Below are 72,089 nucleotides of genomic sequence, written 5' to 3'. Positions count from 1 at the left end.
TTCTATTTCTCTAAAATTGGTCTTTGTTGCCTTATTTAGTTTATTTGGTGAGGTCATGTTTTCCTGGATGGCATTGATGCTAGCAGATGTTCTTCTGTGTCTGGGCATTGAAGAGTTAAGTATTTATTGTAGCGTTCACTGTCTGGGCTTGTTTGCAACCATCCTTCTTGGGAAGGCTTTCCAGATATTCAAAAGGACTTGGGTGTTGTGATCAGCTAGCACCCTTTGAGGATGCCCTGCAGATCTGGCTAGCACTTCCCAAAAGTGTTCCCTAGGATCTTCAGGCTTTTTATTCTTCCAGAATGTCATTGAGCTTTTAAAAAGAACTTCCTTCTAAAAATGTATTTACTTACTTTTAATTAACACATAATAATTGCACATATTATGGGGTACATAGTGATGTTTTGATACATACAATGTATAATAATCAGATGAACATCGTATATTCATCATAAATATTTATCATTTGTGCTCAGAACATTCAATATCCTCTATCTGAAAATATATAATATACCATTGTTAACTATAGTCATCTTACAGTGCCATAAAACACTAGAACTAACTGAAATGTTATGTTCTTTAACAAATCTCTCTCTATCCCCACCTTTTTCCTACTCTTTCCAGCCTCTAATAACTTCTGTTCTGCTTTTTACTTCTATGAGAGGAACTTATTTTAGCCTCCACATGTGAGTGAGATCATGTGATCTCTGTACTCTGTGCCAGGCTCTTTGAATCAGACACATTTCTGGCCCTTAAGGAAAAATCAACAGAGTGAAAAGGCAACTTATGGATTGGGAAAAATATTTGCAAATCATTTATCTGATAAAAGGTTAATATCCAAAGTGTATGAAGACTTCATACAACTCAATAGCAGAAAAACAATTTAGAAAAGGGCAAAGGACCTGAAAAGACATTTCTCAAAAGAAGACATACAAATGACAAATAGATGTATGAGAAAATGCTCAACATCAGAAAAAATCTTCTAGACATTGGCTTAGGTAAAGAGTTCATGGCTAAGAACTGAAAAGCAAATGCAACAAAAACAAAAATAAATAGATAGGACCTAATTAAACTAAAATGCTTCTGCACAGCAAAAGAAATAATCAGCAGAGTAAACAGACAACCCACAGAATGGAAGAAAATGGTCACAAACTAAACATCTGACAAAGGACTAATATCTAGAATCCACAAGGAACTCAAATCAGCAAATAACAAACACTTGCATCAAAAGTGGGCAAAGGACATGAATAGACAATTCTCAAAAGAAGATATACAAATAGTTAAAAAAACACATAGAAATGCTCAACATCACTAATTATCAGGGAAATACAAATTAAAACCACGAGATACCATCTTACTCCTGCAAGAATGGCCAAAATTAAAAAACAAAAACATAATAGATTTTGGCATGGATGTGGTGAAAAGGGAACAATTTTACACTGCAGGTGGGAATGTAAACTAGTACAACCACTAGGGAAAACACTATGGAGAATCCTTAAGAACTAAAAATAGAACTACCATTTGGTACAGTAATCCCACTACTCAATATTTACCCAAAGGAAAATAAGTCTTTATGAAAAAGAGAGTTGCACATGCATGTTTATAGTAGTACAATTCACAATTGCAAAAGTATGGAACCAGCCTAAATGCCCATCAACCAATGTGTAAAGAAAAATGTGGTATATCTATACCATGGAATACTACTCAGCTATAAAATTGAATGAAATAATGACATTCACAGCAACTTGGATGGAGTTAGAGACCATTATTCTAAGTGAAGTAACTCAGTATAGGAAAACCAAATATCTTATGTTCTCACTTATAAGTGGGAGCTACACTATGAAGACACAAAGGCATAAGAATGATATAATGGACTCTGGGGGCTCGGAGGGTGAAAGGTGGGAGGGGGTAAGGGATAAAAGACTACACATTGGGCACAGTGTACACTGCCCAGGCGATGGGTGCACCAACATCTCAGAAATCACCACTAAGGGGAAACCCCTGTAACCAAAAACCCCCTTTTCCTGAAAAACTATTGACCTATATTTAAAAAAAAACATATACAGCAGACCAACAGCTAGTATCATACTGAATGGGGAAAAACTGAAATCTGAAGTCCTTTCCTCTAATATCTAGAACATGATGAGAATGCCCACTGTAACCACTGTTATGCAACATAGTACTGGAAGTACTAGCTAGAGCAATCTGACAGAAGAAGCATATAAAGTATATGCAAATTGAAAAGGAAGAAGTCAAATTATCCTTGTTTGCTGATAATATGAACTTATATTTGGAAAAACCTAAAGACTCCACAAGGAAACTATTAGAACTGATAAACAAATTCAGTAAAGTTGCATGATACAAAATAAACATAGAAAAATCAGTAGCATTACTATATGCCAACAATGAACAATGTGAAAAAGAAATTTAAAAAAGTATTTCCATTTACAGTAGCCACACATAAAATTAAATATCTAAGAATTAACCAAAGAAGTGAAAGATCTCTATAATGAAAATTATAAAACACGGTTGAAGGAAATTGAAGAGGATATCAAAAAATGAAAAAAATATATTTTATGTACATGTATCAGGAGAATTAATATTGTTAAAAATGTCCAGACTAACCAAAGCAATCTACAGATTCAATGCAATCCCTATCAAAATACCAATGGCATTCTTCAAAGAAATAGAAAAAACAATTCTAAAATTTATATACAACTACAAAAGACCCAGAATAGCCAAAGCTATCCTAAGAAAAAGAACAAAACTGGAGGAACCACATTACCTGACTTCAAATTATACAACAGAGCTATAGTAACCAAAACAGCATGGTACTGGCATAAAAACACACACATAGACCAATGGAACAGAATAGAAAATCCAGAAGCAAATCCACACATCTACAGTGGAGTCACTTTCAACAAAGGTCCCAAGAACATGCACTGGGGAAAAGATAGTCTCTTCAATAAGTTGTGCTGGGAAAACTGGATATCCATATGCAGAAAAAAATATGAAACTTATACCCCTATCTTTTGCCATATATAAAAATCGAATCAAAACGGATTAAAGACTTACAACTAAGACCTTAAAGTGTGAAACTATTACAAGAAAACATAAGGAAATATCTCTAGGATATTGGTCTGGACAAAGATTTATTGAACAATACCCCACAAGCACAGTAACCAAAGCAAACATGGGCAAATGGGATCCCATCAAGTTAAAACAATTTCTGCATAGTAAAGGATACAATCAATAAAGTGAGAAGACAACCCACAGAATGGGAGAAAACTAAATATTAGCAAACAGCCCATCTGACAAGGGATTAATAACCATAATATAGAAGGAGCTCAAATAACTTTATGGGAAAATATCTAATAATCCAACCAAAAATGATTTGAATAGATATTTTTTAAAAGAAGACATACAAATGGCAAATAGGCACATGAAAAGGTGCTCAACATCATTGGTCATCAGAGAAATGCAAATAAAAAGTACAATGAGTTATCATCTCACCCCACTTAAAATGGCTAATATCCAAAAGACAGGCAATAACAAATACTGGCGAGAATGTGAAGAAAAGGGAACCCTTATACACTGTTAGTGGGAATATACACTGGTACAAGTACTATGGAAAAGAGTTTGGAGGTTCCTTAAAAAAGTAAAAATGGGCCAGGCATGGTGGCTCACACCTGTAATCCCAGCACTTCAGGATGCTGAGGCAGGTGGATCACAAGGTCAGGAGTTCAAGATCAGACTGGCCAAGATGGTGAAACCCTGTCTCTACTAAAAATACAAAAAAATTAGCTGAGCATGGTGGTGGGCACCTGAAATCCCAGCTACTCAGGAGGCTGAGGCAGAGAATTGCTTAAACCCAGAAGGCAGAGGATGCAGTGAGCCAAGATCATGCCACTGCACTCCAGCCTAGGAGACAGAGTGAAACTCCGTCAAAAAACAAACAAACAACAACAACAACAACAACAACAAACACTACAAATAGAGCTACCATATGATCTAGCAATCCCACTGCTGGAAATATACCCAAAAGAAAGGAAATCAGTACATGGAAGGGATAGCTACACTTCCATGTTTGTTGCAGTATTGTTCACAATAGCTAAGATTTGGAAGTAATCTGTGTCCATCAACAGATAAATGGATTAAAAAATGTGGCCATCCAGGCAAGATGACTAAATAAGAATAGCTCTGGTCTGCAGCTCTCAGCAAGACCAACGAACCAACGCACAAGGCGAGTGATTTCTGCATTTCCTACTGAGATACCCAGCTCATCTCATTGGGACTGGTTAGACAATGGGTGCAGCCCATGGAGGGCAAGCAGAAGCAGGGTGGGGCATTGCCTCACCAGGGAAGCACAAGGGGTCAGGGAACTCCCTCCCCGAGCCAAGGGAAGCCATGAGGGACTGTGCTGTGAGGGACAGAGCTATCCGGCCCAGATACTATGCTTTTCCCACTGTCTTCACAACCCACAGACCAGGAGATTACCTCAGGTGCCTACACCACCAGGGCCCTAGGTTTCAAGCACAAAGCTGGGCAGCCATTTGGGCAGACACTGAGCTAGCTGCAGGAGGTTTTTTTTGTACCCCAGTGGTGCCTGGAACACCAGCAAGACAGAACCGTTCACTCGCCTAGAAAGGGGGCTGAAGCCAGGGAGCTGAGTGGTCTTGCACAGTGGATCCCACCCCCTACAAAGACCAACAAGCTAAGATCCACTGGCTTGAAATTCTTGCTGCCAGCACAGTAGTCTGAAGTCGACCTGGGACACTCGAGCTTGGTTGGGAGAGAGGCGTTCATCATTACTGAGGCTTCAGTAGGCGGTTTTCCCCTCACAGTGTAAACAAAGCCACCAGGAAGTTCAATGCCCACACAGTGGGGCACAAAGCCCCTGTAGCCAGGCTGCCTCTCTAGATTCCTCCTGTCTGGGCAGGGCATCTCTGAAAGAAAGGCAGCAGCCCCAGTCAGGAGTTTATAGATAAAACTCCTATCTCCCTGAGACAGAGCACCTGAGGGAAGGGGTGGCTGTGGGCGCAGCTTCAGCAGACTTAAACGTTCCTGCCTGCCAGCTCTGAAGAGAGCAGCAGATCTCCCAGCACAGCGCTGGAGCTCTGCTGAGGGACAGATGGCCTCCTCAAGTGGGTCCCTGACTCCCGTGCCTCCTGACTGGGAGAGACCTCCCAGCAGGGGTCAAGAGACACCTCAAACAGGAGAACAAACTAACACAGGAACAGAAAACCAAACACCACGTGTTCTCACTCATAAGTGGGAGTTGAACAATGAGAACACATGGACACAGGGAGGGAAACACACAATGGGGCCTGTCGTGGGGTGGGGGACAGGAGAGGGAGAGCATTAGGACAAATACCTAACGCATGTGGGGCTTAAAACCTAGATGACGGGTTAATGGGTGCAGCAAACCACCATGGCACATGTATACCCATGTAACAAACCTGCACATTCTGCACATGTATCCCGGAACGTAAAGTATAAAAAAAAAAAAAGAAAAACAATAAAGAAAATCAATTAAGCTAAAAGCTATTCCTTGGAAAGATTAATAAAATTAATAAAACTCCAGCTAGAGTAATTTCCTCAAAGAAACAAAAAACCTAGAGGTAATAAATTATCAATATCATAAATGTAATAGGGAAAGCATCTCAATAGACTTGACAGACATTAAACTATAATAAAGGGGTAACACAAACACCTTTATGCCTATAAATTCAACAACTTCAATAAAATTTAAAAATTCCTTAAAAGACACAGTATTATCAAGGCTCACAAGAAAAAATAACCTCAGAATACCCAGATCTGTTAAATTATTTGAATCCATTTTTTTAAATTTCAAGTTTTATTTTAGATGCAACAGGTACATGTGCAGATTTGTTACATGGGAATATTGCATGATGCTCAGATTTGGAGTATGGATTCTGTCACCTGGTAGTGAGCATAGTACCCAATACATACTTTTTTACATCCCACCCCACCCTTTTGTAGTCCACAGTGTCTATTGTTCCCTTATTTATGACCATGTGAGCTCAATGCTTAGCTACCACTTATAAATAAGAACATGCAGTATTTGGTTTTCTGTTCTTGTGCTAATTTGCTTAGGATTATGGCTTCCACATGCATCCATGTTGCTGTAAAGGTGATATTTCATTCTTTTTATAGCTGCATAGTATTCCATGGTGTATATGTACCACATTTTCTTTATCCAATCTACCATTGAGGAGAACCTGGGTTGATTTCATGTCTTTGCTATTGTAAATAGTGCAGTGATGAATATATGAGTGCATGTGTTTTTTCGATATGATGATTTATTTTCTATAGGGTATATATCAAGTAAGGGAATTCCTGGGTCAAATGGTAGTTCTGCTTTAAGTACTTTGAGAAATCTTCAGACTGCTTTCCACGATGGATGGTCTAATTTACAGTCTTACCAACATTGTATAAGCATTCTTTTTATTTCAAAGCCTCACCAGCATCTGTTTGTTTTCAATTTTTTAAAAATAGCCATTCCAACTGGTGGAGATGGTATATCATTGTGGTTTTGATTTGCATTTCTTTGATGATTAGTAATGCTGAGCATTTTTTCATGTTTGTTGGCCACTTGTGTGTCTTCTTTTGATAAGTATCTGTTCGTGTTCTTTGCCCATTTTTAATGGGATTGTTTGTTTTTTGTTTGTTGATTTCTTTAAGTTCCCTATAGATTCTGGATATTAGGCCCTTGTCAGATGCATAGTTTATAAATATCTTCTCTCATTCTGTAAGTTGTCTATTTGCTCTGTTGATAGTTTATTTTACCGTGCAAAAGATATTTAATTAGGTCCCACTCATCTATTTTTGTTTTTGTTGCAATTGTTTTTGGAGGCTCAGCCAAAGATTCTTTGCAAAAACCAGTGTTGAGTATTTCCTAAGTTGTCTTCCAGGATTTTTATAGTTTGAGGCCTTACATTTAAAACTTTAGTCCATTTTGAGTTAATTTTTGCATATGGTGAAAGATAGAAGTACAGCTTCAATATTCTGCATATGCCTAGTTAGTTATCCCAGCACCATTTATCAAGTAAGGAGTCTTTTCCCCATTGCTTGTTTTTGTCGACTTTGCCAAAGATCAAATGGTTGTAGGTGTGAGGCTATTTTACTGAGTTTTCTATTGTGTTCCATTAATCTATGTGTCTGTTTTTGTACAAGTACTATGCTGTTTTGGTTACTGTCACTTTATAGTATAGTTTGAAGTCAGTATAGTGTGATGTCTCTGGCTCTGTTCTTTTTGCTTAGAATTGTTTTGACTATTCAGGCTCTTTCTTGGTTCCATATGAGTTTTAGAATGGTTTTTTAAAATTCTGTGAAGAATATCACTGATAGTTTGATACCAGTAGCATTGAACCTGCAAATTGCTTCGGGAATTATGGCCATTTTTACAATACTGATTCTTCCAATCCATGAGCATGGAATGTTTTTCCGTTTATTTGTGTCATCTCTGATTTCTTTCAGCAGTGTTTTATAGTTTTCCTTGTTTAGTTGTATTCCTTGTATTAACTAACCTCCTTGGTTAGCTGTATTCCCAGGTATTTCATTTTCTTTGTGGCTATTGTTAGTGGGATTGTGTTCTTGATTTCACTCTCAGCCTAGATGCTGGTGTATAGAAATGCTACTGATATTTTGTATATTGGATTTGTATCCTGAAACTTTATGAAAGTCATTTATGGATTCTAGGAGTGTTTTGGCAGAGTCTTTGGGATTTTCTTGGTATAGAATTATATTGCCACTGAAAATAAATAGTCTGATTTCTTTTTCTATTCAGATGCCTTTTCTTTCTCCTTCCTGATTGCTCTGGCTGGGACTTCCAGTATTTATGTTGAATAGGAGTAGAGAGAGTAGGCATCCTTGTCTTGTTCCAGTTCTCAAGGGGAACGTTTGAGCTTCTGCTCATTCAATATTATATTGGCGGTAGGGTTGTCATAGGTTGCTGTTATTATTTTGAGATATGTTCCTTTGATGCCTAGTCTATTGATAGAATTTTTATCATGAAGTGATGTTGGATTTTATCAAACCTTTTTCTGCATCTATTGAGATTATCATATGGTTTTTGTTTTTAGTTCTGTTTGTGTAGTGAATCATATTTATTAATTTGCATATGTTGAACCAGCCTTGCGTTCCAGGAGTAAAGCCTACTTGATCATGGTATATTAACATTTTGATGTGCTGCTGCATTTGATTTCCTAGTATTTTGTTGAGGATTTTTGCATCTATGCTCATGAGGGATAATGGTCTGAATTTCTCTTTTTTCATTGTGTCTCTGCAAAATTTTGGTATCAGGCTGATGCTGGCTTCATAGAATGAGTTAGGCAGGAAACCCTCCTCCTCCTCCTCGATTTTTTTGCAATAGTTTCAGTAGGATTGGTATCAGTTCTTCTTTGTACATCTGGTAGAATGTAACTGTCCATGTGATCCAGAGCATTTTTTGGTTGGTAGGTTCTTTATTGCTGATTTCATTTCAGAAGTTGATATTTGTCTATTTAGGGTTTCAACCTCTTTCTGTGAATCCACATTTTTTGAAGTCCCAGCAAAATAATGCCAGGCATAAATGGCTTCTGCTAAACCCCTAAAGAAGCAATATTGACAATTCATCCAAACTCTTCAAGAAAGTGGAACAGACAAAAATATTTCCTGTGATGATTAATATAGAGTGTCAAATTTATTAGATTGAAGGATGTAAATTATTGTTCTTGGGTGTGTCTGTGAGGGTGTTGCCAAAGGAGGTTAACATTTGAATCAGTGGACTGAGAGAGGCAGACACACCCTCAATCTGGGTGGGCACCATCTAATCAGCTGCCAGTGAAGCTAGAAAAAAAAAAGCAGGCAGAAGAAGGTGGAAGGAGTGGACTTGCTGAGTCTTCCAGCCTTCATCTTTCTCCCGTGCTGAATGTTTCCTGCCCTTAAACATCAGACTTCAAGTTCTTCAGCTTCTATACTCAGATTTATACCAGTGGTTTGCCAGGGGCTCTTGGGCCTTCAGCCACAGACTGAAGGCTGCACTGTTGGCTTTCCTACTTTTGAGGTTTTTGGACTCAGACTGGCTTCCTTGCTCCTCAGCTTGCAAATAGATGGCCTATTTTGGGGTTTTACCTTGTGACTGTGTGAGTCAATACTCTTTAATAAGCTTTCCTTCACATATACATCTATCCTATCAGTTCTGTCCCTCTAGAAAACCCTAATATACTTCCCAACTAATTTTATGAATTCATCATTACTATGATACAAAACAATATAAAGACATTACAAATAAATGAAACTACACACCAATATTTCTTATGAATACTCACACAAAAATTCTCGAAAATATTGGCTAATTGAATTCAGTAATATATTAAAAATACAAAAGTACAATGAGGAAATGAGGCTTATATTGAAAATTCAGGGTTCCTTCACATTTGCATGCTATATGATAATCTCAGTAAATGAGAAAAAAAGCATTTAATAAGATTCAACGTCCATTGATATTAAAATCTCTCAACACCTAAAATGTGAAGAAAAATATATATTTTTAAAACTGACAATACCAAGTACTACCTAGGATACAGTGCAACTAACACTCTTACACATTGCTGGTGGGAATGTAAAATGACAGAGACACTTTGGAAAACAGTTTGGCAATTTCTAATAAACTGTCTTAGTCCATTCAGGTTGCTATAACAAAATAGCATAGAGTAGATGGCTTATAAACAACAGAAACTTACTTCTCACAGTTCTAGGGACTAGAAGTCTGAGATCAGGGTGCCAGGATATTAGAGTTTTGGTCAGAGCTTTCTTCTGGGTTTCAGACAGTTGACTTTTGACGATAAACTCAGATGGTGGAAAGAGGGTAACAGAGCTCTCTAGGGTCCCTTTTATATGGGCACTAATCCCGTTCATGAGGGTCCCACCCTCAATACCTAATTACCTCCCAAATATCCCATCTTTTAATACCATCCCATTGAGATTTCAACATATGAATTTGGTGGGGACACATTCAATTCATTGCATAGAATTAAATATACATCGGTTATATGATCTAGCAATCCCTCTCCTAGATATTTATTCAAAAATGAGAAAAGTTATGTCTCCAAAAATCCCATAGATAGATTGTGTTAGACCATTTTTGTTTTTGCCATAAATACTTGAGGCTGAGTTATTTATAATGAAAAGAGGTTTAATTAGCCCATAGTTCTGCAGGCTGCACAGGAAGCATGGTGCTCACATCTGCTTCTGGGGAGGCCTTGGGAAACTTATAATCATGTTGGAAGACAAAGAAGGAACAGGCATATCACATGGCAAGAGGGAGCAAGAGAACAAAGTGGGGAGATCCTGGACTGTTAAATAACCAGATCTTGTGTGAACTAAATGAGTGAGAACTTGCTTATCAACAAGGGGATGGTGTTAAACAATTCATGAGGCATCTGCCCCAATGATCTAATCACCTCCCACCAGGGCCCACCTCCAACACTGGGAATCACATTTCAACATGAGATTTACAGGGGATAAGCATCAAAACCATATCATTCCCCCTCTAGCCCCCCAAATTTCGTGTCCTTCTCACATTTCAAAATATAATCATGCCTTCACAATAGTCTCCCAAAGTCTTCACTCATTCCAGCATTAACTCAAAAGTCCCAAGTACCAAGTTTCATCTGGAGATGAGTTCCTTCCACCTATGAGCCTGTGAGATAAAAAACAATTTATTTACTCCCAAGATACAATGGTGGTACCAGGCATTGGGTATACATTCCCATACCAAAATGGGGAAATGGGACAAAAAAGGGGGCTACAGGCCCCAAGTCTGAAACCCAGCAGGGCAGTCATTAAGTCTCAAAGCTCCAAAATAACCTCCTTCGACTCCATGTCCAGCATCCAGGACACACTGGTGCAAGTGGTGGGCTCCCAAGGCCTAAGATAGCTCCACCCCTGTGGCTTGCAGGTTGCAGCCCCTGTGGCTATGTTAATGGGTTGGAGTTGAGTGCCTGCAGCTTTTCCAGGCTCAGCGTGCAAACTGCTGGTGGCTCTACCATTCCGGGGTCTGGAGGGTGGCAGTCTCCTTTACAGAACTCCACTAGGCAGTGACCTGGTGGGGACTCTGTGAGGGGAGGACTCTAACCCCATATTTCTCCTCTGCACTACCCTAGTAGATTTCTGTGAGGGCTCTGTTTCTGTGGCAGGTTTCTGTCCAGGCAGCCAGACTTTCTTGTACATCCTCTGAAATTGAGAGGGAAGCTGCCAAGCTTCCTTCACTCTTGCATCCTGTGTACCCACAGACTTAACACCACATAGAAACTGCCAAGGCTTATGGCACTTTGTGCTCTCCAAAACAGTGGCCTGAGCAGTATCTGAGGCCTTTTTCACTGAGGCTGGAGCTGGAGCAGCCAGGATGTGGGAAGCAGTGTCCCAAAGCTGCACAGGGCAGCAGGACCCTGGGCCTGGCTGACAAATCATTCTTTCCTTCTAGGTCTTTGGGTCTGTGATGGCAGGCGCTGTCTCCAAGGTCTCTGAAATGCCTTCAAGGCCTTTTACTATTGTCTTGGATATTAGCACTTGGCTCCCTTTTAGCTATGCTAACCTCTCTAGCAAGTGGCTGCTCCACAGCCTGCTTGTGTTCTCTCCTGAAAAATGCTCTTTCCTCTTCTACTACATGGCCAGGCTGTAAATTTTCCAAATTTTTATGCTGTATTTCCCTTTTAAATATAAGTTCCAACTTTAAGTCATTTATTTGCTTTTGTATCTGATCATATGTTGTTAGAAGCAGCCAGGACACATATTGAACACTTGGCTGCTTAGAAATTTCTTCCACCAGATACCCTAAGTCATCACTTTTAAGTTCAAACTTCCACAAATCCCTATAGCATAGACACAATGCAGCCAAGTTTTTTGCTAGGGTGTAACAAGGGTGGCCTTTGATCCACTTCCCAATAGCGTCCTCATTTTCATCTGAGACGTTATCAGCCTGGCCTTCACTGTCCATATTTCTATCAGCATTTTGGTCACAACCACTTAACAAATCTCTAAGAAGTTCTGAATGTTCCCTTGTCTTCCTGTCTTCTTCTGAGACCTACAAACACTTCCAACCTCTGCCCATTACCCAGTTCCAAAGCCACTTCTACATTTGCAGTTATCTTTATAGCAATGCCCCACTCCTCCCCAGTTTTCTGTGTTAGGCCATTTTTACATTGCTATAAAGAAATGCCTGAGGCTGGGTAATTTATAAAGGAAGGAGGTTTAATTGGCCCATGGTTCTGCAGGCTATACAGAAAGCCTGGCACCCACATCTGCTTCTGGGGAGGTCTCAGGAAGCTTACAATCATGGCAGAAGGCAAAGAGGGAGCAGGCATAACACATGGTAAGAGGCATCAATAGAGTAAGAGGGAAGTCCCAGACTTTTAAACAATCATATCTCATGTGAACTGAACAAGAACTCACTTATCACCAAGGGGATGGTGCTAAACAATTCAGGACGGATCTGCCTCCATGATCCAATCACTTCCCATCATAGCCCATCTCCAACACTGGGAATCACATTTCAACATGAGATTTGGAGGAGACAAATATTCAAACCACATTATAGATCTTTACAGCGGTTTTATCTGCAAGAAAGGAAAATAAATAAAATGTCCTTCAATTTGTCCTTTAATCAAATAGTGTTAAATCCATACAGAGAAATACTATTCATCAATAAAGGGGAACAAAGTACTGATAGACAGCATGAATGAATCTCATGCTGGATAGTGAAAAGTAAAAGAAAGAAAAGTAAAGGAAGCCAGATGTGAAAAATTAAATACTCTATGATTTTATTTCTACGAAATTCTACAAAAGGCCAAACTACAGTGTTGGAGAACAGATCAGTGGTTGCCAGTGGATAGAGACAGAGGAAGATGTTGACTAAAAAATGGCAGAAGACAACATTTTGGAATGATAGAACTATCCTATACCTTGATCGTGGTGGTACTTATATACTGCATGCATTTGTCAAAACTCAAACTGTAGAACTAAAGAGTGAATTTTTCTGTAATTGAATTATGCCTCAATACTAAAAATAATGTCATATAGTAAACTGAGGCACTACAAAGTAATTCAGATGTGACCCAGCTGATTGAACTATTGCACATCAAAGCATCTCATGCCAGCAAATCCAAGGTATGCTTGGAGCCACATAATCTTTATTCCGGAACAGCTAAGAGTGTTGGACGATATGTTCAGGAAGACAGCATACCTCAGTTGGGTTACCTTAGAGGAACAGGCTTCAGTCTTCAAAGCTGAGGAGTCATTGGTAAAGGTTGGGCTTAAGAACTATTGAATTAAGTGAAAAAAGCAGCGGTGGAAAATTAAGCAATGGCTGTTACCAGTACCACCAAAGCAGACTTTTTGTGAAGGAGGAGTCCCCCTTACACACAACTGCAGTAAACTCTCATCCTGTGAATCTTGGAATTTTAGGTGCCTATGACTCTGATCGACCTGAGCTGTCTGGTACCAAGCAACATGGAGGGGCTGCTGCCTCATCATTGGATTCTTAGCCTCTTGTTGCCCAACAGACACATATGGTAATCTCTGGTCCTCCTGAGGTTTTGTTTCCCTGTGTCATAGACTAATTTGTATAATTACATTCCTCACCCAGAGAAGATGATCCTAGCAGCTGAAATAAATATCTCTTAGACCTCAAGGATCCCTGGCTGATGGAGGTGGGGGGCTGGCATCCATCTTCAGTATGGCTTCTGACCCAGCCACACAGTTCCTCACAGAAAGGAACTATGATCCAAAGCTTGAGCAACAGAAAAACATTTGCAGTCACCTTTAATGTGTAGACCTGAGAATAAATAGACCAGATTTTATGGGTTTATCTTTCTCTGTGGAGAAAACAATAATCTCTCCATCTTTACTCATTGCCCAAGTTTTCTGTCTTCGAGTGCCTCAGCACCCAAATTTCTGAATCAAAGACAGTCATCAGATGACTTGGAGAGAATAGCAGAAATCAGTTTTCCCTGAGTTTCAGCGTGCCCCAAATTGAACTTAGTTAGTTAGTTCATTCAAAGCACTCCAACCAAAGTCAGTACAACTTAAGAATCCCTGCTTCCCATGGGCTATCTTTTATCCTTTTCAAAAAAAATTTAGGTTGTTGTCAAAGTTGGTGGTGGGGGATGGCAGTGCTTGCAAGTCTATGGGCAACATACAACTCCAGTGCTGTGTACATCCTTCCATAGAAGAGGGAAAAAATGAGTATCCAATACGTTTTAGGACGTTGCCTTCACTTTGGTATCAACAGGAGAGCTCAACTGGTTAAACTGTATACTTTTATTTCAGCTATCAATTAAGAAAAAGTAGTTTTAACAGTCTCTTAGAAATTAGGTAGCAAATAAAAAAGCATTCAATGAAAGACAAAAGTGAAACAACTTTAAAAGTTTTAATAAAGGTGATATAGATGTAGATTCAGAAAATCTCTGGATATTGAGAACAGAGAAAGAGGCAAAAGAAATTATCATAGAAATAATGCAAAGAAGGCCGGGTGCGGTGGCTCACGCCTGTAATCCCAGCACTTTGGGAGGCCAAGGCAAGTGGATCACGAGGTCAAGAGTTCAAGACCAGCCTGGCCAAGATGGTGAAACCCTGTCTCTACTAAAAATACAAAAATTAGCCGGGCATGGTGGTGGGCGCCTATAATCCCAGCTACTCGGGAGAGTGAGGCAGAGAATTGCTTGAACCCAGGAGGCAGAGGTTGCAGTGAGTCGAGATCACGCCACTGCACTCCAGCCTGGGCCACAGAGCGAGACTCCGTCTCAAAAAAAAAAATGCAAAGAAATGCCCCTAAACAAAGAAAGGCATGATTATCCAGCACAAGTGAAGAGTCTCAGACAAAGGTGTTTTACTGTGCACGTTCATAATACCAAAAATAAATATAAATAGTAAATCCTTAAAACTCTCTCTCTCTCTCTCTCACACACACACACACACACACACACACACGACAACCAACCCAATAAAATATGTCCAACACATTTGAGCAGAGAATACATATGGATGACAAATGAACACCTAAAAATGTGTTCAACATAGTACAATGCAAATTAAAAGCAGGAGTATATACCACTACACAACTATTAGAATGATCAGAATTGAAACAATTGACTATACCAAGTGTTTATGATGATATGGAACAACTATAGCCCTCATTTACTGCTAGTAGGAATGCAAAGTGGCACAGTCCACTTTGAAAAATATTTTGCCTGCTTGGCAATAAAGTTCTACAACTGCAAATGAATTCAAGAAAAATAATTTATGGGACAAGCAAAACAAACTATACATAGCATGTGAATGTTAATTAAAACATAAAACAGTATTAAGAACAAAAAGACTATTTAGATTGGTTCAAAAGTAACTGCAGTTTTTGCCATTATTTTTCATTACTTTTAATAGCAAAAACTGCAATTACTTTTGCAAGAACCTAATATAATAAAAGGCGCACATGAACTGAAAGGGCTGAAAATTGGCTGTTCCACTGGCTAAAGATTTGAATTTGAATAAGATATTTACCTTCTCTGATCCTCAGTTACCTCGTCTATAAAATAGAGATGATTGAGTGGAGAGATTTATATTTTTTATGAAAAGGGGAATAATGAACAGAGAGATTAAAAGTTATTTACAGTGAAACTACCTAGAGCACATACATCATCCCCTGGGAGAAGCTCCTCCCAACCACTTGAGTTTACAGGGCCTGCTTCTGTGTTCTGAGCATCGCCTGGCTCATCCTTGTCATTGGTTATTTTACATTTGTATTGTCATAATCTTCTGGATGATTCTTTACTCATTAGACTCTGAGCTCTAAGAACTCTTATCCTGCATGAAACATTCCTATGTCCTTAGCGTCTTTCTAGACCAATGCCCAGAGCCTGATTCCCAGGTTATCAGACAAGTTTGGGTTTTTTGTCTGCATGTTTGTGATATATGCTACTCACTTAACCAAATATGCCATTATTAAACCAGCAATTTGCTTACTGTGAATAATACATTGCAAATGACAAATCACAGGAACTATCTTTTCAAACTTCTGTTCTCTTAGACAGGGCTTTGTGGCCTTCATCCCACACTTTGTCTGGAAGTGGCTAGTACTATTGCATTTCCTACCTTTTTTTTTTTTTTTTTTTTTTGAGACGGAGTCTCGCTCTGTTGCCCAGGCTGGAGTGCAGTGGCGCAATCTCGGCTCACTGCAAGCTCCGCCTCCCGGGTTCACGCCATTCTCCCGTCTCAGCCTCTCCGAGTAGCTGGGACTACAGGCGCCCGCCACCACGCCCGGCTAATTTTTTGTAGTTTTAGTAGAGACGGGGTTTCACCGTGGTCTCGATCTCCTGACCTCGTGATCTGCCCGCCTCGGCCTCCCAAAGTGCTGGGATTACAAGCGTGAGCCACCGCGCCCGGCCTCCTACCTTTATATTCATAACAAATCTTGGACATCCTGGTCAGATTGGCCCTCAGTTAAGGGCTGTATTGGCCAATTCACTGATCTTCCCATATACAAAGGGGCTGAAAAACAGACCAGTCCATCAGTAAATATTTTTTGAGTCAAGACTGCCTATCTGGTTATTTTAGTATTTATAAGTGTAAGGCATAAATGTCACTCAACCTTATGGCAAAAATAATCAAGAATATAAACCCAGTAATCAATGGATGTGGGAAGTCCAATCTAGTTATTTTACTCTCACAATCATTCTTTTCCCTTTGGCTCTTGATTCTAGGCTATGGTATTCATTGTTTTGTTGTTGTTTTATGGTCCCCTTGCGTGTGTTCCTCTTACTCTTCAACTGCTTTTCTATTTATGTGACTTTCTCCAACTAGAGTATGGTATCCCTCATGGCAAGTACTTTTCAATTCCAGCATCCCAAATACTTCCTTAATATGGCAGGCATTAGTGCATGTCTGTCATAATGACCCTGGCAATGGAAAGCATCTCCCTCACTTTGGAGTCATTATTGTAGATGTTATGTTTGAAGGTCCCATACATACAGCCTTTTGTTTTGTGCCAAACCCTGCAGGGGAATGACTCTGCTATGGTGCCCTGGAAACTGCATCTCGCCACATAGACCCTGGTATACAAGCTTAACTGCAGTCTGAGCTGAGTCTTGGCAGAACACCCAGTGGTTCCTCTTGGCACAAGGAAAGTGAAGCAGCATGGTAAGTGGCTGCCATTAGGCAGTTTCTCACCTACCTCCCTATATTGCGGGAGCATGACACAAGGCCATTACTCATCCGTCTCCCTAGTTTCAGTTGGGCACAGGACGTTCCTTCTTGCCCCAACTTAGGGTACAGCTGTGGGCTATAAAACTGCCTACTATTGTAGGGTATGGCTATGGGCTCATCACTGGCAGAGAGACCTACCACCTAGGCTCTCTGTCACTGAGCACGTCTGATTCAGTGTCATGCTGTAGCACTAGGGACACAGGGAGCTAACACAATTTGATCTTGCTTTTTCTTTCTCTGTAAGTTAATAAAATGTTTGGATCCATCAAGCTCATTGTCACCTTACAAGTTAAATCTATGTAAGTGTGACAAGCCAACCTAATAATACCAGTAGTGATACTTGGGTCTGTTTGACACTGCAGTGCTGCTTAAGAACATCTTGACCACTTAACAGACTCTGGTATTGAATTGTATTGTGTTGCATAATCATAATATTGACTTACTTTACTTGGCATCACACACCTCAAGGGACAGAGTTTTCAGCACACAGCAATATTTATGGTAGATTTTGTCAGGTATGGGTAACTTGCAAACCAACTTTAGAATTGATGCCACGTCTGATGCCAACTACATCATTCAATGAATATATTCAACTTAAAAAAGAAAAAGTCAATAAGGAAAAAAAGAAAATGAAAATTCAAATCAGTTTAACTCAAATTCATCAAAAAAGTTAACTTGATATCCCCTACTTGAAATTCAAAAGTTGTATTCCTTGCTAGAAGTATAATTGTAAAGGTTGAAAAAATGTATAAAAGAAAATTTTAATGAAAAAATGTAATCTAATGAACCAAATCTATTTATACTGTAATATCTACTCCATATGTTTGCTCACTTATTCATAATAGCAGTAATTTAGTATATACATTACAATTTCTATTTTAGAAATATGGAAGCAGATCCAAATAATTTAAGTATGTTTTCCAGCCAGTATGTTTCAGAACCAGGACAGAAACCCACAGCTGTTTCATGCCTTGGCCAAAAAGAGACAGTATAGATATGACTCAAGAATCTTTGCCTCAGCCTATGGACCTCTCACATATTTTGTGGCAAATCGGGATACCTTTAAATTTAGGCTCATTTTTTATTTGGACCATAGATTTTAAATCTTTTTGGATCAAAGAAATATACTTAAACCTCTGTAGAGGTAAAAATAATTGACTTATATAATCCCCTGCCATTCCCTAAGCACTGTGGACTCTGAATGAAGTCCTTTGTTGAAGAACTGTTTTATTGGGATGTTAAGATGAAAATGGGGGCTCAGCGATGTAATGTAGAAACTTATCAATGTAATTCACCACATAAACCAATTAATAAAGAAAAAATCCAGCCGGGCATGGTGGCTCACGCCTGTAATCCCAGCACTTTGGGAGGCCGAGGCGGGTGGATCATGAGGTCAGGAGTTCGAGACCAGCCTGGCCAAGATGGTGAAACCCCGTCTCTACTAAAAATACAAAAATCAGCTGGGCACAGTGGCGGGTGCCTATAATCCCAGTTACTTGGGAGGCTGAGGCAGGAGAATTGCTTGAACCTGGGAGGTGGAGGTTGCAGTGAGCTGAGATCGTGCCACTGCACTCCAGCCTGGGCAACAGAGACTCTGTCTCAAAAAAAAAAATTCCTATGATCATCTGAATAGATGCACTACAAGTGTTTGATAAAATTCAACATATACTGAAGATAACTACTCTTAGAAAACCAGGAACAGAACTTCCTTACTCTGATAAACTGCACCTACAAGAAGAGTACAGTAAACATTATGCTGAAATGTGGAAAATGATGTTTCTGATCAGAAACAAGAGAAGAATGTCTACAACCACCAACTGTATTCAAATTATACTGGGAAATTCTGTCCACTACCATGAATGAGAAAAGTAAATAAAAGGAATAATGTTAAAAATGGCAAAGAAACCTGTTATTATTAAAAGATCATATAATTGTGTATGTTAAAAATCCAAAAGGATATAGAGGTAAACTTTTGGAATTAATAAGCATAGTTAGAAAGGTTGCAGGATAGAAAATCAATGTACCAACATGTTCTCTCTACATACCATCTCAAACACAGGATTTAAATTTTCATAAAAGACACAATTCTCAAGAGTATTAAAACTCTAGAAATAAATTTAACAAAAAAGTGCAGAAGTCTTTGCAGAAAACTGTAAAACTTTATTAAGAGAATGTTAGCAGTCAAATTTCCAGCATAAGAACAATATTCTTGGTTTCAGTCTTCATTTGTCTTGGTTTAAACCTATAGTTGCCCTTCACCTATAACATAAATATAAAATTAGGGCATGTTACTCAGCAGATTTTTATTTAGATGACACTAGAAGTATACAGCTACAGTGCTGATTAACTAAAATCAGAACCCTGAGGGTATCCCTTTAGCTTACATCCAGTTAGCCTCTGAATAAACTCAGAAGGTAGACTTCCAGGCATATTAACAATATTTTTAATTCAAGCCACTTTTTCTAGTAGAATAAGGAAACAAAGAGACTGTTCGAATACAGAATGAATTAAATCAAGTGAATCTATTTTATATGTGTTAAGTGGAAAGTAAAAATATGTCTATACTTTTAGTAAAAATTCAACCAAACAAAAACCTAAGGAAAAAAATATATTTTTAAAGTATCATTTAAATTTTTTGATATGAAATAACACTCTGAATATAGAATATGCTTAGAACTGCCTAAGTGCAGGAAATAGAAAAGTCAGTATTACTTTTGTGTATCTTGTGAAAAAGTGTAAAAATGTTACTTTGGACTAGTTTAGACATTATGTAGTTGCTTTAAGTAGTGAACATTTACCACTGTTTTCATTGGTACTCCTGCCTCTCAACATGCTTAAAATCATTTCAGTTTATACAGTAAACTGAAAACCCCCACGCTAGCTTTAAGCCATTACCAGCACAATTAACATTACAATATAAACTGATGCTTATCATAAACATGTTATGTATTTGTTAAAAACAGTCCTCTGTAAAAATACCTGAAAATTATTGGCTGTTGGTTAAATGACTTACATTCAAAAGTTAGAAAACCTTTTCTTATCTTTCTTTTAAAAATGACACATGAAATCGTATATATTTATCACGTAAAACATGATGTTCTAAAATATACATACATTGTAAAATGGCTCAATCTAATTAATATATGCATTATTTCATATAGCTGTGAAGACACTCAAAATCTACTCTCTTAGCATGTTTCATACCTTTAATATCGTAATTCAATTAGCTTTGACCCAATTTACTCTATCTCTTGAAGTCCTGGCCTCAAGTGATCTTTCTGACTCGGCCTCCCAAAGTGCTGGGATTAAAAACATTAGCCACCAAACCTGGCCCTCTATCTCTGATAGTGTGTAAGGCAGCCATTTGGGGTCTGAACTACCTTCAAAGAATCTTTAGATGTGAAGTATGATATTAAAGTAGCAGTAATTTTACCTCTGCATCACACAAAATATAATATTGTGAAAACAGAAACCCTATAATTTGCATCTTATTGAATAACATACCTGCTTCCAGCAATTTAGAGGGATCAAAAGTGGGCAGAGTCCCCTCCCTGCCATCAGGACCATCTCCAGGTGCATCCTCTATCTTGACCAGAGCCAATTCCTGTTGAAAAGCTTCCAAATCACGCCCTTAAAGATAAAAAGTCGTCAATTTACGAATTAAAATATGAACTATGAACGAGGAAATAATATTTATTCCCTCATCATTGTGAAATAAAAACCTGTAGGCTAATTATTTCAGGAGTCTGTTGCCAGAAAAGCAGGAAAGCAGAGATGTTCAAACATTGCCCTTTCCTTTCCCAAGGCTGGCCCTAGACAACTTAGTTGTAGCTTTTGTACTAATTTGTTCTTATTCTTATCACATTCAGTAGGTGACTTGTTTGAGTCAGTCTAACTAGACTATGAGCTTTAGGCAAAAATTTGGCACTGACACCTCCACCACTATCTATGACAAACCCAGAGCCAATATCATACTGAATGGGCAAAAACTGGAAGCATTCCCTTTGAAAACTGGCACAAGACAGGGATGCCCTCTCTCACCACTCCTATTCAATATAGTGCTGGAAGTTCTGGCCAGGGCAATCAGGCAGGAGAAGGAAATAAAGGGTATTCAATTAGAAAAAGAGGAAGTCAAATTGTCCCTGTTTTCAGATGACATGATTGTATATCTAGAAAACTCCACTGTCTCAGCCCAAAATCTCCTTAAGCTGATTAGCAACTTCAGCAAAGTCTCAGGATACAAAATCAATGTACAAAAATCACAAGCATTCTTGTACACCAAACACAGACAAACAGAGAGCCAAATCATGAGTGAACTCCCATTCACAATTGCTTCAAAGAGAACAAAATACCTAGGAATCCAACTTACAAGGGATGTGAAGGACCTCTTCAAGGAGAACTACAAACCACTGCTCAATGAAATAAAAGAGGATACAAACAAATGGAAGAACATTCCATGCTCATGGATTGGAAGAATCAATATCGTAAAAATGGCCATACTGCCCAAGGTAATTTATAGATTCAATACCATCCCCATCAAGCTACCAATGACTTTCTTCACAGAATTGGAAAAAACTACTTTAAAGTTCATATGGAACCAAAAAAGAGCCTGCATCACCAAGTCAATCCTAAGCCAAAAGAACAAAGCTGGAGGCATCACGCTACCTGACTTCAAACTATACTACAAGGCTACAGTAACCAAAACAGCATGGTACTGGTACCACAACAGAGACATAGATCAATGGAACAGAACAGAGCCCTCAGAAATAATGCCGCATATCTACAACTATCTGATCTTTGACAAACCTGACAAAAACAAGAAATGGGGAAAGGATTCCCTATTTAATAAATGGTGCTGGGAAAACTGGCTAGCCATATGTAGAAAGCTGAAACTGGATCCCTTCCTTACACCTTATACAAAAATTAATTCAAGATGGATTGAAGACTTACATGTTAGACCTAAAACCATAAAAACCCTAGAAGAAAGCCTAGGCAATACCATTCAGGACATAGGCGTGGGCAAGGACTTCATGTCTAAAACACCAAAAGCAATGGCAACAGAAGCTAAAATTAACAAATGGGATCTAATTAAACTCAAGAGCTTCTGCACAGCAAAAGAAACTACCATCAGAGTGAACAGGCAACCTACAGAATGGGAGAAAATTTTTGCAACCTACTCATCTGACAAAGGGCTAATATCCAGAATCCACAATGAACTCAAACAAATTTACAAGAAAAAAACAAACAACCCCATCAAAAAGTGGGCAAAAGACATGAACAGACACTTCTCAAAAGAAGACATTTATGCAGCCAAAAAACACATGAGAAAATGCTCATCACCACTGGCCATCAGAGAAATGCAAATCTAAACCACAATGAGATACCATCTCACACCAGTTAGAATGGCCATCATTAAAAAGTCAGGAAACAACAGGTGCTGGAGAGGATGTGGAGAAATAGGAACACTTTTACACTGTTGGTGGGACTGGAAACTAGTTCAACCATTGTGGAAGTCAGTGTGGTGATTCCTCAGGGATCTAGAACTAGAAATACCATTTGACCCAGCCATCCCATTACTGGGTATATACCCAAAGGACTATAAATCATGCTGCTATAAAGACACATGCACACGTATGTTTATTGTGGCACTATTCACAATAGCAAAGACTTGGAACCAACCCAAATGTCCAACAACGATAGACTGGATTAAGGAAATGTGGCACATATACACCATGGAATACTATGCAGCCATAAAAAATGATGAGTTCATGTCCTTTGTAGGGACATGGATGAAACTGGAAAACATCATTCTCAGTAAACTATCACAAGGACAAAAAACCAAACACTGCATATTCTCACTCATAGGTGGGAATTGAACAATGAGAACTCATGGACACAGGAAGGGGAACATCACACTCCGGGGACTGTTGTGGGTTGGGGGGCGGGGGGAAGGACAGCATTAGGAGATATACCTAATGCTAAATGACGAGTTAATGGGTGCAGCAAACCAACATGGCACATGGATACACATGTAACAAACCTGCACATTGTGCACATGCACCCTAAAACCTAAAGTAGAATAATAAAAAAAAAGAAACAAAGCTAAAGTATCTAAAAAAAAAAAAAGCAAAAACAAACCCTTATATCTTCTGCATAATGTATTAACTAGAAATAACTTTACACAGAGAATTACAGCCAAGTTCCCCAAAACCAGACAAGCTACCCAAGAACAGCTGAAAGAGCACACTTACCTATGTGGCAAAATAGTGAGAAGATTCATGAGTAGCGGTGACAAGCCTACCAAGCCTGGTGATAGCTGGTTGTCCAAGATGGGATCTTAATTCAACTTTAAAGTTACCCACAGAGTTACTTAATCTCCCTGTAGGTTTAGACAGCTCTTTAGACTCTAGGAAACAACCTTCCTACAGAGAGTAAAAAATATTTCCACCATAGTTGGCCCAAAAGCAACCACCAATTAAGAAAGCGTTTAAGCTCAACATCTATCTTAAATTCTAGTCTCTCTACTGAACTCCTAACATCACATTGGACTAATCTATTACTTAATAGAAGCAATAATGTTAATATAAGTAATATGAAAACATTCTCCATTGCATAAGCTTACATCAGACTGGAATAACCCACTGACAGTTAGCCTAATATTAATAAACGATATAATAAGCTCTTCATTATTTACACTGTTAACCCAACACAGGTATGCTCTAAGGAAAGAATACAAAAAGTAAAAGGAACTCCGCAAATTTTACCCAGCCTGTTTACCAAAAACATCACCTCTAGCATTACCAGTATCAGAGGCACTGCCTGCCCAGTGACACATGTTCAACGGCCACAGTATCCTGACTGTGCAAAGGTAGCATAATCACTTGTTCCTTAAATAGGAACTTGTATGAATGACCACACGAAGGTTCATGTCTCCTACTTTTAATCAGGGAAATTGACCTATCCGCGAAGAGGCGGATATAAACAAATAAGACGAGAAGACCCTATGTATGGAGCTTTAATTTATTAATGCAAATAAAAACTTAAGCCTACAGGCCCTAGCCTACTATCCCTGCATTAAAAATTTTGGTTGGGGTGACCTCAGAGCATAATTCAACCTCCAAGCAACCTAAACTAAGAGTGCACTAGTCTAAGCAAATTAATATATATTGACCCAATACTTTGATCAACGGAGTAAGTTACCCCAGGGATAACAGCACAATCCTATTCTAGAGTCCATATTGACAATGAGGTTTACAATCTCGATGTTGGATCAGAACATCCTAATGGTGTCGCTGCTATTAGGGGTTCATTTGTTCAATGATTAAAGTCCTACATGATCTGAGTTCAGACCGGAGTAATCCAGGTCGGTTTCTATCTATTTAACATTTCCCCTAGTATGAAAGGACAAGGGAAATAGGGCCCACTTCATAAAGTGCCCTTGCTCCACAGGTGATGCTATCTCAATCTAACAAATCATCACACACCCCACCCAAGAACAGGGTTTGTTAAGAGGCAGAGCCCGGCAATTGCATAAGACTTAAAACTTTATAATCAGAGGTTCAACTCCTCTCATTAACAATATGCCTATAATTAACCTTCTCCTACTTATTATCCCTACTTTCATCGCTATAGCATTCCTTACACTCATCGAATGAAAAATCTTAGGCTACATACAACTATGCAAAGGACCTAACATTGTAGGTCCCTATGGGCTGCTTCAACAGCTGACGCAATAAAACTTTTCACCGAAGAACCCTTACAGCCCTCAACATCTACTATTACCCTTTATATTATTGCTCCAATCCTAGCCCTTTCTATCGATCTCCTCTTATGAACTCCCCTCCCTATACCAGATCCTCTAATTAATTTTAATATAGGCCTCCTATTTATACTAGCCATATCAAGCCTAGCCATTTATTCTATGATCAGGATGAGCATCTAATTCAAAATATGCACTAATCAGCACATCACGAGCTGTGGCCCAGACAATTTCAAATGAGGTCACCCTAGCCATTATCCTGTTATCAGTTTTACTGATAAGTGGTTCATTTAACTTATGTGCACTCATCACAATGCAAGAACTCCTCTGACTGCTCCTACCATCATTACCCCTAGCCATAATATGATTATCTCCACACCAGCAGAAACTAACCGAGCCCATTTTGATCTAACAGAAGGAGAGTCAGAATTAGTCTCAGGCTTCAAACATCAAATATGCCGCAAGCTCATTTGTCCTCTTCTTTATAGCAGAGTACATGAATATTATCGTAATAAATGCCCTAACTGCCACTATCTTCCTAGGAGCACTACACGCCATATATTCACCAGAACTCTATACCATAAATTTAATTACCAAGACCCTTCTTTTAACCACCCTATTCTTATGAATTCTAAGAGCATACCCTTGATTCTGCTACAACCGGCTCATATATCTTCTATGAAAAAATTTCCTACGACTTACACTAGCATTCTGTATATGACATATCTCAATGCCTGTCCTAATTTCTAGCATCCCACCCCAAACATAGGAAATACGTCTGACAAAAGAATTACTTTGATAGAGTAAACAACAGAGGTTAAAATCCTCTTATTTCTAGAACTATAGGAATTGAACTTACCCCTGAGAATCCAAAATTATCCATGCTACCTATCACACCATGTCCTAGAGTAAGGTCAGCTAAATAAGCTATCGGGCCCATACTCCGAAAATGTTGGTTACACCCTTCCCATACTAATTAATCCCTTAGCTCAACTTGTTATTTCCCTTATTATGTTTACAGGAACTCTTATCACAATGCTAGGATCACACTGATTTCTTATCTCAACAGGCCTAGAAATAAACATACTAGCCCTTATCCCAATCCTAATTAAAAAAATAAGTCCCCACTCTACAGCTCTACAAAAGCAGCAACCAAATACTTCCTTATGCAAGCAACCACCTCTGTAATTCTCATAATAGGTATCCTTTTCAACAACCTGTCCTCTGGACAATTAACAATAATAAACACTATTAATCAATTTTCATCATTAATAATAGTGACCCTAGTAATAAAACTAGGAATAGCCCCCTTTCACTTCTGAGTCCCACAGGTAACCAAGGAACCTCTCTAATACCTGGTATACTTCTCCTCACATGACGTTATGAAGAAACATCGATTATGTTTTAAATTTTCCCATCAACAAACACGAACATCCTCCTATCACAATTCTATCCATTATAGTAGGCAGCTGAAGAGGGCTTAACCAAGCACAATTGTGTAAAATCTTAGCCTACTCCTCAATCACTCACATAGGCTGAATAATAGCAGCACTACTCTATAACCCAAACATTACCATTCCAAACCTAGTTATTTATTTTATCTTAACAATAACCATATTTTTAACACTCAACCTGAGTATAAGCACCACAACGCTGTCACTATTACACACCTGAAACAAATTAACATGGTTGACACCTATAATTACACTAATTCTACTATCTCTAGGAGGTTTACCTCCATTAACAGGGTTCCTGCTTAAATGAATCATCATCCAAGAATTTACAAAAAACAAGAGCCTTATTGCTGAACCATTATAGCCATCAATAACACTACTCAACCTGTACATTTACATACGCCTAATTTATTCCATCTCAGTGACATTATTCCCCACATCTAATAATAGGAAAACAAAATGACAATTCGAAAACACAAAACCCATACTATTCTTTCCCCCACTTATCTCTTCTACCCTCCTCTTACCTATCTCTCCATTAATACTAACTATAACTTAAAAATTTAGGTTAAATAAGACCAAGAGCCTTCAAAGCGTGAAGATTACACTTAATTTCTGTAACAGACCTGAGGACTGCAAGACTCTATTCTGCATCAATTGAATGCAAATCAACCACTTTAATTAAGCTAAGCCCTTGCTAGATTGGTGGAATTCAAACCCATGAAAATTTCGTTAACAGCTAAACACCCTAATCAACTGGCTTCAATCTGCTTCTCTGCCATTGGGGGAAAAGGCGGGAGAAGCCCTGGCAGGACTGAAGCTTCTCCTTTGAATTTGCAATTCAACATGAGAAATCCCCTCAGGGCTGCTAAAAAGCGGCCTTGGCCTCTGTCTTTAGATTTACAGTCTAATGCTTACCCAGCCATTTTACCTTTTTTTCCCCACTTATGTTCATCAATTGTTGATTGTTTTCAACTAACCACAAAGATGTAGGAACTCTATACCTGCTATTCAGCACATGGGCAGGGATACTAGACACCGCCTTAAGCCTTCTAATTCAAGCAGAATTAGGCCAACCAGGAACTCTGCTAGGGGATGATCAGATCTACAATGTTACTGTTAGCGCCCACACATTCATTATGATCTTCTTTCTGGTAATACCAGTCATAATTGGGGGATTCAGCAACTAATTAGCCCCTCTGATAATTGGTGCACCCAACATGGCATTCCCCCGAATAAATAATATGAGTTTCTGACTTCTTCCCCCATCTTTTCTGCTTCCACTTGCATCCTCAATAGTAGAAGCTGGCGCTGGAACCAGCTGAACAGTTTATCCCCCTTTAGCAGGAAATCTAGCACATGCAGGAGTCTCTGGATCTGACCATCTTCTCGCTCCATTTGGCAGGTGTTTCTTCCATCTTAGGGGCCATTAACTTTATTAGCACAATGACTCTTTTTTCACTAGGAAAGTATTTCTGATTACATACTTAATTATATAGCCACATTAGTGTTAAGCTATCACTATCATTTTTGACATCAAAACATCAAATAAGTATACATCATGAACAGTGTGGCAAAAAAGGAAACAGATAGAGGGAAATGGAAAAGAAGAGTAAGACACGTGAAGAAGACAAATATTTGTTTGTAAAAGCAAGTGTTTTTGATGGACAACTGGCAAATGTCACAAGTTCTACAGTCTTTGTGATGTTTAGATATTCAGGTATTACAGGAATATATTAAATAAATCATATCAATAATTTCATCCATACTTTGAAATTATTAGAGTTCAAGAATGTATTCATTTTCTATTATGCCCTATATTCAAAACCTGTGTCTTGTACATATTCTGTGTTCATCTTTTTCCATTTTCTTCTAGATAGTATAAACTACTATATACTACTGGATACTTTATTCATAGCTATTTTTCAAAAGAACAAGCTTTTAAATTTATTACTTTTGGATTAGTTTGCCTTTTACTAATGATTTGTACCTGTCTTTTATTCACGACCTCTTTCCTCTACTGTTAGGTTTATTCTGTTGCTCTTTTATTATTATTTTTGTTTTTATTATGATTTTCTTGTATCATGTAATTTGCTATCCGCTTTAATAAGATGTGCCTTTAAGGCTATGATCTTCCTAAGAATGCAATTGAGTCTTGTTCAATAGGCTCCTGGAAATAGTCTGAAAACTATCTTTTAATGCAAATAGTCTAATGAAATGGTTTAGCAGTGTAGAGTAAAAACATCTAGGTAATTTCTTCCCTAAACATGGAGTGTTTCCTTTAAATTCAGAAGCTCTTCTAATTAACAGTCGGCAATTTGGAAAATATGTGTAAACTATGCTGAACACTCAGGAATTAGTGAGTTACGGACTTTAAACTTTAGATCCTATTAACTGACGTCTCAAGACAGAAATTTTTAATATGTAATCTATGATATAGTTAGAAGTGATTCTATCATATGTGTCTTCAATCTAATTACACACAGTAGCTCATGAAGACTAACAGTAGGGCAAGGAGCGTGCTCACTGACCTACATGCATTCTCCCTACTTCATGGGCCACAGAAACCTGTCTCCTGCCATTTTATTATTTAGATATTCAAGTCTTCACTGCTGAAAGGATTTAAACTGCAATTATTCATTAAGAGCCACAGAATTGGTCAGGCGCTGTGGCTCACGCCTGTAATCCCAGCATGTTGGCAGGCCCAGGCGGGCGGATCACGAGGTCAGGAGATCGAGATCGTCCTGGCTAACACGGTGAAACCCCGTCTGTACTAAAAATACAAAAAATTAGCTGGATGTGGTTGCAGGCACCTGTAGTCCCAGCTACTCAGGAGGCTGAGGCAGGAGAATGGCCTGAACCCGGGAGGCGGAGCTTGCAGTGAGCGGAGATCGTGCCACTGCACTCTAGCCTGGGCGACAGAACAAGCCTCCATCTCAAAAAAAAAAAAAAATAGCCGCAGAATTCAGAATTTGACAAAATCCAAGAACAGTCATTCAGGTCTCCATATAGAGAAACAAATATCAAGCAGAGTGGTTGTTTATTTTCTTAGGAGCAATGAAGTCTCAACTCAGATATTATAATTGGACTGAAGCTGATTGTTATGATAAACAAATCATGAAAGTCGAGTATCTTTGTATTCTATCCAACAAAACCACAGCATGTAGAAATCAGCACTGAAATGGAATTTAATCTGATGTGCATTCACTATTTTCAGTAAGAGCAAACATGGGTGTAGAATTTATGGGATTCATTCAGAATCTCACAAATTATGGTAGAGCTGGTACTAGAATCCTCTTCAGTTCTCAGCACATTTCACACAAACTGGTATTACAAGTGCACAATGTATTTGTTAAAAGCAGAAATTAAAAACTAATTGGAAAATTGTTAGCTGTTGGTTATACTCAGAAGAAAATGCTTTCATATTTGATGATTCAATATGGCTTTGACCCAGTTTGTTGCTGTATCTGATAGTGTTTAAGTCTTGCAGTCAGGCATTCGGGGTCTGAACTACCTTTCAAAGAAAGTCTGTATGTGAGCTCTGTTTTTAAAGGGGCACTAATGTTCTCTGCTTTTATTATCAAAAGTATAATATTGTGGAAAACAGAAAGCATCTAATTTTGCATCTTAATGGATAACATACCTGCTTCTGGCATTTTAAAATGCTCTAGTTTTGGCAGAATCTTCCCCTCGACATCAGGATTATCTCTGCATTCATTCCCAGTCTTTGACTGAGACAGCTTCTGGAGATCAGCTACCAGGTCAGACACTTAAAAATGCAAAAATTATCGACTGAAGCAGACAAACATAAAATATAAATAAGGAAATTATAATATTCTTTTCCTCAGCATTATGAAATAAAAGTCTGTAGGCTAGTGTCATAACAAATGTGATGCAAAAATGTTACAATTTCGTTTTCTCGTATTATGAAGTCTTATTTTATTTTACGTATTTAATTGTTTTTTTTTTTTTTTTTTTTTTTTTTTTTTTTTTTTTTTTGAGACAGAGTCTCGCTCTGTCGCCCGGGCTGGAGTGCAGTGGCGCAATCTCGGCTCACTGCAAGCTCCGCCTCCCGGGTTCACGCCATTCTCCTGCCTCAGCCTCCGAGTAGCTGGGACTACAGGCGCCCGCCACCGCGCCCGGCTAATTTTTTGTATTTTTTAGTAGAGACGGGGTTTCACCGTGGTCTCGATCTCCTGACCTCGTGATCCGCCCGCCTCGGCCTCCCAAAGTGCTGGGATTACAAGCGTGAGCCACCGCGCCCGGCCATTTAATTGTTTTTTGAGACAGGGTCTCACTCTGTCCAGGCTGCAATGCAGTGGTACCACCTCGGCCCACTGCAGGCCCAACCTTCTGGGCTCAACGGATCCTCCCGTCTCAGCCTCACAAGTAGCTGAGCCTACAGGTGAATGCCACCACCAAGGATAATTTTTGTATTTTTTGGTAGAGATGGAGTTTCCCCAGGTTGCCCAGGCTGGCCTCAAACTCCCAGGCTCAAGGGATCTGCTGGCCTTGGCCTCCCAGTGTTTTGGGATTATATACATGAGGCACTGGTCCTGGCCTGAAATCTTATTTTAAATGACAATCTAAGGATAAATCACACTACACCTACTTTTTCCATATGTTAGTTACCATTGTGTATTATGAACAGCGAGTATCAACTATCTAAGAAATCTGAAGTCTGCCACATAAATAGCATTTTAAGCATAAATGTAATTTTCTGAACGTTTACATCAATGTATTGGCTGGCCTATGACAAGTCATACAGTCATGACACTCATCCCTTGTTGAAGTAACTTGAAAATTTTCTGGTAAAATTAATTAAAGTTATGCTTAGGTCCAAAGGCCCTATATGTAACTTTCCATAGATGAATCTCATTGAGAATTAAGTACCAACAACAACAGCAAAATTACTGTCCTGCAGTGAGAGTACAGGAAGTTGAGTGCAAATAAATAACTGGGTATATACCCAAAGGATTATAAATCATTCTACTATAAAGACACATGCACGCATATGTTTATTGCAGCACTATTCACAATAGCAAAGACTCAGAACCAACCCAAATGCCCATTAATGATAGACTGGATAAAGAAAATGTGGCACATATACACCACGGAATACTACGCAGCCATAAAAAGGGATGAGTTCATGTCTTTTGCAGGAACATGGATGAAGCTGGAAACCATCATTCTCAGCAAACTAACACAGGAAAAGAAAACCAAACACTGCATGTTCTCACTCATAAGTAGGAGTTGAACAATGAGAACACATGGACACAGGGAGGGGAATATCACACACCAGGGCCTGTCCAGGGCTGGCGGGGCTAGGGGAGGGAGAACATTAGGAGAAATACCCAACGTAGATTACGGGTTGATGGGTGCAGCAAACCACCATGGCATGTGTATACCTCTGTAACCAACCTGCACATTCTGCATGTACATCCTAGAACTTAAAGTATAATTTAAAATAAATAAATAAACAAACCAGCATTGTGGACAGTCATATTCTGGAAACCCATTAACAATGAATTGCTAAATAATCCATGGCCCAAATTCTGTCAGTGTTTACCTTGAAAATGCTACCCGTTGAGAGAACAATTTCTGTTTCATGATAATCTTATGGCACTTTAAGTTTTCTAATTATAAAAGTGTTTAAACAACTTTTAAAAGTGTCTCAAAATCATACTAATATAGCTATCCGTATGCCAGTGTCCTGAATTATCCAACTTTTACCAAACACACTGTCAAAAACACCAATGAAAGGAAACAGTGGCTGTCATTCATTGAGCTCTTTTCTGGAGTTGCTATCCTGCTTCACTGAACTATGTTTTGTCCTGAGCCAATACTGAAGTACCTTATAGTATAGCCATATTTGAGTATTACACATCTTAAGCAAAGCCAGTCACTTTCTCTTACAACATAGATGATAGGAAGAACATAAACCTTGAAACGAAATATGAATTCTGTCTCCATGACTCAAGTGGTCTTTGGTAAACCTCAACCCATGAGCCTCAGTTTTCTTATTTATAAAATGGGGCTAACATCCCTATGCAAATGGGCTTTACTCAGGGTGTTACAAGGTAGGGTGACTTGGCACTCTACGTGCTATTAAAGGGTGCATACAACACTGTGGACACCACGGCTGAGAAGATGATATAACATTCTAAGAAGATCAAATTACACTAGTGAAATAATGTACATTTTCTTACATCAAATGGTTTCAAAAATCAAGTTTTGTTGGAATGCAGAGCCCCTCCCATTCGAACCTCCAGGGTGGAGTTGAGAAGTTGCAACACAGCACTGGGTGCTCCTCACTGGACACCTCTACCAGGCACTCTACAGACCTCAAGGCTGTGGTCACCTAAGTCCTAATTTGGCAAGGACTGTATTTGCAAGCATACAAAGTAGATCTCAAAGAAAAAGAGAAGATTGCACATGACTGCAAACCATATTCTTCACTTTTCTAGCCATCTTTCAGCAAATGTTTGAGATCCTTTCCTAATGTTTTCTTTCCTCCTGTTACTGGTCATGGTATAATGTGTGATGCACACATAGGCCTCCTCCCCTTCCCACAGACATCTTTCGTTCCCTTCCCAGCACCTTGAATCTCAGCTGCACCCTGATCTTCTTCTCTTTCCTGACCAGGTGTAGGATCCTGACTTTCAGTTGGTGGTTCCTCTTCTTGAGACTCTTCATGACTGGGCTCCTGGGACCAGGAGGGGTGAGTGTGTACAAATACACTCACATACATCTCAATAATATAAGTATACAGAATACATAGATACTTCTGATCATAAGTCTAAGACATTTCTCCAACACTATTTCATATTCTTAATGTTTCATAAAGTTACTCTTCCCACAGAGAGTTTACTCTAAGACAGTTACCCTCAAGGGCTTTGGAAGCCATTTTAATCTGTCTTGGTACAGATGTGTACAATCAGTTATCAATAAGCATGAGAAGGAAATCATGGGCAAAAACCGGGGAACAGAAGATCATCCATCCAGACAAAACCTGAACATAATCCTCTTGGATTAGGCTGTCCTTCATGAGATGCCATGATCATTTTTTATCAGCACGGAAGACCTTTACCAGTGTATGTATACTATTTCAACAACACTGTCACAAAAATAACTTTCTGCTAATAGAAAACATTGAATGTTAAGGCACTCACAAGCAGAGTCACAGTCAGCTCAGAAGCTCATAAACTTCATCTTGGTATAGGCCTATATGTTGATCTTCCTTGGCATCTCATATTTCACTCTGCAGCACTATTCACAATAACAGAATACGGTGATTGGGAAAATGCACTTGAGAGGATAGCTATATTTGGCCACTTCTATGGACAAATGTTAGCTTGTAATTTTTTTTAAATTTGGAAAAACTTTGAAAGTCAGTCCCAGGGCAACTGTGTGTGTATGTCTTCTGAATCGTATGCTTGCAAAGCTACTTATGTTGGTCAAGCTAGCACAGCAATGTCTTAAGGCTCCTGGCAAAGACGCAGGAAATTTCTGATGAGGTTTTTGGTGTCACAATTGGACTCTCCATCATGGAGACATTTAGGAAAATACAGCTAGAGAATTAAAATCTGAGTGACAACGGCTTTTCTCACACACCCATTTGCTATTTACCCCCTAAAATCAAGTTCTGTTGGAATGCAGAGCCCGGCCCATTCGAACCTCCACGGTGGAGTTCAGAAATTGCAACACCGCGCTGGGTGCTCCTCACGGGCCACCTCTGCTGGGCACTCTACATACCTCAGGGCTGTGGTCACCAGCCCGCAGCGTTCCCAGTTTCTAGGCTCCTTCCTTACCACGCACTTCGTCCCTTCCCATCCCTTCGCACCCACCCAGACTCCCCACCTAGAAGTCTGGAATCTGTCCTCTGTTGGGGGTTCCAGACGCTTCCTGGACTCAGATACCTCCAACAGCAACCCCAGCAGTCGCCCCGTCTCTGCCTGACCCCCCTCCACTCCATGGCCCTCCTTCCTCCCTAGTTGTGGCCCTGCCAAGACCAGAAGGCCCATGGCCATGGTGCTGCATGAGAAGGACTATGACCTTGAGGCACTTCTACCTCTGAGCCAGGGACCACGCCGCCTGACCCATTCAGAAGCTTGCTGGCTCCTCCTCACACTCATTCTCACTTCACCTTCCGGGAGGACTGCCCTGCGGACCTACCCGCTACGTTTCAGTAGGGGAGAAAGAGTCCAGACAGCAGGAAAGTGACCCTCACACCATCTCAGCCCCATAGTGTTTGCAACGTGCTGCAAAGGGGTCGACCAGAAGCCTAGTGAACATGCGCACTGAGGTGGCCACCCAAGAAGCATGCGCAGTGAGATCTGACTTTGTCTTGTGGACTGAGTTACCCCTCCTTGTCCTGCCACGTCCAGTCCTCCTCTCCTTCCCAGGTCCCCACTAAGGAGGTTGGAATCCGTCCTCTGTGGGCGGATTCATATGCTTAGGGACTCAAAGACCTCAAATAGTGTACCCCTTCACAACTCACTCCAAGTTCAGCTGACCCTCCTCCCCTCTAGGGCCCTCCTTCCTCCCTTGTCTGGGCCCCCCATGACAACAAGGCCATGGCAGCATCACTGCCTTTTAGTAGAAGGATGACCACCTTGCAACCCTTTTCTCTACGTGGCCGTGGATCCAGTCGCCTGATGCACGCAAAGACCACCCGCCCCTCCTCACACTCACTCCCCCTTCAACTTCTGGGAGGGCTGATCTACGGACCTACCGGCTGGATCCTAGTTGGCAAGAACGAAAGAAGTCACCATCTGTCGCCAGGCCCAGTGGCTCGGGCCTCTAATCCTAGCACTTTGGGAGACTGAGGCGAGCTCATGCCTGAGCTCATGAGTTCCAGACCAGCCTGGGCAATACGTTGAAACCTCGTCTCTACTAAAATACAAAAAATTAGCAGGGCGTGGCGGCGTGCACTTGTAGTCCCAGCCACTCGGGAGGCTGAGGAAGGAGAATTGCTAGAACCTGGGAGGCGGAGTTTGCAATGAGCCGAGATGACGCCACTGCATGCCAGCCTGGAAAACAGAGCGAGAGTCCACATAAAAAAAAAAAAAAAAGTCACCATCTGTCAGGGCTCTTCAGGGACAGGAGACAGACACCAAGGCACATGGGCAACAAAGGACTTGCCCAGCAAGGGGCATGCATACTATTAAGTCAGATACACGCAGGGCCAGACAGGGTTTTCCTGCTGTCCCCAGACTCACATCCACAGGGTCTCAGGAACACAAAGAAAGGGACTTGAGAGATCTTTTTGTTTTGTTTTGTTTTGTCTCTTGCCAACCATTCCCATGCATCCAGAAACTTTGGGAACAGACAGTCCCACATCACCCTTAGTGGAGGACGTATCTCAGAAAGACCTTTTGTGAAAGAACTAAATTATTTTCATATCTATATTTATAAATGCTTTTCTTCAGACAGGATGTCAGTCAGTCACCCAGGCTGGAGGGCAGTGGCATGACCATACCTCACTGCAACCTCGATCTCCTGGGCTCAAGCAATCCTCAAGACACAGTCCCCCCGAGTGGCTGGTACTACAGGTGTACAGGCTGGTACTACAGGTGGACACCACACCTGGGCAATTGATCGATTTATTTATTTAGGCAGTGGTCTCACTATGTTGCTCAGGCTGGTCTTGAATTCCTGGGCTCAAGTGATCCTCCCACCTTGGCCAATTTTTATACATGCTTTGATTAATCAATTTTTATTTGGTTCTGTGTTTTCTGTCATGCTTGCAATGAGTTTAACTAAATTCTAATGCAGACTAAATAAATACACACCTGTTTACTATTTTTAGGTTGTGTTATTGCACATTTAAGTCTCTGGAATAGTAACAGATTTGCATGAACATAACTGTAGGTCATTCAGGCAGTGTATAGTTCAAAAATCTCCATACATGTTGATAGTAGGATCTAGGCTCAGTCTACTGTGACATGATGCACAGCAGTGGTGACTATGCTCATCATAAACTGTACTCCCCAAATAGCAGCCAAATAACCTGTTCATAAGACAGCTCTGACATTATTTGCATAACACTGTAAGGAAGAGCACTACCTCAAAAGAGCCACTAGTATGTCAGATGTAGACTGGCTTTAGGCACATTTATTCTGACTTTGAAATCTGGTGTAAAGTGGGTCTTTTAAAGTCAGGGACAGTTTTGTTAGAATTGGGTAGGAATCATAATGATTTAGGATTGATGGAGCCAACAAGACAAGGATTTTTAGACTAAGACTTCAAAGAGTTTTGGGATTGAAAAACGTCATTTGACACTTTTTATTGAGGAGCTGATGGATCTTTCAGGCAGTTGCTGAAACAACAGTAAAGTTCTTTGCAATGTTTATTTTCCTAGGCAAGAGATTCCTGTGTTAGTAAACTTCTGTTGATGAAGCTAGTGGACTATAAACTCAAACTAACATAGACAGTAAGCTGTGTGCATGATTCCTGTTGTCTTTACTTTTATATTACTTAGCAGTTTCATGTGGGAAATAGTACATGAAAAGGAAGCATAGGAAGGGGGCCCTGATCAGACGTAGCTTTTTGTAAGTAAATTAGGACATATTGTTGAGCTGACTCCTATATATTCCATCCAGCTGGGCTTCCCTTAAGGAAATACCTTGAGTAGGAAGAGAGAGGTTTCTCAATTTCTCTGTCTCTAAAAAGCAGCTTGAGTAGGAATTGTGGTTCTTCAAGGTGTTTGTTTGTTTGTTTAGATGAAGTCTCACTCTGTCACCCAGGTTGGAATGCAGTGGCACAATCTCGGCTCACTGCAACCTCTGCCTCCCAGGTTCAAGTGATTCTCCTGCCTTGGCCTCCCAAGTAGCTGGGACTACAGGCATGCACTACCACTCCCAGCTAATTTTTGTATTTTTAGTAGAGATGGGGTTTCACCATGTTGGCCAGGCTGGTCTCGAACTCCTGACCTCGTGATCCACCCGCCTTGGCCTCCCAAAGTGCTGGGATTACAGGCATGAGCCACCGCGCCTGGACCTTGCTTTTGTTTTTGTTTTGTTTTGCTTTGTTTTTTGTTTTTTTGGAGTAAAAGCAGTCATAATCCTGACCTAATATTTAGTGTATCTTTTATCTTTCTTGTTAATTTCAGTTTTTAGTATAGTGCACTCAGAAGTTCTCAAAGAATGGAAGATAGTGATTTCTGGATTTAGACTTTCTGTGAGCAACTAATTAACACATTATCAAAGTCATGGCATCAGATGGCTGCATGGTTGTTCTTCACTGAGACCTGGATTTTAATGATTGCTGAGTAGCCCCACTCCAGCTTCAAAGGGCGGTGTTTAACCTCATGCCAAATTTAAGCTTCTTCCCACCATTCTTGTGGGAGATAACCCTTGACCAGCTGGATGAGTTCAAAGAATGATAATTTTAAATAAATGAGATAAAATAATTAGTAAATAGTATCCATTGCATACAAAATATACAAATACATGGCACACCCACATATACATACTTATATTTATTTGTGTACTGAAGTATATACAAACTATGTATTTCTCATGCATTGTAATAAAAGAGTTTGAAGGTCACTACCTTAGAGATTATGAGACAAAATGTTTAGAGGCCCTTTCTTTAGCCATCTGGGAAGATGACGGATTAAGATTTGCTCAGAATAAATTCACTGTTGTCTGTAGCTTTCTACATAATGCTTTAAGTAGCTCTCAGTGCTATTTAAATTGGTCAGTTTTATTGTGGGCATTTGACCCTTAGCAAACTCATTTGCGAACTCCTGAGTTGGTGAGAAAAAGTCTGATTAGTGGTGGGGCTTTAGTTCCTACCATGTCTTTCTGCAGCTACAGGGTGTGTTCATGTGTGTGCTTCTGCACTCGTCTGATGGTGCTTTGATGTGTTCCCTTTCATTTCCCCCCTTTATTATTGACTGTCTCTTATGGTTCCTATTATGTACTTCATTAGCATCTAGTGACAGTGCCATCTGTGGTATTCGGATTTAATCCATTTTACACATATTCCAAAATATTTTCAAGCATGAATATTTATTCTTACCAACTTTCCTGTCAGTACTCGGAGGAGTCCAATGCAATTAAATATGCATATTTGATGTTACATCTTACTGGGCAATAATTCTACTGCATTTATAATCAGACTAACAGTCGTTACACTTGAGGTATATGTCACCATCATGCTTACATAAATGACACATTGACCAAGACACAGAATGAAAAATTCTGAGATATTGACATTTTTTTAAAATGACCTTGAGAAATACACAATCATGGAATACTTGCAAAGATTCTCCTTTTGCAACTGATGCAGGATAGGCCAGCCCCAAAATTGAAACTTAGCCTGAGAGGGCTCTTGGCTTTGCCCGGGAGAGATTTCAAGTGTCAGCTGGTAGTGTCAGACAGCAATCTTTCATTGAATGGAACTGCTCCTTGCAGAGCAGGGCTAACTCATAGGCACTACACTCAGAGTCACCAACCTATGGGGTCTTTGCAAGAGCATTTCTATTGACTTATACCCACTTTCAATTATATGTACATTAAGGGCAGGTTAATGCAAGTTGAGGGGCGAGATATTTAGAACTTTCTATGAAAGGGGGTAACTTCCAGGCCATTGCCATGGGAAGCTGTTGTAACTTCCAGGTCATTGCCATGGCATTTGTAAACTGTGATGGTGCTGGTGGGAGTGTCTCATGCTAATAAGCAATAAGGGCAGCCAGGGATCACCCTTGTGGCCATCTGCTGGTTTCTGCCAGTTTATCCACTTTTTTCTGTCTGAATCAGATCCTGTTTTAGTCAGCAGGGTTATGACCAGAAACAAGTCCTGCCAGTCTCCTACCTCAGATATATGTTTCTGTATCATTTAAGCCCTGGGACAAGTTTCTCAGACTGAAAACATGGTTTGGTAAAGCTCGATGCTTTCTTAAGGGGATAGGGTAATATCAGAAAATAATCCATACTTTTCAATCTGTGAGTAAATAAATTAAATAATGGATGAAAATGTATTTCTTAATGTGATGCAGAATAGTAGATATTAGATTAATACAGAGTCATGAATTTTTATTTTTTTTATTTTTTTTTGCACACAAAACAATAAACATTTTCTAAAAATACATACAAACAAAAAGATGCGTATCAAACATATTAAGAAGGTTGCACATGGGAAGACAGGGAATAGAAATGGGGAGCGGGAATTAAAGAAAATAAATGAGAGAGGGACTTTATATGGATCAATGATAATAACTCAATCCTCTATTTGACAAAGAAGAAGGAGAAGGAAGAGGAAGAAAAAGAAGGTGGGATAAAGGATCAGAAAGGGAGGAAAATAGAAAAAATGAGAGTATGACTCCAGGGTAGACCTGTTTTGTTGTCGCTGGGCTGGTTGGTTGGTTTGTCTGTTGTATTTTTCATATGTTTTGCCATGTTGGCCAGGCTGGTCTTGAACTCCTAGCCTCAAGTGATCAACCCGCCTCGGCCTCCCAGAGTGCTGGGACTACAGGCGTGAGCCACCACGTCCAGCCCCCACATTGCTTCTGGCCTCCCTGGTAGACCTCCCAGACGGGGCGGCCGGGCAGAGGCGCTCCTCACTTCCCAGACGGGGCGGCCGGGCAGAGGTGCTCCTCACTTCCCAGACGGGGTGGCCGGGCAGAGGCGCTCCTCACTTCCCAGACGATGGGTGGCCGGGCAGAGGCGCTCCTCACTTCTTCCCAGACGGGGCAGCCGGGCAGAGGCGCTCCTCACTTCTTCCCAGACGGGGCGGCCGGGCAGAGGCGCTCCTCACTTCCCAGACGGGGCGGCCGGGCAGAGGCGCTCCTCACATCCTAGATGGGGTGGCCGGGCAGAGGCGCTCCTCACTTCTTCCCAGACGGGGCGGCCGGGCAGAGGCGCTCCTCACTTCTTCCCAGACGGGGCGGCCGGGCAGAGGCGCTCCTCACTTCTTCCCAGATGGGGCGGCCGGGCAGAGGCGCTCCTCACTTCCCAGACGGGGTGGCGGCCGGGCAGAGGTGCTCCTCACATCCTAGACGATGGGCGGCCGGGCAGAGGCGCTCCTCACAACCCAGACGATGGGCGGCCAGGCAGAGACTCTTCTCACTTCCTAGACGGGGTGGCGGCTGGGCAGAGGCGCTCCTCACCTCCCAGACGGGGCGGCCAGGCAGAGGCGCTCCTCACATCCCAGATGATGGGCGGCCAGGCAGAGATGCTCCCCACCTCCCAGACGGGTCGGCGGCTGGCCGGGCAGAGGCTGCAATCCCAGCACCCTGGGAGGCCAAGGCAGGCGGCTGGGAGGCGGAGGCTGCCGCGAGCCAAGACCACGCCACCGCACTCCAGCCCGGGCAACACCGGGCACTGAGTGAGCGAGACTCCGTCTGCAGTCCCAGCACCTTGGGAGGTGGAGGCGGGCAGAGTACTCGGGGTCAGGAGCTGGAGACCAGCCTGGCCAACATGGCGAAACTGCGCCTCCAGCCAAAGAAGAAAAAGCAGGCCGCGGTGGTGGCGCGTGCCGGCAATCCCAGGCAGCCCGCAGGCCGGGGCAGGAGAATCACGGGAGCCGGAGGCAGGGAGTCTGCAGCGAGCCGACTAGATTCCAGCCTGGGCCGCAGAGGGAAGAAAAGAAGAAAGAAAGAGAGAGGGAGGGAAGGAAGGAAGGAAGGAAGGAAGGAAGGAAGGAAGGAAGGAAGGAAGGAAGGAAGGAAGGATTTTTCTGTAACAGTCTTGGCAATAAATATTTTAGTCTTTGTGGGCCACATAGATTATGTGGCATATTGTTGTGTTTTTTAAAAGTAAGAGTTTAAAATGTAAAAAAAAAGTCTAAAGGCTATGCAAAAATGAGCCATGGGCTGGATTTAGCTACCAAGCCATAGTCAGCTATCCCCTGGATTATCTTTTAATTCAAATATTTGAATGCTGCATTTTTGTACCAGTAGTCAAAATATTAACAAAGGAGAGCTCTACCTCCACATAATATTTAGAAAGGCTCAAGAGAAAGTCCCTTTAGCCCTGAAAATGAGAAAAAGCCTAATAATCTATATTATCATTTTTTTTAGATCATGAGAGAGCTGAGGTAATAAGGCAGCCATGGGAACTGATACAAGAGGATGACAAGTCCCTCTGAGGAGAGATGACACACACAAACTGTGTTACCTCTGGCAGAACGTGTGTGCAAGAAGTGACAGTCATAAAAGTGGGTAAGAAGGAAACAACTGAAATGTAACAAATTCATAAAGTTCAAACGTAGGCAACTGAGAGAGCTGGAATCCCTAGAAGTCTCAGACATAAGTAGAATCCACGTTCACAGACAGATGAGATCCTGTCTCAAAGAAAAAAATAGTCAAACTGTATAAGGCTAAATCAAAAAATCAAGAACAAAAATAACAGATGCTTGTGAGTTTATGGAGAAAAGGCAATGCTTATACATTGTTGGTGGAAGTGTAAATTATTTCAACCACTGTGGAAAGGAGTGTGGCAATTCCTCAAAAAGCTAAAAGCAGAACTACCATTTGACCCAGAATCCCATTACTAGGTATATAAAGACACATGCACAAGTATGTTCATTGAAGCACTATTCACAATAAAAAAGACAGAATCAACCTAAATGCCTGTCAATAGTAGACTGGATAAAGACAATGTGGTACATATACACCATGGAATACTATGCATCTATAAGAAAAAGAGAGACATCATGACCTTTGCAGCAATATGGATGGAGTTGGAGGTGATTATCATTAGCAAACTAACGTAGGAACAGAAAACCAAATGCCACATGTACTCACTTATAAGTGGGAGCTAAATGATCAGAACACATGGACACATAGCAAGGACCAACACACTGGGGCCTTTCAGAGGGTGGAGGGTAGAAGGAGGGAGAGGATGTGGAAAAAATAACTAATGGACGCTAGGCTTAATACCTGAGTGTCAAAATTATCTGTACAACAAACCCCTGTGACACGCATTTACCTGTATTACAAACCTGCACATGTACTCCTCAACCCAAAATAAAAGTTTCAAAAAAACTCACAAAATTTATGAAATATTCTGATATTTCTACTGAGAAGAAATAAATTCACTTATTTTTGTACAAAGAAGGAAGAAAGGAAGAAGGAAGGAAGGGAGGGAAAGAGGAAGGAAGGAGGAGAAGAAAACAGAGAAAAATAGGGCTGAACAAATGTGTCTGTCTCTATCCAAACAGCTCTTGATGAGAAGGCACTTTGAGCAACTTGAGTGAGAAGTAACATAAATCAGAGGATGTATTAATCTGTTCTCATGCTGCTGATAAAGACAAACCTGAGACTGGGCAATTTACAAAAAAGAAAAAAAAAGAGGTTTAATGGAGAACTCAGTTCCACATGGCTGGGGAGGCCTCACAATCATGGCGGAAGGCAAGGAGGAGCAATTCACATCTTACACGGATGGCAACAGGCAAAGGGAGGGAGGTTGTACAGGGAAACTCCCCCTTATAGAACCATCAGATCTTGTGAGACCCACTCTGTATCATGAGAACAGCATGGGAAAGACCTGCCCCCATGATTCAATCACCTCCCACCGGGTGCCTTCCACAGGGTGGGGACACCACCAAACCATATCAGAAGATCTCAATCATCTCCATTTACAGCCTTTCAAAAGTTATTCTGGCTGTTGTTTCTGAGCAATTCAAAGCTACCTTGGGGCCCAGTGAATCCATGTATTCTCCTGAAGGGCATCTTTTACCTGGATTAACAGCACAGCTGAGAACCAACACAGATCGGTTAGTTTAGGAAGAAAAAGAAAAGAAAAATACAGTAGACCAACATTTCCCTCCCCCATGATATTGTTCTCTTTTCACTTTTTCCATTCAATGTAGAGAAGGATATTTGAATCCCAAAATTTCTAAGCTGAGAGACCTCTGAAAGATTATCCTATACAGCCATTTTCAAAATATTTTTAGCAACAGAACACTTTTGTGAAATGAAATTTCATCTAAAACCCTACTGAAGAAAATGGGGTGATAGAGTAATATTTTTCATATAAATGTATCACTTTAGTTTCAAGTTATCTTTCTATAAAGGCTGTCAGTAAATTTGATTGAGGTTCTTTTGAGGAACCTAATAAATTATTCTGTGGATTTCTGCATAACACTTCAGTTCCATATTAACTTCTACATCTGATTTTTTGGTATTTTTACTGTTATCATTTCACGGCTGCAAGAAGATCTTGATTTTCACAATATATTTATCACTAATCTGTATCTTGGGAAAAAGAGAACCTCACTTTAAAAATAAACAAGTTACAAGTAAAGGATGGAAGAAGATATATCCTGCAAATATGTATCACATAAAAACTCAAGGTGTCAAATTAATACCTCACAAAGCACTCTTTATAGTGGAGATTATTACAAGGGACAAAATGGGACATTACATAATAATCATGAGATCTGGTCATTTAAAAGTGTGTGGCGCCTCCTCACCTCCTCCAACTCTCTCTCTCTTGCTCCTGCTTTTGCCATGTGAAGTACTTGCTCCTGCTTCACCTTTTACCATGAGCAAAAGCTTCCTGAGGCCTCCCCAGAAGCTGTTACCAGAAAGGGGTCCCGATCCAGATCCCAAGAGAGGGTTCCTGGATCTCGCCCAAGAAAGAATTCAAGGTGAGTCCACAGTGCAAAGCAAAAGCAAATTTACTAAGAAAGTAAAGTGATGAAAGTATGGCTACTCTACAGACAGAGTAGGGAATTCCCAAAAGTAAGAAAAGGAATGCATCCACCCTAGGTACAATACTCGTTTATATACAGGATAAAAAAGATTATGGGGAGATGTGCTCTGCTACAAGGGTTTGTGATAAAGGATTAATTTTCTTAATTACTACGTTTTGCAAGAATTGATATTATGATATTTAAAGCAAAATTAGGAATGCTTCTGTTCTCAAGATATTGGGATATCAGGACACTCCTAAGTCTGGGTCTGCTCAGTAAAAACATCTAGAGGCTAGAAATACCTAATTTTCTGAGAATGCAGCCAAGCAAGTCCCAGCCTCATTTTTCCTAGATTTTTCCTATTTTTTCAAGATAGAATTGCTCTGGTTCGAACGCATGTGACAAATCCAGCGCCATGCTTTCTGTACAGCCTGCAGAACCATGAGCTAATTCAAACCTCTTTTCTTTATAAATTACCCAGACTCCAGGTATTTCTTTACAGCAATGCAAGATGGCCTAATACAGGGTCTGCATTGCTTAGGAGTCTCATGTTGATTGCAGTGTCCTCAGTGGTTTCTGAAGGAAGGCTAACTTATCTCCCAAATCCTGCTGGTGATGCTGATTTGCTCACATATGTCTGTGGCTGGTGTAACTTGCATTTTTGTCTCTCTCATCTTGGTCAGAATCTGGTACTCCCTGGCTGACTCAGCCTCAGCCCATGTGTGCTGGCTTCTGCAGACCCCTCTGAATCTGGGCTTCATCCTCCCTTCCGCCCCTGGCCAGGGTTGTCCACTCCACAGCCTCAGCTGCAAGGTAACCTAGTCCCTATCTGGCTTAAGCTTGCCTTATGGTAGCACCCCTGGCTCTTGAATCAGCCACTTTCCATACCCTCCAACCCCTCCACCTTCCTCAGAGAATGCAGCCCCGTGGGGTCTCACCTACAACGCAGCAATAACCAAGATCAGCTCTTGAAAGCAAAATCCCTCATTTCTAACCATCTATTTGCCCACTTTGTAGATGATAGCGTGATCCAATAGACATGGAGAACGTGGTGATTCAAGTAAAAGGAATGATCATTACAAAAGCTTCTTCCTTGAGAATGTGGAAGGGCATGGGATCCAAGTGAAGAGTGTTAGGGAAAAAAATTATTCATGACATTTGTTAAAGAACGGTAAGGCAGACTTCATTCAGGACCATCAAGATAGGTGTAGGGACCACTGCTATGGGGTTTTGTAGTGAAGGGAGAGAAACTGGGTTCTACTCCAAATACAACAACGAAAAGTGGGAATTTATAGCCAAGGAACAGGGTGGGGAGCAATGGATGGAAAATTACTAAGAGGAAACACCACGGGTAAGGGGGTATTGTGGCTAAATTGAACTAACATGATTGTTGGTGAAGGTGGGCCAGGGTGACCAGACATCACCTGGGGGATGAGAAACCTAACTGAGATATTGATGATGGGAAATTCTAACTAAACTGACTTAGCAGGATTCTTGCTAAAATTGCACAATGCAGCGACAAACATGGCAGTCTAAAAGTCCCCTGTCCAGGGCTGTCTATTCCACAGCCTCGGCTGCAGGGTCACCTAGCCCCTAGCTGGGTTAGGCTTCCTTTATGGCATGATCTTTAGCTCTTGAATCAGCCACTTTCCAGATCTGCCCCACCATCCTCAGGGAATGCAGCCCCCTGTGGTATCACCTACTTAACAGCAAGAACCAGGATCAGCCTAAACTCTAGCACTCCCTTTGCCAACTTTTTAGATAATAAAGTACAGATAGAGGAACATGATAATTCAGGAGAAAGCATAACTGCAAAGGATGATCCCTTAAAAAGGTGGAGGGCATAGGATCCAGGTGAGGGGCCTGGTCTCAAGTAGGATCCTGTCACTTCCTCCAGGGAAGCAGCCAAGATTATAAGTGCAGGTCCACTGCTGTTGGGAAGTGGTGCCAATTCTTCTCTGATTGCTTCTATTTTCTCAAGGGAATATTAGTGAATATCATGAGAAAATTGGGTGCTGGTGCATGCGGAGGGATCTTGTAAGTAGAATAGACAGAGAAGGTACACTTGTGGACGGTGTACATTGTTTGTCTACTTGTGGGGGGATTGCCAGGAGAGTAGGGAGGAGAGAGTTAATAGCTTTGGGGAAGCTGGCTAAGGAAGGTGAATGGTGAGGAACGCGGTTGTTGTTAGTGGAGAGGAGGCCTCCTTGAGGCTAAAGGCTGTGGATGCTGGGGCACTGGAAGAGGGAGCTGTTAGGACACGATCGGGTGCTGCCCGTTATGAGAGTGGGGAATGCAAGAAATGGACATCGTGGAGGGGCGCGGTCTTTCCTGAGGCCGAGGGCATGACCGCGGGCGGAAGAGACTTAAGTGGGGGGGAGGAGACCCCCCCCCCCGAGGACGGAGAGGCGCAGGCCACGGCCTGGTCAGCCCCGGTGGCGCTGAGGTCGCCACCGGGGGAGGATCTTGGCTGAGAAAGCAAGGAGGATCAGCGGTGTGAGGGCTGCGAGGACAGGGCGTGTGCCACGTGAGAAGCGTGTTCAGAGGCTGGCTGGGTGGGAGGAGAATGTCCATGGGATTGGCACAGGTCTCGAACATGGGGCAGCTGGGGCAGTGGCGCAGCAGAGCCTGACCCTCAGCGGATCGTCCCTCAGGCGTCAGCTCCCAACAGCAGGGAAGGAAGCCTGCGGCGGACCCAGAGGAGACAGGCGCCGACCTCCCCTGGCTCCGATGCGCAGGCCCAGAGCCCATCAATCCTAGCCCAGCCCCGCCCGCCGGGTTGCGTTTTTCCGGCGGCTCAGGAACTTCCTGCGCGGTTGCTATGGTTCCGAGGGCAGGACTGTGGGAGGCTGCCCTGTACGGTAAGTTCGTCGGGGCCTTTCCGGCCGGTACCAGTCCGTGCTCTGGTCCCCACTGTCATCACGCTTTGCTTTCTCAGCCAAGATCTCGGGGCTCGGGGCGGAAACGCAGCGGAGATGTATTTTCTTCCGGGGTTGGTGGCGCGCGGCTCTCATGACCTGCAGGTGACAGTGTTGCCCGGTGGCGCGGCCCTGCCCGCCTCGTGCCCCGCTCTTCGTGCTTGAAAAAAAATGCCGGGAAACCTTCTCCGAAAGAAAATGCTGGTTCTTTGGTTATCAGTGCCTTACAAGCCCTGGAGGCGGGGATGAGGTGGGGATGTGATCCCTCGCGAAAACTCAGTCAGTGGTCTGAGCATTCTGTTTTTCAAATTGGCATTTCCTCGGCGAGGCTGCTAGGTACCCTAGCAACTAGTATTTCTGTTTCTCTGATTGGTTTTGTCATCTTTCTCCGCGTGATAACTGGGGTTCTATGGACCTTTATCAATGTATTCTTTCATTACAAACGTCTCTGAATCTCATGGTAGAAAACTTGGTTAGACTGTTAAAGCGTAATAAAGGAAGCCAATCTTATCCACAGTGCGATCACCCAGCCGTGACCATTAATCATATTCTGTGATAAATTTCCTTAGATGTTTTTCATTCGTAAAGTTGCATTTTAAAAAATGAGATTAACATTGTTTCATGAACATTCCGCTTTTTAAACTCAGCTTCACACTTTGAAAAATCATTTTCATAGTATTACTCTGTTTTAAAAACAATGCAAACGTATTGTAAGCTGTTGAAAGATTCAGTAAAACTTGAGCGCAAAATTACTCAAATACTCAAAATACCATGATCAAAGACAAACATCACCATCCTCCCTAATGAAGGCTGAGCTGTGTCATGTGTTTGTTTCAGTCTTTTATCCTGGCACCTAGAGGAGTGCCTAGCACTTAGTGGATGCTCAATAAACATTGTGAAATAAAATAATATTTACACCCGGTCATTTTTTCTTTATATATAATCAATCATTTCATAATGGAGTGTAATATAGCAGCAGTTTTCTACGTGATTTTTTATTTGGCACTTTGTAGTCAGCATTTGCCTATGTCATTAAGATATCTTAAAAATCCGTTTTACTGGCCTCAGCCAGTTCAGTTGACAAAGGCCATTTACCTGGTTGGACAGACTCAGGACAAAGCCCAGATCTTTCCAGGTTTGAGGCTCTTTCTTTCATTTCATAATAATCTCACTGAGGCTTCGGTGAGTAAGATGTGGCATAGAATATCCTTGGTAGATGCGATGGATCTTTTATTGTTGCTCCATGTTTTGATCAGCTGTTCGTATATTGGCTGTCTTTTGACAAAGACCCTGCCCTGGATCAATTCATAGAACTGAGATTCTGGAAGGATAGGCATCCTAAGGTTATTTTCTGGAAGGCATGCTAAGGTTATTTTCTGGAAGGCATCCTAAGGTTATTTATTCCAGTGGTGAAAAGCTAGTCAACCTAGTCTGCTGCATTGATTTAGATCATGTAATGAGGAGCTTGCAATATAAAGAAAAATATACTAACTATGAATTCAGGGGCCAAATTACCAACATGCTATTGGAATTAGGGACACAGACAGTTGACAGTAAACAGTATTTATGAAGCAAGCCTGATCTGACTACAAAGGTCTTTCTCTCCCCAAATCCCACTAAAACTGCTTTAGCATGTCTCACATATCTGGGTAAAAATCATATTTCCTGCAAAAAAAGTGCCTTTTTAAACACTGTACACAAATAAGCTGAATTCATTTATACTGGCAAGTTCTTTATCATAAAGATATTGTTTGATTTGGACATGCAGTTCTTCATTAACTTTTACTTCCTGAAAACTTTCCTGGAGGACCTTGGGCCAAGGCTAAACAGAACTTTCCCTCCAGCCTCAGCTCTACCAGCCTTACTCATTTTACTGTCTGAGTCACTGTGCTTCTCTGGGCCTGCTCTTTCCTCAGTTTTAAGAAGAGAGGTCAGGCTATGTTAGTGGGTGGCACAGGAAGGCAGATCCAGGGAGGGATGTGGTTAAAGAGCCCCTGTTCCCAGTACAGGAACTCCTTTTTTTCCTATTATGTGTAGCTTTATCGTTCCTTAAAGAAAGCAGTTTAATTTAACAGAGTGTTAGAAATCACTGCACTACATGACTAGTACTCAGTCTCCTAGAGATGAGAATTGATTAAAGAGTAATGAAATTATAAAAATGAGTAAACTCAGCCATTCTTAGGAGTACCAAAAACTCAAAAGTAAGTCTCTAAGCAGATGGCTGGGGAGAATGTCTGATTAATAATAGAGTGCTGTGAAAACTATGTCAAATGCTGCAGTCTGATGACTTATTGACAAGGAACTTGAAACTGAAGATGTAATCTTATCAATCATTGAAAACAATTTTGAGAAAAGAATGTTTCAAGGAGGTAATCAGCCATAGTCTCATGGTGACAATCTAGTGGAGTAACTATGTCATAATACTAGCTGGTATAGCAACAGTAAGTGCCTAACCACATTCAGCATACAAGAAATATCTCTTCAGTGTCGCTACACCACTGGCATAAGAACTTAAGAGTAGACACTGGCAGACACACATGTCTTAAGATCTTATTGAAGGAGTTAAAAATCACTTACCCTGGAATTATAACTTCATGGAGTCAAAGCAATGAAACTAATTAGGTAGATTTTGAAAACTTAGGTATTAAATTCCTCATATTCTTTATTTTCAAGGGTCATTTAAAGTTATGAAAACTATTTCTAGAAATGAAATGTACAGCTTGACTTTACTTAGAGTTCTTGTATTACATTTTTTTATCTTCATGCCTGGTAATGGAGTACTTATGACTTTTATATCTTGGGATAGCAGATAGTGACATATTTTTTCAGGCAAGGTCTCATATATGTATGTTGTCACTGCTTTACAGTTTAAGCGTCCAAAAGATCAGTTGTTTCATCTAACAACTGTCTCTTTGCAATTTATTTTCAGGAAAAGAAGAAGAAATGGCAGTAAAGAGGGCAACCATCATTCCACCCAGCCCAAAAGGAATAAGAGAAACCCTATCTTTCAGGATTCTCAAGATACAGAGGTAGCAAGTATGGTCAGATAGCCACTATTTCATTCATTGCCTACACTAAATTATCCAATTTGTGCTCCGTAATGAAAAGAAATGTATTATTCCAAGAAACCTTTATAAAAGTTTTCTTGCTTGATTACAGTGGCTTTTGAACTGGAGCTTTAAATTATGATATAGTATCTCACAGAAAATGGAAAAGAAGCACAGAAAAACTTTGCTAAACATAATCAGGAGGAATTAGCCCCTGTAATTTTGTCCCCTCATATGAGCAGGGAATAGTAGTCTTACTTCCCTTATTTTTATATGGAAAACATATTTTCTAGTACATAGTGATATGTTATTAGCTGGAAGGCAAGTCTTGCTTTCTCAGTGAAAAAAAGTGAAAAATTTGGGGCATTCTCATGATTTTTGCAAAACTTTAATGGTGCTGGAAAAAGAGTTTGAAGTTTTTAATTTTTTATTGATATAGAATAGTTGTACATATTTTGGGGGTACATGTGATATTTTGATACCTGTATATAATGTGTAATGATCAAATCAGACACACAAAGAGCCGAACATTTCTGTACAAGTGTGTCTAACTTGCCAGGAACATTCATTTTACCTTTCAGATTACTGAGTAGAACAAGAAATTAAAGGTGGAAAATTATGTAGATATACACACAAGTGGCTTATCTGGAGCAGATCTCTGCCTTTTTCTCTTCCCTACTGTATAGCGTAGGAAAAGATTTTGTGCCCTAATGCTACAATTCCAAGGGGGCAGCAGAAGTAAGACAAATGAGAGAAAAACAGAACCAGGAGGCCCCAAATACATTTAAAATTAGAGGTCTATGAATCCTGTTATTTTTCAACTGATAGGAAATCTCCCCTTGTCAGGTTATCATTTTAAGTAATATCAATTCAGATGACAACTGGGGCATTTTTTTTTTGAGACAGTCTCACTGGGTCACCCAGGCTGGAGGTGCAGTGGCACGATCTCGGCTCACTGCACCCCCACCTCCCGGGTTCAAGCGATTCTCGTGCCTCAGCCTCCCGAATAGCTGGGATTACAGGCATGCACCACCATGGCCGGCTAGTTTTCATATTTTTAGTAGAGATGGGGTTTTTCCATGTTGGCCAGGCTGTTCTCGAACTCCTGGCCTCAAGTGATCCACCCGCCTCGGCCTCCCAAAGTGCTGGGATTACAGGCATCAGCCACCATGCCCCGGCCTTGGTGAAATTTTTTGAAGAACATTTTCTCTTAGGTTCTTAGTAGTTTGGAGTCATTCTCATCACGTTTGATCACATATATTCTAAGAGACAGAACTACTTTGGGAAACATTTTTGGGGATGAAATCACTGTTGAACAAAATAATGGTCATTAGATGTGGTTTTAAACCCTATGGCAAAATGGGAACCTTCTGAAATTAGCTTCTACTTAAAGATACATTCAAAATGGAGGAACAAGCTTTTTCAAAGATGGCCTAATCTGTTTTTTACATTTTAAGAAGCCGTGTTCATGGAGCATACTAAACATCCCAAGCACTTTCATATTGCAATTGAATCTTACAGTCTCAGTTGTTTTAATGAATTGAATATGTCCACGTGTTTTTCTGCAGGTGAAGATTACCTATCAACCTTTTTTTTTTCATTTTTGTTTGTTCAAATCCCATTTACTGAATTGAAACAAGGTGAGTTGTATAGATTTTTAAATAGTTGTATAGATTCTATTATAAATTTAATTTTTGAGCTGCAAAATAACTTACAACTCAATGTCTGTTCTAACTTCGTCTTATGAGGGAAACTGAGCTACAAAAAGCATAGATTATTTACCCCATCAGCACAGAAAAGTTAACACATGAGTATCATTGCCTTGCTAACTTGGGAAGTGGTTGTAATTCAACAACCTAATTAATTTGGTATTTTACAGTTCATAAGATTCCACAATGTTTCTAGTGTTAGAGAATGTGTACACGTCATTTTAAATGCCTTGGAACTTTGGGAACACATATTTTAAGTGCCCTCTGATGGATTTGGTTAGGATCATCTGTTTTACTTACTCAAGTTTCTACAGGTGCCTTTGAATAAACATCATATTATTATTCCAGGGATAGACTATGTATTAGGAGTGAATGTTTTGTTGTGGAGGTTCACATAAAGGAAAAGCTGTAAGGCATGGAGGGATGGAATTGAGAGGAAAGCTAGGGCTTGAAAGAAAGTAAAATACTGGGCCAGGCGCGGTGGCTCACGCCTGTAATCCCAGCACTTTGGGAGGCCAAGGCGGGTGGATCATGAGGTCAGGAGTTCAAGACTAGCCTGGCCAATATGGTGAAACCCCACCTCTACTGAAGAAATACAAAAATTAGCCAGGTGTGGTGGTGTGCACCTGTAGTCCCAGCTACTCGGGAGGCTGAGGCAGGAGAATCGCTTGAACCCAGGAGGCGGAGGTTGCAGTGAGCCGAGATCGTGCCACTGCACTCTAGCACTCTAGCCTGGGTGACAGAGTGAGACTTCCTCTCAAAAAAAAAAAAAAAAGAAAAAGAAAGTAAAATACTGGGTTCATCTGCTTTTATCATTAAAAAGTTGTATAATTTTATATCATAAATACATGCATGAATTTCTGCTCTGTTTTTATGAAGATATTCTGTAATTAATATTCCTCCTCATCTCCTCAGTTCTATTTATCCTTCATTAGCCTCCTAAGGTTCTCTTTTCACTCCCTAACTAATCTTGTGTCTAGTTTATTTTTCTCTCAAGTACTGTGTCTTTTCCCTCTCTTTTAAATCCAAACTGTAATCTACATTCACTCCCTTTTGTTTCTCACCTCCGTTCGTGCAACTGCTCAGTAAATCTTAGCTCCTCCATCCCCTCCCTACTCCTTTGCTGTAACATATGTCAGGAAACATCTGAGACTTCCTAAATTGCATTACCAAATATGTACTGAGCACCTACCATTTGCCAATCATTGTCCTGGGTGCCTGGCATCAACTTAGTGTCTCTGTCATTTCCTCAATGACTCCTTTCTATTCTACCTCTGCGTGTGTCAAATATATCCCTTTCTTTACATTTCCACCATCCTAATTCAGGCTTGCATTGCCTCTTGCTTGATACACTGCAAAATTTCCCAGTGGTTTTTGTGGTCTCATCCACCCCCTATTTCATTCATCCATTAAAATGCTCTTCCTAAATATAGATCTGAGCCTTTATCTTATGCTCAAATACCTGTTTGTACAGACTTCTTAGAGTGACATTCAAGGCCCCTGATAACCTAGCCATATCTTCTCTTGCATATTTTGGCTCTCACTAACTCTTCTCTGGGAGATACCAGCCACATCATCTGTGGCTTTGTCTCCTCAAGAACTCTTCTTCAGCTTGCTTGTGCTCTTATTGCTCTCTCCATTGGTCACACCCTTCCTATTAATATTCTCTGTATCTTTGAAGGCCTAGCTCAGATGAATTTTATTTTAAGAAGCCTCCTCTATTTCCCCAGTCAGCATTCATTGCTACATTCTTGTCATTGCAATAGCTTGATGCTGTTATTCTCAGAGTACTGTATTCTTCTTGATTAGTCTCAAGAATTACCTGTTGAATCCCTAAGTAGCCCAGGCAAAGTGCCTCCTTATACATTGTATAATAGACATGCAAATATTTGTTTAGATACTGCTTGGGCATCAGAACAATCTGTGCCTACTTGACAGCCTCTCAGAGGTTGGGCCCCAGCATGTGCACATGAGTCAAAGTGTCAGAAAGCCACACGGGTGATTTTGATGCCTATTCTAAAACGGAATGTGTTATAGCAAATCCCTGCTGGCCTCAAAGTTTCTTTGGTTACAGGTAAGTATGCAGATTTCTTTATGGCCCACACTAACCTAAATCCTGCTTTTTCACACAGACCTGGACCCCAGGATTTTTGTAAAGTGCCTTTCTGAATTTTACATAATGAGATACCCTTCTTTTTTTTTTTTTTTTTTTTTTTTTTTTTTTTTTTTTTTTTGAGACGGAGTCTTGCTCTGTCGCCCAGGCTGGAGTGCAGTGGCGCGATCTCGGCTCACTGCAAGCTCCGCCTCCCGGGTTCAAGCCATTCTCCTGCCTCAGCCTCTCCGAGTAGCTGGGACTACAGACGCCCGCCACCACGCCCAGCTAATTTTTTGTATTTTTTTTAGTAGAGACGGGGTTTCACCGTGGTCTCGATCTCCTGACCTCGTGATCCGCCCGCCTCGGCCTCCCAAAGTGCTGGGATTACAAGCGTGAGCCACCGCGCCCGGCCGAGATACCCTTCTTTAGAGTCTTCATAAATATAATTTTATTTTGCTATGTGTGTGAATTTGCAAGGGCTCTATCCTTCATTTGCCTTGCACAGATATCAGCATTAAACCTATATTGAAAATTCAGACAAAAAAGAATGAGCTTTGTAACTGTCAGATAGGATAAGCATTCTGGTAAGACATTTGTATGAAGATTCAGGAGGATGGTGAAGATGTTTTATATATTATGAGTCTTTTCAAATACTGAAGTGCTTAAAATCTCATTTATTCTCTGATAAAATAATTTGCACTTTGGGAGGCTGAGGCAGGAGGATCCCTTGAGCCCAGGAGTTCAAGGCCATAGTGAGCTGCAATTGCATCACAGCAATCCAGCCTGGGTGATGGAGTGAGAGCTTGTCTCTAAAAAAATAATAAAATAAAGTGTATTAAGGTTAATGCTTCTGTACTAAGATAGCAGTTTCAAGTGTCAAAACCGTACACCATCAAGAAGCAAATTTTCCTCTCAATCATTCTGACAAGCAGTCCATTAAGTGGGATATCGCACATGAAACAGATTCACAGGGTAAGTGTGACACAGCCCAGGTTGCATAATATAGGCTATGTTTATTAAATAAACAGCATTATTAGCCTAGAAAATGCTAGTGTGTATGACTTTTTAGATGCTCTTTACTAGGCTAAAGGAGGTTAAACCCTCTTCCCAAAATCTCATTTATAGAATCACAGTGCTTTTTAAGTCTTTGCTTTGAAGTCAGAAGTAACTGAATACATAAGCAGGAGATTTTACTTGGTTTTGTAGTAGCATTCTTTAGTTTGCCTACTTACAAATAAAATGTTTGTTTTTCACAAAAGAAATATATTTGTAGTAGATGAGTTAGAAAGTGAAGATACAGGCCGGGCACAGTGGCACATGCCTGTAATCCCAGCACTTTGGGAGGCCGAGGTGGGCAGATCACAAGGTCAGGAGATCGAGACCATCCTGGCTAACATGGTGAAACCCCATCTCTACTAAAAATACAAAACAAAATTAGCCGGGAGTGGCGGCGTGCGCATGTATTCCCAGCTACTCAGGAGGCTGAGGCAGGAGAATCGCATGAACCTGGGAGGCAGAGCTTACAGTGAGCTGAGATCGCACCACTGCACTCCAGACTGGGTGACAGAGGGAGACTCCGTCTCAAAAAAATAAAAAAAAATTAATAGGGTGGAGCCAAGATGGCCGAATAGGAACAGCTCCAGTCTACAGCTCCCAGCGTGAGCGATGCAGAAGACGGGTGATTTCTGCATTTCTATCTGAGGTAATGGGTTCATCTCACTAGGGAGTGCCAAACAGTGGGTGCAGGACAGTCGGAGTCGGTGTAGCACACCCTGCGTGAGCCGAAGCAGGGCGAGGCATTGCCTCACTCGGGAAGCGAAAGGGGCCAGGGAGTTCCCTTTCCTAGTCAAAGAAAGGGGTGACAGATGGCACCTGGAAAATCAGGTCACTCCCACCCTAATACTGCGCTTTTCCAACGGGCTTGGAAAATGGCACACCAGGAGATTGTGTCCCGCACCTGGCTTGGAGGGTCCTACGCCCATGGAGTCTCGCTGATTGCTAGCACAGCAGTCAGATCAAACTGCAAGGCGGCAGTGAGGCTGGGGGAGGGACGCCTGCCATTGCCCAGGCTTGCTTAACTAAACGAAGCAGCCAGGAAGCTCCAACGGGGTGGAGCCCACCACAGCTCAAGGAGGCCTGCCTGCCTCTGTAGGCTTCACCTCTGGGGGCAGGGCACAGACAAACAAAAAGTCATCAGTAACCTCTGCACACTTAAATGTCTGACAGCTTTGAAGAGCGTAGTGGTTCTCTCAGCATGCAGCTGGAGATCTGAGAATGGGCAGACTGCCTCCTAAAGTGGGACCCTGACCCCCGAGCAGCCTAACTGGGAGGCAACCCCCAGTAGGGACAGACTGACACCTCACTTGGCTGGGTACTGCTCTGAGACAAAACTTCCAGAGGAGTGATCAGACAGCTGAATTTGCGGTTCACGAAAATCCGCTGTTCTGCAGCCACTGCTGCTGTCACCCAGCCAAACAGGGTCTGGAGTGGAGCTCTAGCAAACTCCAGCAGACCTGCAGCTGAGGGTCCTGTCTGTTAGAAGGAAAACTAACAAACAGAAAGGACACCCACAACAAAAACCCATCTGTACATCACCATCATCAAAGACCAAAAGTAGAAAAAACTACAAAGATGGGGAGAAAACAGAGCAGAAAAACTGGAAACTCTAAAAAGCAGAGCGCCTCTCCTCCTCCAAAGGAACGCAGTCCCTCACCAGCAACGGAACAAAGCTGGACGGAGAATGACTTTGACGAGTTGAGAGAAGAAGGCTTCAGACGATGAAACTACTCCAAGCTACTGGAGGAAACTCAAACCAATGGCAAAGAAGTTAAAAACATTGAAAAACATTAGACGAATGTTTAACTAAAATAACAAATGCAGAGAAGTGCTTAAAGGAGCTGATGGAGGTGAAAGCCAAGTTTCAAGAACTACGTGAAGACTGCAGAAGCCTCAGTAGCCGATGCGATCAACTGGAAGAAAGGGTATCAGTGATGGAAGATGAAATGATTGAAATGAAACAAGAAGGGAAGTTTAGAGAAAAAAGAATAAAAAGAAATGAACAAAGCCTCCAAGAAATATGGGACTATGTGAGAAGACCAAACCTACGTCTGATAGGTGTACCTGAAAGTGACGGGGAGAATGGATCCAAGTTGGAAAACACTCTGCAAGATATTATCCAGGAGAACTTCCCCAACCTAGCAAGGCAGGCCAACATTCAGATTCTGGAAATACAGAGAACGTCACAAAGATACTCCTCGAGAAGAGCAACTCCAAGACACATAGTTGTCAGATTCACCAAAGTTGAAATGAAGGAAAAAATGTTAAGGGCAGCCAGAGAGAAAGGTTGGGTTACCCACAAAGGGAAGCCCATCAGACTAACAGCGGATCTCTGCGCAGAAACTCTACAAGCCAGAAGAGAGTGAGGGCCCATATTCAACATTCTTAAAGAAAAGAATTTTCAACCCAGAATTTCATATCCAGCCAAATTAAGCTTCATCAGTGAAGGAGAAATAAAGTACTTTACAGACAAGCAAATGCTGTGTGATTTTGTCACCACCAGGCCTGCCCTAAAAGAGCTCCTGAAGGAAGCACTAAACATGGAAAGGAGCAACCGGTACCAGCCACTGCAAAAACATGCCAAATTGTAAAGACCATCAAGGCTAGGAAGAAACTGCATCAACTAACGAGCAAAATAACCAACTAACATCATAATGACAGGCTCAAATTCACCCATAACAATATTAACTCTAAATGTAAATGGGCTAAATGCTCCAATTAAAAGACACAGACTGGCAAATTGGATAAGGAGTCAAGACCCATCAGTGTGCTGTATTCAGGAAACCCACCTCACGTGCAGAGACACACATAGACTCAAAATAAAGGGATGGAGGAAGATCTACCAAGCAAATGGAAAACAAAAAAAGGCAGGGGTTGCAATCCTAGTCTCTGATAAAATAGACTTTAAACCAACAAAGATCAAAAGGGACAAAGAAGGCCATTACATAACAGTAAAGGGATCAATTCAACAAGAAGAGCTAACTATCCTAAATATATATGCACCCAATATAGGAGCGCCGAGATTCATAAAGCAAGTCCTGAGTGACCTACAAAGAGACTTAGACTCCCACACAATAATAATGGGAGATTTTAAAACCCCACTGTCAACATTAGACAGATCAACGAGACAGAAAGTTAACACAGATACCCAGGAATTGAACTCCACTCTGCGCCAAGCGGACCTAATAGACATCTACAGAACTCTCCACCCCAAATCAACAGAATATACATTTTTTTCAGCACCACACCACACCTATTCCAAAATTGACCACATAGTTGGAAGTAAAGCTCTCCTCAGCAAATGTAAAAGAACAGAAATTATAACAAACTGTCTCTCAGACCACAGTGCAACCAAACTAGAACTCAGGATTAAGAAACTCACTCAAAACCGCTCAACTACATGGAAACTGAACAACCTGCTCCTGAATGACTCCTGGGTACATAACGAAATGAAGGCAGAAATAAAGATGTTCTTAGAAACCAACGAGAACAAAGACACAACATACCAGAATCTCTGGGACACATTCAAAGCAGTGTGTAGAGGGAAATTTATAGTACTAAATGCCCACAAGAGAAAGCAGGAAAGATCCAAAATTGACACCTTAACATCACAATTAAAAGAACTAGAAAAGCAAGAGCAAACACATTCAAAAGCTAGCAGAAGGCAAGAAATAACTAAAATCAGAGCAGAACTGAAGGAAATAGAGACACAAAAAACCCTTCAAAAAATTAATGAATCTCGGAGCTGGTTTTCTGAAAAGATCAACAAAATTGATAGACCACTAGCAAGACTAATAAAGAAAAAAAGAGAGAAGAATCAAATAGATGCAATAAAAAACGATAAAGGGGATATCACCACCGATCCCACAGAAATACAATCTACCATCAGAGAATACTACAAACACCTCTACGCAAATAAACTAGAAAATCTAGAAGAAATGGATAAATTCCTCAACACGTACACCCTCCCAAGACTAAACCAGGAAGAAATTGAATCTCTGAATAGACCAATAATAGGCTCTGAAATTGTGGCAATAATCAATAGCTTACCAACCAAAAAGAGTCCAGGACCTGATGGATTCACAGCCGAATTCTACCAGAGGTACAAGGAGGAGCTGGTACCATTCTTTCTGAAACTATTCCAATCAATAGAAAAAGAGGGAATCCTCCCTAACACATTTTATGAGGCCACCATCATCCTGATACCAAAGCCTGGCAGAGACACAACCAAAAAAGAGAATTTCAGACCAATATCCTTGATGAACATTGATGCAAAAATCCTCAATAAAATACTGGCAAACCGAATCCAGCAGCACATCAAAAAGCTTATCCACCATGATCAAGTGGGCTTCATCCCTGGGATGCAAGGGTGGTTCAACATACTCAAATCAATAAATGTAATCCAGCATATAAACAGAGCCAAAGACAAAAACCACATGATTATCTCAATAGATGCAGAAAAGGCCTTTGACAAAATTCAACTACCCTTCATGCTAAAAACTCAATAAATTAGGTATTGACAGGACGTATCTCAAAATAATAAGAGCTATCTATGACAAACCCACAGCCAATATCATACTGAATGGGCAAAAACTGGGAGCATTCCCTTTGAAAACTGGCACAAGACAGGGATGTCCTCTCTCATCACTCCTATTCAACATAGTGTTGGAAGTTCTGGCCAGGGCAATCAGGCAGGAGAAGGAAATAAAGGGTATTCAATTAGGAAAAGAGGAAGTCAAACTGTCCCTGTTTGCAGATGACATGATTGTATATCTAGAAAACCCCATTGTCTCAGCCCAAAATCTCCTCAGGCTGATGATAAGCAACTTCAGCAAAGTCTCAGGATACAAAATCAATGTGCAAAAATCACAAGCATTCTTGTACACCAATAACAGACAGAGCCAAATCATGAGTGAACTCCCATTCAGAATTGCTTCAAAGAGAATAAAATACCTAGGACTCCAACTTACAAGGGATGTGAGGGACCTCTTCAAGGAGAACTACAAACCACTGCTCAATGAAATAAAAGATACAAACAAATGGAAGAAATTACATGCTCATGGGTTGGAAGAATCAATATCGTGAAAATGGCCATACTGCCCAAGGTAATTCATAGATTCAATGCCATCCCCATCAAGCTACCAATGACTTTCTTCACAGAATTGGAAAAAACTACTTTAAAGTTCATATGGAACCAAAAAAGAGCCCGCATCGCCAAGTCAATCGTAAGCCAAAAGAACAAAGCTGGAGGCATCACGCTACCTGACTTCAAACTATACTACAAGGCTACACTAACCAAAACAGCATGGTACTGGTACCAAAAAGAGACATAGATCAATGGAACAGAACAGAGCCCTCAGAAATAATGCCACATATCTACAACTATCTGGTATTTGACAAACCTGACAAAAACAAGCAATGGGGAAAGGATTCCCTATTTAATAAATGGTGCTGGAAAAACTGGCTAGCCATATGTAGAAAACTGAAACTGGATCCCTTCCTTACACCTTATACAAAAATTAATTCAAGATGGATTGAAGACTTACATGTTAGACCTAAAACCATAAAAACTCCAGTAGAAAACCTAGGCAATACCATTCAGGACATAGGCATGGGCAAGGACTTCATGTCTAAAACATCAAAAGCAATGGCAACAAAAGCCAAAATTGACAAATGGGATCTAATTAAACTAAAGAGCTTCTGCACAGCAAAAGAAACTACCATCGGAGTGAACAGGCAACCTACAAAATGGGAGAAAATTTTCGCAACCTTCTCATCTGACACAGGGCTAATATCCAGAATCCACAATGAACTCAAACAAACTTACAAGAAAAAAACAACCCCGTCAAAAAGTGGGCAAACGACATGAACAGACACTTCTCAAAAGAAGACATTTATGCAGCCAAAAAACACATGAAAAAATGCTCATCATCACTGTCCATCAGAGAAATGCACATCAAAACCACAATGAGATACCATCTCACACCAGTTAGAATGGCCATCATTAAAAAGTCAGGAAACAACAGGTGCTGGAGAGGATATGGAGAAATAGGAACACTTTTACATCGTTGGTGGGACTGTAAACTAGTTCAACCATTGTGGAAGTCAGTGTGACTATTCCTCAGGGATCTAGAACTAGAAATACCATTTGACCCAGCCATCCCATTACTGGGTATATACCCAAAGGACTATAAATCATGCTGCTATAAAGACACATGCACACGTATGTTTATTGCAGCACTATTCACAATAGTAAAGACTTGGAACCAACCCAAATGTCCAACAACGATAGACTGGATTAAGAAAATGTGGTACATATACACCATGGAATACTATGCAGCCATAAAAAATGATGAGTTCATGTCCTTTGTAGGGACATGGATGAAACTGGAAACCATCATTGTCAGTAAACTATCGCAAGGACAAAAAACCAAACACCACATGCTCTCACTCATAGGTGGAAATTGAACACTGAGAACACATGGACACAGGAAGGGGAACATCACACTCCGGGGACTGTTGTGGGGTGGGGGGAGGGGGATTGACAGCATTAGGAGATATACCTAATGCTAAATGACGAGTTAATGGGTGCAGCACACCAACATGGCACATGGATACATATGTAACAAACCTGCACATTGTGTACATGTACCCTAAAACTTAAAGTATAATAATAAAAAAATAAAAATTTAAAAAAAGAAAGTGAAGATACAAAACTAAAATTTTAAAAAAATTATTTAAAGTCCCAACTCTATATATGTGAACTCAAAATATCTGAGACAGGTCTCAATATGGAAAGTTTATTTTGCCAAGGTTAAACACGCACCTGTGATACAGCCTCAGGAGGTCCTGACAACATGTGCTCAAGGTGGTCGGGGTATAGCTTGCTTTTATACATTTTAGGGAGATGGAAGGCACCAATCAGTATGTGTATGATGTACATTGGTTCAGTCTGGAAAGACGAGACAATTTGAAGCTGGGGCTTCCGGGTCATAGGTAGATAAGAGACAAGAGGTTGCAATCTTTTGAGTCCTTGATCTGCCTTTCACTGCATATACAATTTAGTCTGGCTCAGTGAATCTGCATTTTTACACAAACAATAGGGTAGAGGGAGTAATCAGATATGCATTTGTCTCAGGTGAGCAGAGGGGTGACTTTCTGTCTGACACCTGTGAAGACAAGTTATCAGTTTACATTGCCAGGGTAAAATTCAACAGAACTGTTTTAGGGTAAAGATCTTGAGGCCCACAAGGAATTTCTTTGTGGGCAAATTGTGAGAAAGGTAAGTGCTTTAAAAAAAATCTTCGTAGCTATCTCATTTAGGAATAAAATGGGAAGTGGGTTTGCCTGATGTAGTTCCCTTGGCTTTGTCTTTAGTGAAAATGTTTTTCACTAATTTTCCCTTGGCCTAATGATTTTAGGGCCCTGAAATTTATTTTCCTTTCACATTTTCCCCACTTTCTTTCTTAAATCTTTTGGAGAAAGCATTTTAGAAGAAAATGAATCTCTGGTCTCAGATTTTGTTTGATCTCTTGTGGCAAAGATGGTTTATTTCTAGATGGGTAGGTCACACATTATTAGGAAACATTTTTAGCAGGTTGTGAGGTATCATGTTCTATGACAAAAAAGTAGGGGGAGGAAGAGAAAGAAAACAACAAACAAAAAGATGGAGAACAATCCTGGAAAATCAATATAGGCCATATTACTCTGAAGTCCATACATCAGTAGGCAGGTATGAAAGTGTTTTATGTATGTAAATAGGTTGCTGTTATTTTTTTCTGAAGCTGAAGTTGTCTAGCTTCAATTCACAGGGTTTTAAGAAAGCACAGCTTAATTTTTAGTGATTTCAAATCAGGAAAAATGGAAAAAAGGAAAGGAAAGAAGGAAAAAAATGAAAACATTATTTTTGGAGACTTGTAGCCAGGAAAAATTTTATAATCCAGTCTAAACTAGAAAATAAGAAAAATTGAAAAAACATTAGGCAAGACTAGAATCTAACAACAGGTGTACTGTAGTTCATTTTGAAACATATTTTTTCTCTCTCCAAGCCCCATTTTCACTAAAGACAAATCATAGGACAAATTTATGTGTAAAATAAGTGTTAGTTTTATTATACTTTGCCTGAGTATTTGTATAAAGTCAGCAAAAATAACTATTTGCCATGCACGCTCTTTTGTTTTTAAATTGGCTTTGCTGGAACTTTATTCCATAAGGAATCTCAGATTACACTTCAACGCCTTGAGCCCAGCCATGGATTTATCTGTGCCTGTAAATACCCACATTAATTGGGTAAATTACTTACTGAGGTCCCAAGATAATCTGGGACTCCTTGGGCCTGTCAGAAAGTGCCATTCTTTACTTACCACAGCTCAGGAACCTGTACACGGACTGTGTAGACAATATATGAGGCCAGCTTTCTCAAGGGGATTTTATTGGCTCTGTAAGTCAACTTTGATTACTTAAAGTAATCTGTTTGGATCTGCCATTCCAATCAAAGCCTCAGTAAAATCAGTGTCTTCAATTGTGTCCTGTTACAAAAGAAAACAGAGTCTTATCAATTTTTTGCAAATAACTATACTACCGTAAACTACGTATACTTGCAAATAGTTTTCAAATTCTGGAGAAATCAGGTAGAGATAAATATGCTTCAGATTTTTCTCACAGTAACATAGTTAACCCAATATTAAAAGCTGTAAAATAGCTCAAAGAAAAATGATTTTCTGAACTCAGAAACAAAAGTTAGAAAAAGAAACAATGTTACAAATTCAGAAACAAAAGTTTCTGAGTTTCAAACAATGTTTCAAAGTCACAAAAAGATTATTTCAGTTTTCCATTAGTTTCATCCGTGTAATTAACTCCTGTTCTGCTAAATGTTTATGAACACATTAGCTCTCTATGGGAGTCTTGGAAGTTTTTCCTCTATTCTAGTATCACAATCTCCAAAGTTATCAGAAGCCTGATTTCAAGAGCACCTGTCAGAGTCCTATAGCTGATTATAAAACCACCTTTTGAAAGTGATAAAAGTAAAACAACTACGAATGACAAGAGTCTTAGAACAGTCATAAAGACACAATTGACAAGGAAATTTGGTTACTTCTGTGGCTTACAACTATTTTACATAATCATTATTACTACTGATAACATATAGCAGAGGTTCCCAATCCCTGGGCTGCAGACTGTTACTGGTCCATGACCTCTTAGGAACCAGGCCGCACAGCAGGAGGTGAGTGGTAGGCAAGCGAGAAATACTGCCTGAGCTCTGCCTCCTGTCAGATCAGCAGCAGCATTAGATTCTCAAAGGAGCGCAAACTCTATTGTAAACTGCACATGTGAGGGATCTAGGCTGTGTGTTCCTTATAAGAATCTAATACCTAATGATCTGAGGTGGAACAGTTTCATCCTGAAACCATCCCTTCCTTCCCCCATCTGTGGAAAAATTGTCTTCTACAAAACCGGTCCCAAGTGCCAAAAAGGTTGGGGACTGCTGACATGTACCAAGACATATCAGAATCACAGGAATTTTATACAATTCTGAAACACATACTAATAACACATTTTTATAAATATAATCCAAAGAAGGTTAAATGCCATTTATTTGACAATACTTCTTGTATGATTGTATTATATGAAATAATCCGAATATGTCTCTTTTGGACGTCAGGGGACCTAATATTAAAAGATTAATGAGGACCAAAGTTAGAATTTTATTTTGGAAAGTTTGTCAACTAGAAAAAGTTAAAAACACTTGATATCACAAAATTGGATCAAAGGTCATTGTAAAATAAGTCATTCATTTAGCCGAGTGATAGATTTCAAAGAAAAAGTTTTTATTTTTTTTAGAGAGGAGACTTGATTTCCCAAGCAATAAGCTTTAATGAAGACAGCATGAGGCCCATTAAATCTGTCTTTTAAATTTTTCCAAACAAATTTATTAAGTTTTGGTCATCTTGACCATAAGATATAATTTCAATAAACTTTTTCATAACCTTTGTTTTTCTTTAATTAAGAAATGGGTTAATGCTCCAAGAAAACCTTGTTACTCTGACATCGGGGCCCAGATGCTGGTCTTGCATCAGTGTGCCTTCAATATTAATAGTTAATTTATAGAGAAACAACTAATTTTATCTCTCAAAATTGGCTGTTACAATCTCACACACCCACCTCTTCCATGATAGTCCCTGGGCCTTGAGGAATTTAATAGTTTTAATTTCTGGCCTTGTGCCTTATGAACACAGTGTATTTTGATTGGCATCTTCTACTGGGTCTGAAGATAAGGCTTTAACTGCTGTCATTGTTTAAGATTTAGCAAGACTTGGTGTTCTTTTTATGTCCCGGAGTCAACGCCCTATAACTTAAAGGCACAAGGACTTTAAAAGCAAGAAAGTTACATGGATGTAGTAACCTTGATTAAAAAAAAAAAAATTTAACCTCGGTTTTTTTCTAAGCAAATTAAAACTTAATAACAATGGCATACGAGTTATTTTGATAAAATGTAAAATTTGTTAGACCAGTTACCAAAAGGCAAAAAAAAAAAAAAAACCTCCTGCAGTGCAATTGATATTCCCTATGGAAAGTCCATTTAGGTAAGCTGCAAATCAAAACTAATGAAAATGATACTTGAATTAGTTAGACATAGGCAGAGTGTTTCCTGGGTAATAAATGAAAATCTTCGGATACATAGAAGAATTTAAAGCCAAGAGCACAGAATGTTATGTTGGAAGAAAACATTTTCTTTAGACCTTTAAGATAAAACATTTTTAGCATCAGGCTATGACAAACAGTTAGAACCTGAGGAGAAAAATTACAGAAGCTGAAAATGAGTTGAAGGAGAGGGTTATTATCTCAGGCCTTTTCAAGGGGGAGAGAAAGCTGAAAATACAAGATAATAAAAGTTGAAAATTGGGTTGAACAAATTAAAATCGGCCGGGCGCAGTGGCTCACGCTTGTAATCCCAGCACTTTGGGAGGCCGAGGCGGGCGGATCACGAGGTCAGGCGATCGAGACCACGGTGAAACCCCGTCTCTACTAAAAATACCAAAAAATTAGCCGGGCGTGGTGGCGGGCGCCTGTAGTCCCAGCTACTCGGAGAGGCTGAGGCAGGAGAATGGCGTGAACCCGGGAGGCGCAGCTTGCAGTGAGCCGAGATCGCGCCACTGCACTCCAGCCTGGGTGACAGAGTGAGACTCCGTCTCAAAAAAAAAAAATTAAAAAAAAATTAAAAAAAAAAAATCCGTTGTAATTTTATTAAGAGTAAATCAATACCTTAAGAAAATTTTGTTGTTCTAACCGATTCTTTAGTGTATGTTTTTTAAAAAATCAAAACCCATTCTCTAAAAAGACTATTATAAATAATTTCCCTTTAATTATAGACAACTTGATACAAATTATTAATGAGATGCTTGGACTTCCTGTTTTATCCCAGACATCTTTCTTTCTTAAATAACCAGTTATTTTAGGACAGAAATTTACCATACAAGATTTTTTCTCATATAAAATTATTTTCCTTTTGACGTTTCTTGCCAAAAATACCCCTTTATATTTATAAAGAAGTAAATATATAGTATGTAAAGAAAGAGACATTTCTTTACATTGCTCTTATTTACTGGTTACTTTCACCTTGTTTCATAAATAAGTTTTAAGTAACCTTTGAATTAGACAAAAATTATTTTCTTTTAAATAAGAAAACATTTTTTAGAAAAATATTTTCCTATAATTTTTTAAAAATTAGAAATCATCCAGACCTTTAATGAGTATTTATTATTTAACTTAACATAACTTTAGATTTTAAATTATATGACAAGTTTATTTACAGGCATTTATTCTATTACGTTTACTTAATTAATTTTTAAAGTAGTTTACTCAAATGAAAGCTGTGAATGTCATCATTTAGTTATTTCTCTGTTAACTATTTTTATAGCCTATAAATTTAGGTTTTTCTAAGAACCTGAAGTATAAAGACTTCTGATATAGAATGATATATCATTATTGTTAATGGCTGATGAGATTCTGTTGTATGAATGCATGCACTATAATTTAAATACTTCTTTGTTTTTAAACATTTAGTTGTTTCTGATTTTCAGCTGATAAAAATATTGATAGTATAAAAATGTCTTAATGAGCATTTCTATTTATATCTGTACACAATTGAGTTTAAAAACTTTTAAAATGAAACAAATTAAAGGTAGATGTATTTTTTCTTAATAATTATTCTAAAGAAATCCCTTCTAGCCTATGAATTTTTAATGTACACAGCATAGCATCACCCTAGTGTTTCACTACAGTGTAAAATCAATATGTTGTCATTGGAGATGAAAATTTGATTCATCAGAAATGATTTCTAGTTCTTACCTTATTTTTCAGGCAGTACCTGTAACAACAACAACAAAAAAAAAAAATCAAGGAAAGACAACTAAGAGGAACCAAAGTGTGGGCTGTGGGTTTCTTATCCAATGTGATAGCTTACTTAATTTTGGAATATTCATAACTTCACTACTTTGTGACAGTGGGTGTTCTATATTTTTATACTCAGGCCTAGGAAAAATTTTGTTTAATTTTCTTTTTGAATTGGCCTTGACATTTAATCATTAAATCAATTTGATTGCTATTGCTAACTCTCACATCTGGCTTCATTTGACCCATTCTATCTCTTTTCCTGCAGAAGTTCTTTTAACATGATTCTAGTTGGATAAAGATGAGCATAGGTTTTCTCTTGGTACCTGTGGGCAGTGTACTGTGTGACCTAAGTTGAACAGCTGCAAATAACCTATGGACTATGACCATTCTTGGTTTAAGTCTTACTAATGTTACCTTTGGAAAAAACTTACTTAGAAGAAATATAATACCAGCATTGTTAAATATTGTAATTTGAGTAAGAGTCCTTGCCATTACCTTCTTTTGGGAATTGTAACATTGGAAGGCAGGAAATTCTTGGAAATGACTGTTTACAGGGATCCCTGAGTAGCTTCTCCAACATAAAAAAGACACTGAATCATATTAGTTTAATGAAAATAAAAAGATCTTAAGAGGAAAATACACACCCTATTAAATCCATAAACATAGAAGAACAATGAATGCTAGTCATAAAATGCTAATAAGTAACTTATAACTTTAACTAAAAGTATGTCAAATGCCTTTCAGGATATGTATGTAGCACTGAATTGATATAGGAAGACCATACATGTCCACTATCAGGATATGTTTACAAAATCATTGTTTATTTGTATCTATGTGTGTATGCATGTATGTATAAATGTATGTGTCTTATTTGCTTCGTTGTAACTTTTACCCATAGTCCAACTTACTTGTTATGGTCATTATTTCTACTACATCCTTAGCATTAATTGATACTTCAGGTGGAGGATGAGTACTTACTTCTCTGATGCAGTTATTGGAATAAATCGTACAAGCAAGGGTAGAGAATGTGTGAAGGGATTTGGAATTGGAAGGCCTGTGTTTGAATCCTCACCCTGCCACTTCGTAGCTATGTGACTTTGAACAAGGCAGTGATCTGTTTCCTCATCTGTAAAATGGGGGCTGTTAATTCTAACTTAACTGAAGGGTTGTTGTGAGGATAGAATGAACTATCTTAAATGGCTCTACTTTGTAAAAACCATTAAGCCCATTATAGAGTTTTATGCTGCTATTCTCCAAGCCAAGTAGGAAAAATATTGTAATAACATAATAGCAACCCTCTTTCTGTCTTTTTCCTTCCAGTTTTCATGGAGTGATAATGAAAGGAGCAGCAGCCGCATTAATATCCCAGAGAGAGCAAGTGGACCAGAAGGCAACTTAAACCAGATTGTTACTGAACCCAATGCAAACTTTCTCCAGTTCTTGCATGAGGGGTATGTACCATGCCAAGGTCTTTACTCCCATATCAACCAGACTTTGAAGGAGGCTCACTTCAACAGCCTGCAGCAGTGAGGGCAAGCTCCAACATGATGAATTAGGACTTCCTTATTCCAACCTAAACTGTGTTTATAAAAGCAGTTGCATACACACCAAAAAAAGTCTATTGGTTTTTAAGTCTACATTTTAAATAACAAGTTAATGGGCAGTTGTTTAATTGGGGTTTTACTGCACTGTTGTAATTTTAAAGGGGCTGTGAAATGTTTATGAAATTTTTATTTTTATTTTTATTTTGCTCTTTCTACATGGAGTTTTCAAGTTGGGTATCAAATTCATGTTAAGGTAGCAATATGAGGAAACTTCTCCTGTGCGTTGCAGCCATATGTCCAATTCAGATTGATTTCCAGATCTGTCAGTTAGAAACTCTATGTTAAACATCTTTTTAAAATACAAGTAAGTCTTCATTTTTAAAAATACAATAGCCTAGTAAAGAGGTATGTAGCTTTCATTTAATAAACAAACAAAAAATCCACACTCAAAAAACCATAAGTTAGTATTCCCAAATATGCAAAGCCAGATTCAGTCTTGCACTGAAATGAACTGCCATACTCCCTTCAGAAGGTAGATGTTCTGTTGAAATTGCTCTCTAGTTGTACTGGCAACAATCAGACCCAGTTTAGACTATGAACATGAAAATCTCTCTCTAATAACTGTCCAATTTGTATTTCCAGGGAGAATGTTTCTAAGGCTCTTGTATACTTAGATACCTTCTGTATCATTTATCCTCTAGAGTGTGCACTTCAGACTTAGTAGGAAACACTGCACAATTCTGTCAGGTAAGAAATATGTAATAACATTTTGTCTTAAACAAAAATTTATTACATTAGCACATTATGTGATCTCATAATTCCATCTATTATGTATAGAGTTAATGTTAATACAGTGTAAGCTACTAAACTGATGTTTAAAGTAACAAGAATTGTGGAAGTGGGTTGGACAACTGTCCACTTTATGCTACATGGACCCTTTCACAGAGATTAGGGGGCTAGCTTCCATTATTAAAATTGCAAAGATTCGCATGGCTTAGAAATAATAAGCTGAGATGCCATTAGAAGAAACAGGCAGTACTATTTATTTAGAGATGGGGGGGGTCCCCATGTTTTAGTCATACTAAAGAGCCAACCAAATTTGAATGGGGAATTCATAGATGTGCTTCCTCAGTGGTGAGCTGTGTGAACAAAGGACTAGGATGCATCAGGTTATCTGCCCTGGACTATGCAAGGGGTGCAACCTGTTGCTAGATTTAAACAAAAATGCGTTGAAGTGTAACAGTCCTCTCCTCCCTGGTCACATTCTCTTTTCCACTATATTTGGAGGTCCACAGAGTGGAAACTAACAGATCTGAGAACTATGGATAGCACTACAAAGAGGTGTTTGCCAATTGGCAAGGTTTGGAAAAGATGTAAGGTTACAGTTTTACTGAAAGAAGAATGAGATTTTATTAAATGACAGAATTAACATATGAAAGTGAACACTATCCTAGGAAAAGAATACATACCTACACACACACACACACATTTTCATGGTTGTTTCCTTGAATATGGGTAGGATTTTAAGGAAGATACTTGTAGTAGAATTTTAGTGTTATGGGGAAAAAATTACAGCACCACATTGGCCCCAAACTTAGGGAGGAGGCATGAGTCAATTATTTCTCAATTAGATGGTTTGAGTAAGAACATTTTTTCTATGGCCAGTGCTTCCAAAGTCAATACCAGATGTATGGTGAGAAGAAATTTGAATTCTAAAAGGTTTTATGGCAGAAAATGGAGAAAGGATACCTAGCCACTAGTTTCTCTAACAATAAAGTGAGCAACTAAATACTAAAGAAGATGAGATATTTGAATTTTCAACCCACATGTACGCAACAGGATTCAGAAATACCCAGGAAGAATTCTGCATGCTTAAATACACAGCATCCTACTGAAAGAAAGTGTCTATTAAAAACACAGTGTAGTTGAACAGCTGAGAAAGCAAATTTCCATTCATTCCCCCATTTAAAGATATGAAAGATAAAACTATCACCATGACAAAGCATTATTTTTTCAAAGTAAAAAATAATAATAATAATAAAGCAATTACATACACACAGAAAAAGTGTTGGCTTTTCAGTCTCTATAAGACTTTTCAGTACTTAGTTGAACTAAGTAAGCACAATCTTATTCCAGAGTGGTCAGTGTAAATCTCTTGTCCTAGTAAATACAATATGCAATCTCTGTCCTGTCTTTTGCAGATTGTCTAAACCTGTTTATGTCCTTTGGTACTGAAATAAAACTCAATACTTCACAGCAGGGATGGAACCAAGCTGTTTAAAACTAATTATCTCTGCTATGAAGGAGAAGTATTTTCAAGGAATATCAGAAGAAAGTAGAAAGTGAGAGGGGGTTCCAGCCTGGCTTCCTGGGTCGAGTAGGGGCTCAGAAAGCTGTGAAACTCACTCATTTCCTGCATCAGGACTTAGTTTGGTCCTGGATTAATAATATTGAAGATATATGCTTAAAACATTCCTAACACCAGAATTTGTGCCTGTGTTTTCTTCCCCAAGGAAGCTATAAACAGCGAAAATTTTGTTGCAAGGTTCCCTGTGTCCTCTCTCCCTCTCTCCCTTCCCCCTCCCCTGAAACTAAAAGGAATGTCAAAAGCCCACTTTTCTATGACCAGCAGACCTTATCTATGCTCCCAATTCCAATTCCTTGTAAACACAATTTGTAAAATCCCGTGAGATCTTGTCTCCTTTGCCATCCCGCTGCAAGGTTATAAGTAGATAAAACTTAAGTTACAATTCCGGTTTTCCTCAAGATCTGAGACATGTTAATTGTCTTTGTTTCTCCCTCTGGTAACATCTTCCCACCACACGTATTTCCTGCCTTAAGGAGTTTAAAAGGTGATAAAAAAATCTAACACTGGCTACCCTGCTCGGGACCCCTTCCACGCTGTGGAAGCTTTGTACTATCACTCTGCTTAATAAAGCCTACAGCTTTTCTCTCGGTCTGATCTGTGTCTCTCTCTTTGGTGTGGCTAAGGCAAGAACCTTTGGTGTTATGAAAGGACTTCTCTGGATTTTTTTTTTCAAAATTAGGAGTTTGAAAACAGGGAGCCAGATTAGTTTAAGAGGTGAAATTAGACCCTGTTATATATTTTAAATGAGAATATAAAGCAAGGGCAGAATGCTGCACCAATAATGAGGTGTGGTGGTGCTTGGGGAAAGAAACTGCCCTTAAATTCAAACCCACCCTGTGCC

The 72,089-nt window shown here is 40.1% G+C and overlaps 2 protein-coding genes across 7 annotated transcripts; one reads left to right on the top strand and one right to left on the bottom strand.

Annotated features, from left to right (window-relative positions):
- Positions 1–18,943: 18,943 nt before the first annotated feature.
- On the bottom strand, positions 18,944–33,725 carry LOC134735975 (X antigen family member 3-like). The gene is given in 5 exon segments (XM_063634582.1): positions 18,944–18,987; positions 20,764–20,889; positions 30,116–30,241; positions 33,073–33,178; positions 33,645–33,725. Coding segments are annotated over 5 exon segments (483 nt in total).
- Positions 33,726–46,741: 13,016 nt separating this feature from the next.
- On the top strand, positions 46,742–71,842 carry VCF2 (VCP nuclear cofactor family member 2). 6 transcript variants are annotated; one of them, XR_010119655.1, is made up of 6 exons: positions 46,742–46,979; positions 49,966–50,065; positions 51,652–51,723; positions 68,657–68,787; positions 69,523–69,627; positions 71,082–71,142. XR_010119655.1 is itself a non-coding variant. In XM_063634833.1 (5 exons), exons 1-5 carry the CDS (start codon positions 47,131–47,133, stop codon positions 71,088–71,090), a joined length of 297 nt encoding a protein of 98 aa, XP_063490903.1. In that variant the 5' UTR covers positions 46,988–47,130; the 3' UTR covers positions 71,091–71,842. The 6 variants fall into 6 exon arrangements, 3 of the variants coding, with proteins under 3 accessions (XP_063490903.1, XP_055123637.1, XP_063490902.1); XR_010119656.1 differs by lacking the exon at positions 51,652–51,723 and having other exon boundaries at positions 49,966–50,072; XM_063634833.1 differs by lacking the exons at positions 46,742–46,979; positions 51,652–51,723 and adding an exon at positions 46,988–47,141 and having other exon boundaries at positions 69,582–69,627; positions 71,082–71,842.
- Positions 71,843–72,089: the final 247 nt, after the last annotated feature.

This window comes from Symphalangus syndactylus, chromosome X (genome assembly GCF_028878055.3).
Source record: "Symphalangus syndactylus isolate Jambi chromosome X, NHGRI_mSymSyn1-v2.1_pri, whole genome shotgun sequence".
Classification (NCBI taxonomy): Eukaryota; Metazoa; Chordata; class Mammalia; order Primates; family Hylobatidae; genus Symphalangus; species Symphalangus syndactylus.
Note: the sequence above shows the minus strand (reverse complement) of the source record. Positions and strands in the feature narration are given on the sequence as shown.

Coding starts and splice junctions, on each gene's coding strand:
- VCF2 (XM_055267662.2), top strand. Junction 50,066..68,656: donor AGGATTCTCAAGATACAGAG/GTAGCAAGTATG, acceptor TTTTCCTTCCAG/TTTTCATGGAGTGATAATGA.